Source organism: Rhinolophus hipposideros (assembly GCF_964194185.1).
Source record: "Rhinolophus hipposideros genome assembly, chromosome: 3".
In the NCBI taxonomy this organism is placed as follows: domain Eukaryota; kingdom Metazoa; phylum Chordata; class Mammalia; order Chiroptera; family Rhinolophidae; genus Rhinolophus; species Rhinolophus hipposideros.
The window spans coordinates 95221789-95281342 of record NC_138049.1 but is presented as its reverse complement, the minus strand read 5'-3'; the positions used below and the strand labels follow the sequence as shown (position 1 = coordinate 95281342).

At 39.0% G+C, this 59554-nt stretch overlaps 1 protein-coding gene across 4 annotated transcripts; it reads left to right on the top strand.

The window, feature by feature from the left end:
* Window positions 1-4988: 4988 nt before the first annotated feature.
* On the top strand, window positions 4989-49427 carry CDC5L (cell division cycle 5 like). 4 transcript variants are annotated; one of them, XM_081045120.1, is made up of 17 exons: window positions 4989-5162; window positions 5767-5829; window positions 7594-7697; window positions 8749-8910; window positions 9490-9617; window positions 10999-11098; window positions 16584-16802; window positions 18189-18333; window positions 20091-20279; window positions 24021-24169; window positions 26737-26899; window positions 28507-28671; window positions 29909-29989; window positions 30271-30513; window positions 33092-33289; window positions 44199-44411; window positions 45163-49427. In XM_081045120.1, exons 3-17 carry the CDS (start codon window positions 7618-7620, stop codon window positions 45265-45267), a joined length of 2340 nt encoding a protein of 779 aa, XP_080901246.1. In that variant the 5' UTR covers window positions 4989-5162; window positions 5767-5829; window positions 7594-7617; the 3' UTR covers window positions 45268-49427. The 4 variants fall into 4 exon arrangements, with proteins under 4 accessions (XP_080901246.1, XP_080901244.1, XP_080901245.1 ...); XM_081045119.1 differs by having other exon boundaries at window positions 4999-5162; window positions 5767-5836; XM_081045118.1 differs by lacking the exon at window positions 5767-5829 and having other exon boundaries at window positions 4996-5162.
* The last annotated feature ends 10127 nt before the right edge of the window (window positions 49428-59554 follow it).

Sequence of the window (59554 nt, the reverse complement as noted above, 5' to 3'; positions counted from 1 at the left end):
TTGCAGGTTTACCAGAAACAATCTGTATATGACATTTACAAGTAAATTCGATAGCGTACCAAGTTACATTGCACATAAGGTATTCTAATTTCAGATCCTGGGAAAAATGAAAAATGGCCTCTGTGGACTAGAGGGAAAATTATGTTATACAGCTAGTGGCACTAAAGTCCAAATAAACCTAATGAAGAGAATTCAAATACTGTTTTTATAGTCTCTGCACTCAAAGTTATCAAAATATTAAGATATTAGGGCATTAAACTTAAAATTCCACAAATGATTTAGGAATAGTCTGTATGATTCCATTGTCCTATATTTCCGGTATGAATATAGGTATTCATATAATTCATATAATTATATGAATATAGGTATTCATATAATTCATATAATTCAAAAATATAGAATATATTTCCGGTATGAATATATGACTAAGAGCAAAAGGAGGTTAAACTGTTTCCTTTTGCTCTTAGTCATTTGGACCTCAAAAGGTAGGTAGGTAAAAGCCATATTTACAGGATTTGACTCGGGGAAGTATTTTAGAGTTGGAACTCTTCAAGATTATGGCACTGGCCCAAAGAGGCTTTTCTTTCCTGGCTGGAAAATCAGGAGAGCGTGATATCTCGGCAATGTGCCAGCTATGGTATGGTGCACCTTTTAGGGGGGCTACTGGCCAAGTTCCCAGTGGGCTCTGGGAAAGGACATGGGAGCCTGTTTGAGATGCCTGGTTCCTTTCAATGCTGGGAAACGCAAGGAGGGGTTATAGCCTGAGCCCACCCTGGGGCGTGTGGCAGCCACTGCTGACTTGAGGAGCCAACATCGAAGCTTCCAAACCTGGACTTTGTGAGAAATACGTACATGACAAGTGAACACGTCTTGTTCATGAAGGAACCCAGCCTCAGATCAAATAAGAAGCCTAATATCCCAGTGACTTGTTTTCTGAGGAACTATGGCTGCCTCTCCAAATATGGAGAGGGTGTGGGGGCAGCTTCTAGTGGTGATGGGGTGAGCCTGAGTATGATCATCTGGCTAGAAATGTGTTCCTTTGGTCGGGTGCAGTGTGGGCTGGAGTAAAAATTGGGGTTCTCTTAGAAAGGGAGGACAGAATGGATGCATGAGGCGTAACTATACTAAAATTATTTGTTGTTTATCTGAAATTCAAATGTAAGTGGGGGTTCGGAATTTTTATTTGCTAAATCTGGCAATTTACAGCAGAGGTGGCACAAAGGAGAGGGATTTGAGGGCTACCTAGGAGGCAAGAGGAAAAAGTGGCAAGACTCTACATGGGATGGCTTGGATATGGGTGGAAGAAGGTATGGGAGGAGGAAAAGTGGCAGCAAGATGGATGTTGGAGCTGTCGACAGGGTAACATGTAAAGTCTACCCATGTGGTATCTTTATACACTTAGAGAAAGATGTCCTCTTGGTGAACACAGTCCCACAATGTACCACTTGAGCAGTGTGCAAACTAGATTTCAGCTCCATTTGTCCCTTGTGCAGTGAACTACTTAAACAACTGTATATGGCAGCTGGCAGCTTTCTGCTATTCACTGAAATAAGGAATCCTGTGGAGAAGTATAGATTTTCTGGGGGAAGTTCAATTTTGGGAAGTTGAAATTGAGGAGACTGTGACTCACACAGGAAGAACCGTCCAGGATTTTGTTGTGCATTTGAGTCTGGGGTCTGGTATATGCATGTGAAAAAAAAAGTCTCTTGTGAGAAATGTAAATCCCAAGTCTGTGCCAGGTGGATGCAAGGTCTAAATGTAAATCACCCGACTGGAATATCAATCCCAAAATGAGAAATGAGCTCAAAAAGACTCTTGAACCTCTGGGGCCTGAGAAAAAATAAATTCTCTTTGGGAACACTTCCCCACCTGAGGACACAGGGGACTCCCTAGAAATAACACTCATGAAGATGAGCTTCTGAGAAAAAAATTCAAACTACAGCTGGACCTACCACAAGGAAGTCTCACAAGGTGAACCTCAAGCCAATTAGCAGGATTAACCATGGTGAGCAATATGATGTGAATTACCAGCATTTAGGATGCATGGGATTCCATTTTGTAATAACTTGACACCCAGACATTAATTTTTTCCAACATTAGCTGAGGAATTTCTAAATGGGAGGGAGGGGCTTAGGGATGGCAATCTGGTAGATGGGGTGGGGCTAGAAGACTTGTTTTGAAATTGTATTTGCAAAGCAGCACAGTGTTTCTACTTAAATTCCACCGGTTTATATGGGGAGATGATGAAGATTATGGGAGTGGCTAACCCCAGCCCTTAACCATGCCTTGTTGTCATAGGCTTTTGACCCTATTTTTAGCCCTTTTCTGGACAGTTTCTTGATGCAAAAAACAGGATGAAATGGAAACTAGAATTTTGTTTTCTCTAATAAGCAAAGTTAGCCCAGTCAGAACCAGCTTCCCAAAAAGGGATGTGGGGTGGGGGGTAAAGCAACCTACAAAACCCTCCTGCTAACATCTCTTGTTACCTCTTTGTAAGCTGGATGGACCTCCAACCTCTTTCCCCTGGGCCAGAATTTCCCAGATTGTGTTTCCTGTGTGTCAATAGATACTACAAGAAAAAAGGTTTCCAGGGTCAAATTAGTTTGGAAAAGCTATATTAAAAAGGGAGGGTAGTGGTTTACTAGGGCTGCCATAACAAAGTACCACAAACTGGGTGGCTTAAAACAAGAAATTTATTCTCTCACACACTATTTTGGAGGCTGGAAGTCTGAAGTCAAGGTGTCAGTCAAGTTGGTTCCTCCTTGGGGGCTCAGAGGGAGAATATATTCCACGCCTCTCTCTTAAGCTTCTGGTGTTGCTGGCAATCCTTGGTGTTCCTTGGCTTGTAGATTCATCACTCCAACCTCTGCCTCCTACTTCACAAACTGTTTTCCCTCTGTGTCCACATCTCTTCTCTTCTTTTTATAAGGACACCAGTGATTGGATTAGGGCCCACCTTACTCCAGTATGACTTCATCCTTAGCTTGATTACATCAGTAAAGACTCTATTTCTAAAGAAGGTCATACGTATAGGTACCAGGGATTAGGACTTTGCACATATCTGTTTGGGGGATGTAATTCAACCCACAACAGGGAGAAACCGATTTCTTCATCTTATAACTTCTTACAGGCTTTAATTTTGGTGACTGTGAAAGGGAGCTGACAGAGCGTACTGCTTTTTTCAAATTCAAGTAATCGTGAAAAATTTGTGTATTTTAATGGAGTATCCCAGTGTTCTGAGGAATATATTTGGGTGAGTGAGGAAGATGTGGAGGCTCTTTCTCATTAAGCCTCTGTTTAGAAATGACCACTCCCTTTCCTAAAGTTTCACAGTGACAGAAGGTACAGTTTGATTTCCTGATGGTGATTGTTCCTCATGGCTGCCTTGCAAAAGATCCTTGGCAGCCCCTGGGGTGAGCTGGCCTCTTTGTGGGGGCACTGAGGTCTGGCTGGGGAGGCTGGGGTGACATGGTGGGCTGGAGTGGCCAAGCCAGGCCGTGCTGGAGGACAGCTTCTGGTGTTCATGGCTATGGGGTGCTGGTTTGAGACATCTCAGAGCTGCCATGATATTGCATTTTCTGAATGCTAACACGGAACATGCAGGTTGCATGTTCAGGGAGGTCTTGGGGGATATCTGACAGGGTTGCTCTGTCTGAATGGGCAGGTTGCATAACGCATGCCCCTAGGGGAACCAATTCACATTGTAGATATGGTAGATCTAATTTTCTTATAGTAAGAGTGTCCTGTTCTCAAAACATTAGTATTTTGTGACAGTTTTCCAGCAGATGTCAATAAAGCGCCTTGAAGAAAGGGCACCTTTTTCTAGTTGGTATAAAAGGTGACATACGGGGTAGAGGCGGTCCTGAGGGGGAAGAAGAAAAACCATCATCGTGGGCTCTTGGAATGCTGGGTCTGAAATGGCTCTTGAGAGAGGACTGGATTTGTTAGGAATCGTGCTTACAAATAATAGAAACCCAACTTCAACAGGCTAAAGCCCAAATGGGAACTAATCCTTAGAACTCAAAACAGGGATGCATTTAGGAACATACTGCATCTGGGGTCTTCTGCGTAGCCAGGACCTCCCTGTCTCTCTACACTCTGCTCTCTCCCTGTCTGCTCCTCTTAATGCATCCGGCACCTGCTTTTTTCCCATTTTAGTCCACAGCGTACAAAACATGGTGGCTGACACCTCCTGGGTGTCACATATTAGAGATTCATCAAACCAGCAGAGAGACTGGCCTCTTCTAGGTTCCAGTGTCAAAATTCCTGGGGAGAAGACTTAATTGGCTCAGCTTTGATCAGATAAATCAAATGGCCAGTGTGCGTGTGTGTGCGTGTGTGTGCGTGTGTGTGTGTGTGTGAGACACTGTAAGCACCGCAACTGAGATGCTGCTGGGTGTGGAGCGGGCAGGAGGTGATGATCCCACATCCTACAGAGGGTTTCTGGGGCCACCACGGATCACGTGGGGCTGCCCTTCTTGTAATAACATGCCATGTTGAGTAGTTCCTATGCATCAGACACTGTGCTAGGTTTCTGATCTCATTTAATCCCTAGGACCACCTTATGAGGTCGGTACTATTATTATCTCTACAGGTAAGGAAATTTCGGCGTAAAGAAGCTCTTGCCTTTTCCTGAGTATTCCGTGCACAAATTCCTATGAGTTACGTGCCTAATAAAGTGATCAATTAATAATTTAAGAAGCTCTTTTCCGATCAACGGGGCTGACGCCCCGCACGCAGGATGTGCCCGTCTCCTCCACTAGGTGACGTCACGGCCAAGCCCACCCCTACGTTCCTTCTCGCGAAGATGGTGCTTTGCCTCCAGCCTTCCTTGGCCGTGCGCGCCGCCTAGTGCGCTTTGCCCAGACGGTTTTCCGTGGGTCTTCCTGCATTAGAATTTTAACAACAAGGCATTTATTTTCCGCGCAGCCTCCCGAGTTCTCGCGATACTTGCAACTCTGCTCCCCCCCACCCGCCCGCCTTGCGCCTGCGCAGATCCTTACAAAGGAGAAGGTCGCGCCTGGAGGAAGTGGTGCCTCTGCGTCCCGTGGCCGCAGCGCCGTTACTACTTCTCGGAAGCTCCTCTCGGCCGCTTGCCGGGACACCCCGCCGCCAAGATGCCTCGAATTATGATTAAGGGGGGCGTGTGGAGGAATACCGAGGTAAGTCTCCGTTTCCCGCCGCCCGCTGCCCTTCGCCCCCTCCGGCAGCTGGTGCGCACGCGCGCCGAGGTGGGTGCGGAGGGGACGATGCCCCGCGGGGTCTGCGTGGGGTGGCGCGGGGTGCGCCCTCCCGGCCTCGCGTGCCCGACCCTGCGTGCTCTGAGCGCTTGGAGGACGGGGACCGTGATCGCCCCCCCCGGACGACCTGCCAGGCGCTCGTTAGGCCCCCCCCCCCAGCGAACACCTCCTGAGCTGGGGACGCGCCCCTCTCGCTGGAGGAGCTCGGGAGTCGGGAGGGGAGGAAGGGGCGTGAGCGGGAGTCGGCGTCCTGGCCCCCTCCGCGCCTCCCTGGGATGCTCAAAAATAAAGACGTGCCGTGGCCACAACTTCGTTTCTCCATCGACCTCCTTGCGCCGGGAACCAAGCTCGAGTGCCGGGTTCGAAGAGCCCGTTTGTGCCCGCCTGCCGCTGGTTATCTGTCACCCAGGCGTGACGGGTCGGCCCTCCCCAGCGGCCCCAAGGCCCGTCCCTTCCTGTCACTCTTCCTCACCCTGGGTGGAAGCCCGATGGGATCAACTGACTCCAGTAGTTTCTTTGCTTCCAGAAATGCAGTGGATAGTGCTGCCAGGGGTGAGCCACAGAGCAGCCGCGAGGGAGTCACACAGAGGCAAGATGTGAGCGCCGTGTGTGTTGCCCAGTGCACTGCATTTGTCAGTTTCTGGAGCACATCGTATCTTTTCATGATCCGCGTCTTTTTATATCGTGTGCTGCCTTTAAATATCCTCCTACTGCGTGGCATCTTTCACCGTCCTTCAAAACCTCTTCTTGGAATTCTTGCCCATTCAGCCTGTAAACATGAGTGGCACCCCAGTGGTCCCAGGGCTCTTCTCTCATCCATTTGTTATAGCTTGCTTTGTCCTTTTGCAGGCCTCCCATCCTTCATATGTAATGCTCCGTACGGTTTTTTAACTTGTCTCAACCGCAGTTTTCTCATTTTTCCATGGGGATCACAATAATACCTATTATCTCTTGAGGTCGATTAAATGAGTCCATATCTTTGGATCATTTAGAACAGAGTCTGGCACATAGTAGTCTTTCCGTAAGTGCCACTTGCTATTTCTTTCCCCCAGCAGACAGCACCGGAAGAGAACCAGCGCTTAGTATCCCTAGAACCTAGGACAGGAACCAACGTGAAGTAGGTTGCTTGGCAAATGTTAGCAGAATGAATCTAGTAGGCTAGGTAACTTAGGTGAAGATGTGTGTAAGTAGAGCAGTACTTCAACAAAGTTACAAGGAAAGTCGGTGATAACCTTGCATCATTGTACAGAGGGAACCAAGCCATTAAAACTGGAGAAGAGGTGACTTCTGGGGGAGAAACAGATGTACAAAATCAAGTAACAGCAGGATTCCCCTCCAGTGGCTAAAGCCCTGCAGTCTTTTTTAATCTCTGATGATGGGAAGGTGGAGTGGGGTGGAATAGCTCGCGTATGAGGCATATAGCTCAAGTTCAATGTGGGAAAAAGCTTAAAAGCAAAATGCCCCAAGTGCTCTGTCAGTCTATGGCTCTGTTATCCCTGTTTTTGGCTTAGCTTGCTGGGCTCCTCTGGGATTGGTTAATTCCATATTGGAATGGGTGCCATGGTGAAATAGTGTCTGAATACTTGGGGAGGCTGGAGGCGGGGGAGAAATTCTTAATTATTAGCTTTGACCTGGGATGTGGATTCTTGGATCAGACTGGGGGTTATGGGACTGGAGAGAAAATGCCATTTGTAAACTGGAGGCAGGAAACCTAGATTGGAAAATGGAATCACTAGAGTCTTAACTTGCTACTTGAGGGTTGGATATGTCCAATTGAAAACCTGGTATAAGGTAGGTGTTTAGGAAGTGTTTTTTGAATGAATGAATAAGTGAATGAGCTACATAATTTTTGAGGAGAATGACAGTCATACTTTGGAGAATACTTCTTGTTACCCTATATCAAGTAGGGTTTCGTAGATTGGCCTTTACCCATCTCAGTTTATTGGGGGTGGAGGGAGAGGCTGTAAAGAAGGGTACAGTGTCCTGAGAGATGTCTTTTTTTTTTTTTGCAATAAACTCTATGTATTTTTTATTAGTTTCAGGTGTACAAAACAATGTAATAGACATTTACACCCCTCACAAAGTGATAACCACCCCTCAATCTACTACCCCTCTGACATCATATATAGCGAGAGATGTCTTCTTAGTTTCTTGCATTTTGCTGATTCTTACTTGCTGTTTAGTATGATAGTAAATGAGATTTTTGTATTCTTTTTTTTTTTTTTAAACCTAGGAGGTATGTATGTCTTTCTCTTTCTTGCTTGCTACCCTGTCAGAGTTAATTTAAATTCTGTCTTTTCTCACTTGGAATTTTGTGATTGAATATATTGTTTTTCTCTGACAATTTTTTAAGGATGAAATTCTGAAAGCAGCGGTAATGAAATATGGGAAAAACCAATGGTCTAGGATTGCCTCACTGCTGCACAGAAAATCAGCAAAGCAGTGCAAAGCCAGATGGTATGTACCAGTTAATGAATGCAAAACAGAAAAACGACCTTAATTATAACGAGGAAAATGTCAGTTCTTTGAAGCTTACCAAAGAAAACAGGCATAGTGATATAATAGAAAGGATGGAGTGGGAATTTAGATTTAAGACTTAGCTGTCATTTGCTTCCTATGTGATCTTAGGCAAGCTATTTTTCTGCCCTCTCTCCTGTGCCTGTTTTCTCCCAATTGGGTGATAATACATCGTGGCCTTAACTGCTGGAGATATGAGGCTCAAGTGAGTTAATGTGCTTAAGAGTATTTTGTGAAGCATAAAATAAGTCTAGTTTTATTTAGAGATGGATTCCAGCTTATAAATCGTGTTCCCGAAGTTTTAAAAGTTGATTAGAACTTACTTTCTCAAAAAAATAACTGATAAATAATGGTTAATTTTCTAGGCTAGTTCACAGTAGTTGAGTTTTCTCATAATACAGTTGAAATATTGTATATTTGCTCCCCCAAAATATAACGTAACCCAACACTACACCTGGGGTGTCCCCTTTTAAGTCACAGGGTAGTGGACACATTAAGCTTTTATATGTGTTTGTGGCGTGAGTGATCTGGCCCCAGCCCTGACCCATGTCGTACGAGGACCGTATTTTGAATTGTACAAAAATGACCTAATTTCTTAGGCGCCTGGGTAGGGGACAGGATCAGAATGTGGAGGTTGGACCCCAAAGAAGAAGATGGTCCTGATTTCTGTTTCTCGTAGTGGAGCTAAGCCCCTGTCCTAATGTTTGGTAAGGCTTATATTTTCTTTGCCAGCCTCTCATCCTGCTAAGTAGAATGGGTGGAAAAGGTGGATGGGGTGGGGTATTAGGAAAGACAGATCATGACAGTAGTTTTGCTTAAATTTAAAAACACACCAAACAAAAGCAGTGAATATTCTGTTGTGAAAAAAGAACAGCTTTCATAATTAGTTACCTTGTATTTTTCAGACACCAGAAGTCTGTGTATCTAATGCATAAATAAGATATTCATGGGAGGTGACTGATTCATGTATAAAATTATATCTTTGTAATAGGTATGAGTGGCTGGATCCAAGCATTAAGAAAACAGAATGGTCTAGAGAAGAGGAGGAAAAACTCTTGCACTTGGCCAAGTTGATGCCAACTCAGTGGAGGACCATCGCTCCCATCATTGGAAGAACAGCTGCCCAGTGCTTGGAACATTATGAATTTCTTCTGTAAGTAAATCTCCAAAAACGTGTACATGTCTTCTGAATGAAGCTGAATAAACTAGCATTTTCTGCCTTTAAACATTCAGTTAAAGATCTGAGTAAAGCTAAAGGAGCTAATGCTGTTAGATTACATCCTCCAAATCTCATGTGGTTGATCAAAATTATGTCTTCTGTTAATGTATTTTGTAAAAGAATAATTAAAAAATATACAAATCATACATGTTCATCATGGAAAACCTTGGAAAAAATAGTAAACCAAATAAAAATCACCCATAACCACACTGCTGAGAGTTGACCATTGGAACATTTTGGTTCTTCACTAATAGTTTTTTTATATTTTTATGGCTTACTGCATTAGTGGTTAAGGGGCTACTTGAATCCTATTTTATAGTGAATGGAAACACTCATTGAAATTAGAAGGAATTTTAATAGCATCTCTTTCAGGTGAAGCAGTAGTACAAGTGCTCTGTTTTGTTAATGCCCATCCATTGGGTTTTTAAAAGAAAATGCCAGTGCTAGGAAAGCTGGGATTTCTAAGACTAAACTGTGTGATAGTATGACTAACTCTTCTGAACTCTTTTCTAGGGATAAAGCTGCCCAAAGAGACAATGAAGAGGAAACAACAGATGATCCACGAAAACTGAAACCTGGAGAAATAGATCCAAATCCAGAAACAAAACCAGCACGGCCTGATCCAATTGATATGGATGAAGGTAAGTGTAGGCTCGTGAGGAATTTATTTCTTTGGTAGCCATCTGCTCCTTAGGCTTCTTTTCAACTTATTTCCTTTCTAAACTCTGACTTTTTAGAATCCCAATTAAATCTGCATTTGTTATTCTAAATCTTGTTCTAAATGTGTCCAGACCTCTATTATAGAGCAATTGCTTTTTTTTTGACAGTGTTTCTTGATCTTCTGATTATTCAATTGATTTAATAAGTTGAGCAGTGTAATACTAATGGGCAGATTTCCTGAAAGCTAGAACTAAGTAAGCCTTTGGAGATCTGTATGCTCCTTCCCATTCTGCGCAGAGAACCAAGAAGTCAGGATATTGGGCTCCAGTCCTATTAGCTATTTCTTTGACTTGAGGCAGGTAATTTAATCTGTGAAAAAGCAACACTGCAAAACTGTGATGGAGATATAGGATAATTCCTTGAGACACTGAATCAAGAGTCAGAGGAACTGCATGTTAGACCCATGCCTGTCTCTTATTAGCTGTTGACCATAGGTGAGTCATATAACCTCTCTGAGCTTTGATTCTATTTCCTGCAAGATGGAGAATGATACCTATCTTACCTCACAAGATTGTTGTGAAACATTTAAGGAATATTTGGTGAGTTTTTAAAATTAAAAAGTTTGAGGGTAGTGGTTCCCAAAGGCAGACAATGGCTGGTCAGGCTGCTTCCTTCTCACATGGGGGACTTTTAAAGATACAGGTACGAGGACCTCCTCTGGAGATAACTGAGTCAGTAATTTTGGGAGTGGAGGGGCGATTCTGGAATCAGAGATTTTTAAAAGTTCTCTTGTGATTCCATTGGGCAGCCTTGTATAGGAATAGGTCTAAGGCATCAGTAATGACATTTATTATTCTACTTTGGGGAGCCATGGAAAATGTATTGGAGGAGAGAAATAGTTCTGAGGGAAGAAAGGTGTATCTAATGAAGGTGATCAATTCCCTTATAATTCATTAGTAGTTTTGCTATATTTCACAGTTTGTGCTATGCCAGTTAATAGATGATAAGGAAGGAGGTGATAATAATAGCCACTGTTTAATGAATATTTGCTAGGTGTTTTACCTATTTCATTTTACTTAGCTTTTCTTAACATCCCTGTGAAGTAGGAATTGTTATTCTCATTTTATAGATGATGAGACATTCTCAGGGAGGGTAAGTTATCCAGGGTCATATAGCTAGCAAGTGGTGGGCCTGGTTTTTAACTTAGGTTTCTCTGATTTAAAAACACAAGCTATTTTTATTATGCTATCCGATATAATAATTATATGTGGTTTTTCTAATCTTAAGCAATAGGGTATGTTTCTCACATAATCTAGCTTCTGTTGGAAAAGAACTTAGTTTTTCTTCTCTTTATTTTTGCAGATGAACTTGAGATGCTTTCTGAAGCTAGAGCACGCCTGGCTAATACTCAGGGAAAGAAGGCAAAGAGGAAAGCAAGAGAGAAACAGTTGGAAGAAGCAAGGTATGGTTGTTTTCATCCATAGTTGAACAATTGGTCTATGCAGCCTTAGGCCTAATAAAACTGCGTGAATTATCTAACCCTGTTGGGTGAGTAATAATTAGAATTGTCCAATTCCAGTTTTGCTAATATTCCTTAGTTTCTTTATTAGTTGAAAAAGTCTTATTTTTTCCCCCCCAACCATTTCAGAATATAGAAAATACATATTAAAAGAATTTTTCTGTAAGATACAGCAGAAATAATGCCGAGATAGTGCAGTTGGCAGGTTGGTTTTTCTGTTAGCATAGGAGAGCTTTATTTGTTGTAGCCATCTTGGAGTCAGATGGCTAGAGGACTGTGTGACTTTTGCATGATTGCCAGTTAGCTACTCTGCTTGATTAGTGTTGGGCAAGCACTGGCTTAAAACAGGAAACTCGCCTGAGCATAGATGGACTGAACATTAACGAACCTCAAACCACATTTTAGGCTCTCACAGAAATTTGGATTTAAAAAGTGAGTGAATTAAGTATTGCCCTCTACTCAAGGTCCTCTCCACTTTCTTCTCCCTTTTTTTCCTTTTGGTTAACACCATGATTGACATCATTTCTAATGGCCCAGAAACCAAGAGGAAGTGGATAAAGGAAAACCCTGTACTGTATAAGAGGTTATTAACATTTGGAATTCAGGCGTCGTGATCTTAGTACACAGCTGTCTTTTGTGGTCTCCAAGTCAGAAAGTGCTTCCTGACCTGATGACTAGCACTATGTTGATGGTTTCCCCAATAATGGCTTTAAAGTGCCAGATTTTGGGATGGAGCATTCTTTCATGCCTGAGGATGCTTGTTTTGGCATCACCGGCCAATCACTAACCCAGCATAGTAACTTACGATGGAAGTACGACTGGCCTGGGACAGTAAACAGAAACCAATAGGAGGTACTAAATTTGCCAAGTCTCAGCCACCTTTCTATTCTGTACACTAGTTAGGGTTAAATAATGTGAGTAAGGTTGAAAAAATATTCCCTCATCCATTTTGTTCACGATTGGTTGAAAACCAAATTTTTTTGAGCCTTTAACCATATGGATCGGGCCAGGGACGTGGCAAGTGCACGTGTGAAAAATCTCCAAGTATGGCTGACATTGCTTGCTTTAAGTGAATTTTACCAGGTTTAAATTTACCCTACACTTTCTTGTAGGTTTTCTTAATCTACACATCTTATAACTTAATGTTGTATGTATATCTTATAACAGACTAGATAGGTCTGTATGCAAAGTGCAGTGCAGGGCTCTTTACGTGCTGAATTACAGATCTGTTTTATAACTTAAAGCTTCTTATTGATTATAAAAATAATACACTTTTCCTTTAGTGTTGCTCTGTTCTCTTTTTGGGGCATGGTTGGTATCATGCTGCATAGCTTGGTTGTATTCACTTAGCCTGTTTCCCGGAAAATAAGACCTAGCCAGACAATGAGCTCTAATGTGTCTTTTGGAGCAAAAATTAATATAAGACCTGGTATTATATTTATTATGTTATATATATTATATATATTATACCAGACTGGGTATTATATTACATAAGACCCAGTCTTATACTAAAATAAGATCGGGTCTTATATTAATTTTTGCTTCAAAAGATGCATTAGAGGGCCTGCCCGGTGGCTCAGGTGGTTGGAGCTCCGTGCTCCTAACTCCGAAGGCTGCCGGTTCGATTCCCGCGTGGGCCAGTGGGCTCTTGGCCAGGGGTTGCCGGTTCAACTCCTCGAGTCCCGCAAGGGATGGTGGGCTGTGCTCCCTGCAACTAGAAAATGGCAACTGGACCTGGAGCTGAGCTGTGCCCTCCACAACTAGGACTGAAAGGACAACTTGAAGCTGAATGGCACCCTCCACAACTAAGATTGAAAGGACAACAACTTGACTTGGAAAAAAGGCCTGGAAGTACACACTGTTCCCCAATAAAGTCCTGTTCCCCTTCCCCAATAAAATCCTTTAAAAAAAAAAAAAGATGCATTAGAGCTAATTGTCCGGCTAGGTCTTATTTTTGGGGAAGCATGGTAGTATTATATTGCAAAGGTTTTCTAATGTCATTTGAAGTCTTTATTTCCTTTATTTGAAGAATGAAGTTACTTTAACTTTTGAAGTGTGTCCTTTCAAATCTTTCTCAATGTAGATGTGCATTTATGTGTATGTACACACAAACTAACGTTTATGTAAGAATGGATCATACTATATATGTTATTTTGATGAAAAGTCAGCCGTTAATCTTATTGGGATTCCCTTGTAAGTTAACGAATCATTTTTCTTTTGCTGCTTTAAAGATTTTCTCCTTGTCTTTGGCTTCCAGCATTTTTAATATGATGTTTCTGTTTGTAGATTTCTTTATGTTCATCTTACTTGGAGTTTTGAGCTTTCTGCATGTGTAGGTTAATGAATTTCAATAAACTTGGGGAATTTTCAGCCATTATTTGTCAGAATAGTTTGTCTCCCGTTTTTCTTTCCTCTCCTTTTGTGCATATGTTGGTGCACTTAATGGTGTCCCACATTTCTGTGAGGCTCATTCATACGTAGTTCTTCATTCTTTTTATCTCTGGTCTTCAGACTGCATAATTTTTATCCATCTGTCTTCACGTTCGCTAATTCTTCTGTCAGTTTGAATCTACTGTGGAGCCTCTCTGGTGAAGTTTTCATTTTAGCTTGATCCTTTTCAACTCCACAATTTCCATTTGGTTCTTTTTAATCATTTCTATCTTTACTGATATTCTCTGTGTGATGCAACATTGTCATCATACCTTCCTTTACTTCTTTAATCATGGTTCCTTTTGTTCTTTGAACATACTTATGAGGGCTCCTTTGAAGTCTGAAATAGAACATCTGGTAGCTCTCACAGGCAGTTTCTGTTACCTGCTTTTTTTTCTGGTGCACAGATCATGCTTTCCTGTTTTTTTTTTTTGTTTTTTTTTTTTGCATGTCTTATAATTTTTTGTTGAGAACTGTAGAGTTGAGATGGTAAAGCAATTCTGGGTCCTTGTGTTCCCTTCACCCCCTCCTTGTTACTGTTACTTATTTGTTTGTGTAGCGCCTGGCTGGATTATTTAGTGAGTCTGTTCTTGCTTCCCTCCCCCCAGAAATGTGAAGCCTCCAATCTTGCTTTTCCTGCGGTGCAATCCTGGTTGGTATGCCCACAGTCACCCTGGGATGACAGTGGTTTTGACAGGACTTGGACATCTTTTTTCCTGGCTTCACCCAGCTGTTAAACTCTATTAATTGTTAGCTTATTTGCTTCATTGTTTTCAGTGTCTTGGGGCATAAATTGCTCCATGCTGGATCCAAATTTGGGCTCCTCCAAAGGGATACTTTTTGAAGTCGGTGCTTGATATTTATTCTGACTGCAGGGAGGCTCCTCCCACCTATGTCTTCCGATATTTCTGTGGCAAACTAGTGGGCCTGCAGTTCAGCCTATTTCTCCAATGAATCTCTCGGTTTTTCTTCCAATTGCCTTTTACCACAACTTCCATAGTTCCTGAGAGTACCGTTAGGCTTGAACTTCTCCATGCTCTGTTGCACATGAAGTTACTGTCTTTGGGGAGATACCTGGAGTTCTCTGTTTTACTGTTGCACTCTGATGCGTTTGTCTCTGAATGACACCCTCACTTCAGGAGCTGAGTGCTTGGTGAAGGGGTGGGTAGCAGCCCTAGTTCTCCTTGGCCAGCTGTTTCCATCATGGAACCCTCATCCCACAATCTAGGGCGAGGGCTCTTAGGACTCCAGTATTTTCAGTAGCACTGTGCTCAAGATAGACCCTCTGTCTGGGCAGAAGAAGAAAGCCACTATTTTTCTGCTCTGGATTGAATCAGCCTCTTCAATGGTTATCTGGAGGCAGGATTAAAAATGTTGCTATTGTGCCCCTCCTGCAATGAAAGCCCTCTTACTGGGCATGGCCAGTGTTCCTGGCTGCACCAGTGTGGAGTGGAGTTGCCATCTCCCTAAGCTGGGAGGGAGGAAGAGGGGCAAAGAGTGGATCTAGATTCAAGTATCACAGACTCACTTTTCTTACCAAGTTTCAGAGTTTCTTGGATAAATGCCTCTTCGTTTGCTCTATCACATTAGGATCCCTTTCAGAAACTTAAAATCTTTTTTTTTTTTTTTTTTTTTTACTAATTTTTGTCAGTTTTCCTGGGGAATGGGTCTGCAGAGCCTCCTGAAACTGGAAGTTGCTCCCGTGTACTGTTTTGTAAATTTATTTCCCCCCCTTTAATATTGTGAATAACTGTTCTCATCAAGTCATTAAAATGATAGCATCATGGGAAAGTAGAAAGGAAAAAGTAGAAAGTAAATGAAATTCCAACTTCCAGTGATTATCACTGTTAATATTTGGCACACATCCGTCACATCCCCCATGCATAGCATAATTGATAGATATACATGTCATATTTATATGTTGCTCCATAACATGTAAATTTCATAATAATATTTATATATGTGTGTCTTGGGCATCTTTCCACGTCAGAATAGGTTTATAGGCTTTTTTAAGGTTATATAGATGGCTGTTATGCTATGCTAAAGATTATAACAATCTTATAGCTGTGTTATAAATTTGTTTAACTCATTTTTTATTTTTGGATGTTTAGATTATGTCTGGCTTTCCACTATTCTGAACAGCGCTAGGGGAACAGTCCTTGTTCATGTTCTTATTTATTTCCTTAGGCTAATGGCAGAGGAGTGAATTTGCTGGGTTAAACAATTTTTTTAAACTTTAGCGTTTTAATGTATATTTCTGAATTCTCTTTGGGAAAAGGTGTACCAGTTTGCTTTCTTAGTATTACCAGTGTGGGAGAATGGAGAATGTCCCCTTTTTGCACCCTTGCCATTAAAACAAAACGAAAAACTGAATGCTAATAGATATGCAGAAATGGTACTTATTTACTTAATTTGTGATTTTTGAGTTATTAGGTAAATCTTTTGTCATTTTAGCAATTTTCCTTTTTTTATTTTAAAGTGAACCGTTTATTTCCTTTTGCTCCTTTTTTGTTTTGGGTTGCATTTTTTTAAAAACTTGCATAGATTATATCGAACCATTCCTAATATTAGTTGCAAATATTTTTTTCATATTATTTGCCTTTTAATTTTGTTTTATGATTTTTTTTACAAAGAGTGCTGCAGAAATGTGAAATTTAAATTTCAAAGCCATTGATCTTTTTTTTGTTCTTTATTTAATTTATAGTTATTGAGTACATTCCCATCCAGAGATGAGATAACATATTTATTTATATAGTTTCTTCTGGTTTTTCTTTTTGCTTTTTTGTGTGTGTGCGTGTGCGTGTGTGTGCAATATTATTATGCATGTGTGCACACATGCATGTGTCTTTAAATTGAAACTGAACTATATTTTGGTGAATGGTGTGAGGTGAGGATTTATTTCTTTCCCAAATAACCAACAAGTTTTCTTAACTCTTTTGGATAACCATCCCATCCCCATGGCATATGATTTTCAAGGTGTTGTGTTCTTTTTCTTCAGGCGTCTTGCTGCCCTCCAGAAGAGAAGAGAACTTCGAGCAGCTGGCATAGAAATTCAGAAGAAAAGAAAAAAGAAGAGAGGAGTTGATTATAATGCTGAAATCCCATTTGAAAAAAAGCCTGCTCTTGGTTTTTATGATACTTCTGAGGAAAACTATCAGGCTCTTGATGCAGATTTCAGGAAGTTAAGACAACAGGATCTTGATGGGGAGCTAAGATCGTAAGTGGCCTTTCTGGTTTTGAAAACAGAAAGGTATTAGTCGGAATTTTATGGAGGGCCAAGTATTATCCTTGCCAGAGACAGATTTTTATTGTTTAGCACAGTGTGGCTTACATACACTTTTATTTATTAATGGGTTCACCTCTCTGAGAAAATCAGTGACCCTGGCTGTGCTGTTTTTAGCAGACATGCTGTTTGTGTCTCTTGAAATGTCTGCACTTTGGGTCTTAGTGAACTGTCTTCTCAGAGTCACAATCTTAGGATTTATGTACATTTGTGACCAGGTTGTTTTACTAATAGTCTGAAAGAATGTCAAAATGTTGTTTGGTTCTTTTTGTTTTTTCTAGTGAAAGTTTTATCTCCTTTTTCTTAAAATGAAAATTTAAAAAACTCACCAATACATTCTAAAATTTTTCACTTAATGAGGATTAGTAGGTATATTTATAAAATGTTTGTCTTAGGGTACGTAAGATTTTGTCTATTTCTAGGGATTTTTAGAGTTTCTTTAATTATTACATCTGAATATTGTAAGGAGAAAAGTTATATTGTCAAAAGTTCTTTCTTTTTTAATTCCTTGACTGACTGCATTTCTATTGACATGAATTGTTCCTAAACAACAGATATCAGCTACTGTGAAACAAGATTTTCTTGGATGTACTCCATTGTATTTTCTCAAAATAGGACCTTGCTTTAGGTAGCTTCTGCAAATAAAGAGACTGAAGATGAAAAGTAATCATTTGGAAGGAGTAGACTAGATGGGGGAAGAGGATGACACACAGAAGGGAAGGAGGCCTTCTGGGAGCTTTAAAAGATGGCCTTGAGCCTGGCTTAGACAAGTTTTTGGTGTAATTTGTCAGGACTTAAAATATCCTTTTTAAAAATTTTATGAATTTCAAAATCATAACAAGCAATTGAATAACAGTTTTAAATTTTTAAATTAAAAAATTCACAATGTTTTCATTTCCTTCATATAATTGTTTTCTTTTTTAGAATACTTCATCATTTTCTTATGTACATACACATACTTATATATGAATATATGTGATATCGGAATAGTTCTGTGTTTTTCTTTTAATGTTATATGTAACGTTTAGCTTATCATAGTTTTTATAGTTATATAGTTTTAACATTCAATACTTAAATTACTTAGTGTATCCTATTTTATTCATAATTGTTAACTATTCTAAGTCTGCATTCCTCTTGAATATAGTGGGTAGGTAATGGTGTAAGGACCAACTTAATGTATATAGTTTATTTTGTCTGTTTATTAATTTTCTTAGAAATGGGCTTATTTTGTTCAACTGTATGAGAGTATTTATATGGCTTTTAATGTTATTGCCTATATGTATCTTTGAAAAGAAAAATCTCTATCTTGATCCATGACAGTGAAAAAGAAGGAAGAGATAGAAAAAAAGACAAGCAGCATTTGAAAAGGAAAAAAGAATCTGATTTGCCATCAGCTATTCTTCAAACTAGTGGTGTTTCTGAATTTACTAAAAAGAGAAGCAAACTAGTACTTCCTGCCCCTCAGGTAATATGATAAAAGCAGTTTTTTCATTGTGTGAACTCAATGTTAATCATTAATTCAGCACATATCTGAGGGCCTATGTACCAAGTTTTTGCTAGGTGCTGGGTCCCCTACAAAACTGACAGTATAGTAGGTGAGCCACATAAAAATAAGTCATTGTGATTATAGCCTATAAATAAGCACCAACTCCTGCGTAATGATACCAGGCCTCAAACTACTCGTGATGCTTTAGTAACTAATGGTCAGCTGTTATCAGTTTGTCAGCAGGTTAGGGCTCCCAGGCCTCATTTTTGTGGTTGACCAGGGTAAAGATGGTGTTTGGCTCTGTGGACTTTTCACTGCTTTCTTTTAGGAAATGTTTTGTTGTCATACTTTTTGAGCCAACAGCAGTGAAAGTCACCATGGGAGTTGAGGAGAAGAGAGATAGAAACATTCCCTCATTCAGCTTATCATGGACTCTATTCCTTTGACTTGATTATAGTTGGGTAGAAACATGGGAATTTTGGATAAGCTCGGGTTTGTTTTTTTTTTTAAAGTACAGATGAAAAAGGAATTATTGATTGATTGCCACAGGAGAGGAGCTGAGTAAGCTCTTGTTCTGCTTCGAATAGTATAGCTCTGTAGAACTGGACAGTTTAATGGAGCACAGTGATGGACTTAGGAAGCCAGAGAAGCTTCTCTCCCCAAATGAGTGCACTGGCTGTATCAACACGATTCTTCAGCACAAACAAAATAATTTTGTCAGATTCTGCCATTTCTAGTACTAGTGATATTTCTTTTTTTTTAAAAAAACTTTTTTTTAAGATTTTTTTTTTTTTATTGGGGAAGGGGAACAGGACTTTATTGGTTTTTTTTTTAAATTGGGGAACAGGGTGTACTTCCAGGACTTTTTTTCCAAGTCAAGTTGTTGTCCTTTCAATCTTGGTTGTGGAGGGTGCCGTTCAGCTTCAAGTTGTTGTCCTTTCGGTCTTAGTTGTGGAGGACGCAGCTCAGCTCCAGGTCCAGTTGCCGGGAGTTGAACCGGCAATCTTGTGGTTGAGAGGACACACTCCAACCAACTGAGCCATCTGGGAGCTCAGCGGCAGCTCAGCTCAAGGTGCCATGTTCAATTTTAGTTGTAGGGGGCGCTGCCCACCATCTCTTGCGGGTCTCGAGGAATTGAACTGGCAACCTTGTGGTTGAGAGCCCACTGGCCCATGTGGGAATCGAACCGGCAGCCTTCGGAGTTAGGAGCATGGAGCTCCAACCGCCTGAGCCACTGGGCCGGCCCCCGATATTTTTTAAATTGAGACTTTGCCTGTTATTTTCTTAGTACTCCTTAGGATATTAATTTTGGTAAAGTTACTAAGATAATACATTTTGATTTTTTAAGGGATCTTATGGCTACGTGGACTCTCTCTGTGTGGTTTTCGGTCACCCCACCATATGATAGTTTTGTACAAACAATACTATTTCATGTTTTTGGTTTATTAATATGTTGCTTGGTTTAAAAGAATTTCAGTATGGAAATACATACAAGATTTTGCAGCTTGATATCATGGAATCCTCCCCCCAACCCCCCACACACATATTATATAGGAAAGACTTAAAAACTTTATTACGGACATTTTCAAACCCACAAAAAATAAAGAAAGTAATACAGTGAACCCCATGTATTCATCACACAGTTTTAGCAATTCATCTTTCTGGAATATGAACCTTTTAAGCTGTGTTCTTCTCTGGTTAAAATATTGTTTACTATGAAAACTGTGTCTTTTTAGATTTCAGATGCAGAACTCCAGGAAGTTGTGAAAGTAGGCCAAGCAAGTGAAATTGCCCGTCAAACTGCTGAGGAATCTGGCATCACAAACTCGGCCTCCAGTACTCTTCTGTCTGAGTACAACGTCACCAACAACAGCATTGCTCTTCGAACCCCACGGACGCCAGCTTCCCAGGACAGAATTCTGCAGGTAAGCTGTCACACAGTAGAAGGAGCCTTTCACTTTGTTGTTCTCGGAAGCATTCGGAAGGTGAACACTGAGTGGTTTGGTTTTGTTTCTTTTAGGGTAAGCCATTTGAAACTGAGTCCTGAATGCACAGAACTTAGCGATTTCTAGAGCAGGGAAGCTAACTCAGCATGTTCAGTAATTAGGTGCTTTCCTTTCTTCATATATTAAGTCATAGTTTTTTTGAAGCCAGCCCTTCTACCTTCTAATGCAGTCTTTGGTGTCTGTCAGTAAAGCACAGCATTGTAAAATGTCCTGTTGCCCTAGCAATCCTAGAAAGAAATCAGATGTGTATAGTCAGTAATTTTTAAAACTTCTTGCCTTTCTGGACTTAGCTCAGCATAGGCTGCCATCAGTACTACTTCCTTCTCCTTAGCACGTGATCTATACAACCCTGTGTGTTCTTAGGGTATCTGCATGCCAGAGGATAACAAAACACTTACTGAGTCTTTTATTAGCCTTGACATCTCATTTCCTTTTTTCTGATAGTCAGAAATATAATTTTAAAGTTTTGATTCAGGAGTCAAGTCGTCCTGTAAGGCTTAGTAAGAAAACAGTTGAGTCCCTCATCACTTGCTCTTTAGAGGCATCAATTATCACTCTTGGTTCTTATCACCTTCTTGCGAAGACACTTGTAACATGTTGATTTTTTTTCCTTCCAGTTTTAGGCATTTTTCCATCCAGAATTGGAATATTTGGCTCTCTTGCATCTTCTGCCTCTATCATGCATGCATACTCTTTCCATTCCCTCATTTTCCATTACAGTTATGTCGTAATTTTGGTTAGCTCCATATTCATGGTTTATGTTATGACTATGGAAACCATATTCATTGCTGAGCCACAAAGTGCTTTATAATTACGCACTGTATTTTGTTTTTCTTTGAGTTAATACTTGTTTTATTCAGTTGCTAAATTTTCTGATTACTTAGCACTAATTCAACTCTAAACTTTACATTAACTGTGTAAATCTATAATCTGGGCAAATTTTAGTTATTATCTTTTCGGAGAAGTCTTTTCCAGAACTTCTGAATGTTCTAGTCTGGACTGATTACTCTTAAGCTTTGTTTATAGCTCCTTCTCTTGATTACCCTTCACTGTCACCATAGAAAGTCCTTTGGGTCCCCTCTTTCCTGGTTCCCGTGTCTTTGGCTTTCTTGGTTTAGTCCCTTGTTAATGAAGCATTTCCTTTAGTAGCTTTCTTGAGGAAGCGTCCATGGGAGATGGAATTTTTAAGACCTGGCATATCTGCAAATTACTATTCTACTTTCTTATTTGATAGGTAATATAACTGGGTATAGAATTCCAGATTGAAATGGTTTTTGTTGTTTTGAGGGCAGAGCTCCAGTGTCTTCCGGCTTCCATTGTTTTTGAGACCTCCGGTGTCATTCAGGTTGTTAATAAGAAACTGTTTTTTTCTTTCTCTGGAAGTGTATACGATCTTCTCTTTTTCACAGGCATGTTTCTTGGTGTGGATCTGTTTTCAGCACTGTGTTAAGTGCTTGGTGGATCTTTGCATTCTGGAGACTCATGGCCTTCAATTCTGGGGAATTATTTTGAAATTAAAAAAAAAAATTTTCTCCCTTTCACTGATCTGTTCTCTTATGGACCTTAAATTTTCTTTTTTATTCCTCTCAGGTTTTCTGTTTTAATTGACTTTTTATTACTAGGAAATTTTCTGAATGTTATCTTTATTCAGTGTTAAAATTTTTACTGTTATATTTTTAATTTCCAAGAGTTTTTTAAAAATGTGTTCAGTTTTTAATATTTCATTCTTAATTATGAATATCTTCTTTTATTTCTTTGAGGCTATTAATGATAATTTTGGTTTTTTTTTTAGGTTTTTTTTCCCCCCTGCATATTTTTTACGTTTCTTTTGTTTTATTCTCTTTCCTATGAGATATTTTCTTAAGTACCTTTTTTTTTTTTTTTTAATTTTATTGGGGAATAATGTGTTTCTCCAGGGCCTACCAAGTCATTGTCCTTCAATCTAGTTGTGGAGGGCGCAGCTCAGCCTCAAGTCCAGTCGCCGTTTTCAATCTTAGTTACAGGGGGTACAGCCCTCCATCCATGTAGGAATTGAACAGGCAACCTTGTTGAGAGCTCGCACTCTAACCAACTGAGCCATCTGGCCGCCCCCTTCTTAAATATCTTTTGATCTTTGGTTCTGTGCCTATATTTAGGAGGTAGAGGTGGGACAATTAAAGCTGAGCAGAAACTCCTTGGGTGTGGGTGAGGCTCCTTGACTCTGTGTTTCCTTGTAGGCAGAACTGGCTGAGGTGTTTCATTGGGGAATTATTGATGTCGATATTTCTAGATCTTTTCTCTTGGGTTAGTTAGATTCCCCAGAGAAGTAAGTAGCTTCCAATCTCCTTCCTGGAGGGCATAAAGCTGGCCAGCCTTTTGGGAGCCTAGATGGGGGAAAATGCTTTGTATTTGGAATAGCAAAAAGAACACCCATAGGACTTTGATAATGTGAAATTCAAAGATCTTTCCATGAATAAAGACATACTGAATAATGGAATAAGCCTTGCTCCAGTTATCTTTTTTGCCCCCAAATTTAATGGTTTAAACATTCTGTTATGGTTATGGTTTCTGTTGGTTCAGGAATTTAGACAGGGCATAGAAGGAATGGCTTATGTCTGCTCCATGATGTGTGGGGCTTCAGCTAAGACGACTCAGCATTTGGGGGTGACTTGATGGATAGGGCTTGGAATCATCATCTTTCCATGTTTGGTGTTTGCTGCTGGCTGTGGGTTGGATCCTCCTCTGGGAATATGGAATAAATTCGGCTTCTCCATGTGGCTTGGACTTGCTCACAGCATGGTGACATCAAGAGTGGAACTTCCCCCAGGGTCTCTCAGGGCTTCAGTGTGAGTGTGGTGGGAAGTTGCATTTTTTTCACCTTGGAGGTCAAGCAGTATCACTTAATGCTGCGTTCTGTTAGTGATAGGCAAGTCACAAGCACACTTAGATTCAAAAGGAGGGTCATAGACCCCGCCTCTTGATGGAAGGAGTATTAAGGTTGGAATATAACAAGAGCATGTGAGATGAGAAATATGCTTGTGACTATCTTTAAAAATAACAACAGTCTTCCACAGACCCTCAGTTGGGGATCAAGAGACTTGTAGGTGCAGTGGTGGCAATGAATACACTTATAGTGGAGGGACTCGAGAGTATAGTCAGTCCTTCCTAAAGATCAGACAAAACTTCAGAAACCAACCTACCTGTATGAGTTCTAGTGAGGTGGATGGGCCAGTGGGTAGTGTCTTAACTTCCTAGTGGGAGAATCTGAGATTCAGAGAGGCTAATGAACACTAGATAAAGAATTAGTGATAAAGCTAGATTAAAGTTTAGGTGTTCTGACATTTAGCCTAAGATCACATTGGGAAATTTGAATTCTAAGTTCTCTATGATTATGAAGAGTTTGGCACAGGTAATAGGAGAAGCTTTGGGTAACGGTAATTTTCATGTGAGGGCCACAAAAGCATTTCTTGACATAAAACTTTGTTCTTAAACGTCTGAGGTGCTATGTTATGTTGACAGAAGGAATGCAAGTATTGAATTCTGCCATGGCCCAGTAGTCATTTTGTCTCTTGGCTTTCACTGAGAAAATGTGTAAGAATTCTGCTTGTTGTTTGTATAGTAGGATCAGAAGAGAGGATTCTGTTCTTCTTTCTAAATTTTCTTTACTTTCTCGTTAATCAGGAAGCCCAGAACCTCATGGCCCTAACCAATGTGGACACCCCATTAAAAGGTGGACTAAACACACCTTTGCATGAGAGCGACTTCTCAGGTGTGACTCCACAGCGGCAGGTTGTACAGACTCCAAACACCGTTCTTTCTACCCCATTCAGGTATTGTAAACAAACAAATGTTTTCTGTTTTAGAAAAAGTTGAATCTGAGCACTTACTTGGATAACATGTTTGCTTTAATAAGGTTAACAGAGAACTGAAATAAATGATCAGCTTGCTTTTTTCATTTCTTCTCACTCATAGTAGTAAATAACAAAATAGTGTCCAGGAAATGTTTAAATACTATATGGAGCTTACTTCTTTTTGCAAAGTTTCTGATGCTATCACCTTATTTCTGAATACTTTTTATCTGATTTTGAAAAGCAAATTAATCCATTGTTAATGATCATTTGGTGAATTTAATAAAAATTGCAATTTTTTAAAATGTATGTATGAGGTCTGACAATTAAGTTTGCAAACTTACCCTAGAAAAGTTGCTACATCCCTCATTGCTGAATATCACTACGGTCAGCTTTGAAGTCCTCCCCTTGGGAAGCTGTGCACTGATGCCAGCTCCTAGTCCACCCTTCAAAGCCATTTTGGAACTCTTTTTCTGGAATGGCCATCAGAGCTGTCGTCGTATTACCCTTGATGTCCTGAATGTCATCAAAATGTCTTCCTTTCAGTATTTCCTTTATCTTTGGGTGAAGAAAGCAGTCACTGGGGGCCAGATCAGGTGAGTAGGGAGGGTATTCCAGGGCAGTGATTTGTTTACTGGCTAAAAACCTCTCTCACAGACAGTGCCGTGTGAGCTGGTGCATGGTCGTGATGCAAGAGCCATGAATTGTTGGCAAAAAGTTCAGGTCGTCTAACGTTTTCACGCAGCCTTTTCAGCACTTCTAAATAGTAAACTTGGTTAACTATTTGTCTAGTTGGTAAAAATTGATAATGACTAATCCTTCTGATATTAAAAATGGTTAGCAACATCGTTTCAACAAGTTCACGAACTTAATTGTCTGACCTCGTACGTCTTACTGCTTTTCCCTAATATTTCATTATGAAAATTCCTAACATTCAGAGAGGTTGAAAGAATGGTAAAGCAAACATCCATATGCCCACCACTTAGATTCTACAGTTGTTAATATTTTACTGTGTTTTATCGCATGTCCATCTATCAATGCATCCTTGCAGGTATCAGTCCATTTCACCCTTAAACCCTTCCTCGTGCATATCATTAAGTAAAGTTCAGAATTCAGTATTTGTTTGCAGTTCTTTTGTTTTAAGCTACTGTGTTTTTAAGAAGAATTTTTCCCCCCTCTTCCGCCTCCCTTCCCCCGACCCCCACTCCAGTTCAAGCCGTTGTTTCTCAGTCTAGTTGTGTAGGACACAGCTCCCTGGCCTGTGCTGGTATTAAGAGCTTTGCTTAAGCCCCCTGGCTGAGGCTTCGGTTGCCAGTCACCCACAGCAGCTCAGCAGCCCAGCAGCCCGTGGCAGCCCATGCGGACCTTCGGCTGCTCCCCGTCGGCTGCTCACCAGCAGCCCAGCTCCAGGGAGAGCCGTTGTTCACAATCTTAGCTGTAGAGGGCGCAGCTCACTGGCCCATGTGGGAATCAAACTGGTGACCTTAGCGTTAGGAGCTTGGCACTCCAACCACCTGAGCCACCGGGCTGGCGCAAGAAGAATTTTTAAGATATCAACGTTATAGAAGCTAGTCATATTAAACTGAAATTTGAGCTTTTAAAGGTTGGAAATATTTGGGGTTTACTTTTAATTTTAAATGTTAGGATATGTCCTCCTACTGGTTGTTTAGTATGGAAACATCTCAGACTATTATAACTGTTCATGACAGCAGGATCAAGAAACATTGGCAGCCAAATCCTTATATATTAACGCTTCTTGCAAGGCTTGTAAGAGAGCCCAGTCCCTCTTTCCCTGTCTTGTCTCGTCTCTCAACTTGATTGTAAGTTCCTTGGGGGCAGGGACCATGTCTTATACGAGAACACCTCACCTCACCTCTGGGGAACAGCTGTCTGGCAGCACCACCTATCTGGAACAGAGCTAAGATACAGGAAGTAAGCAACAACAACAACAAAAAGGCTTTGAGCAATTAAAGTTTAAGTTGCAAAGTCTATGGACTTTATTCCTAAGAGGTTTCTTAGCCCTCACTCAGAACTATTCATATTTAAATACGACTCTAAAAGCCTGGTGTTTAGCTTCCAAACAAAACGTAAAGAGAAGAATTACCTAAAGTAGGTCCACTGTGGGTGATGATGAGATAGTGAACAGCTACAGGCCGGGAGGGCACAAATGATCTGATGAAGACCCTGAGCTCAGAGAGCTTGTGAGTGCGGTGGCTCACCTCTGGACCCACTGTGTGTTCTCAGCCACCCTGATGTGTCAGGAGAAAGTGGAAATAATGTTTGGTGGACCTAGTTTGGCAGGCAAGAAAACGTCAAATGTAATGCCTGTTTGAAGTCATGAAATTAAAAATACTGTGCGTAAATACTAAGCTAGCTGAGCTACACCTTTATTTTAACCTAGAGATCTAACCTAAAACCAGGTAAGGAGACAGAATTTCTGGAATCTTTATGTATTGTTTTCCTTGTAAAATAATTCATGTGAAAATCATTTGAAAGCGCAACACAAATAAAAGTGGCATTTTTATTCATTAGAATTTCTGTTTTTCTAGGACTCCCTCTCATGGCTCTGAAGGGCTGACTCCCCGGAGTGGGACAACTCCCAAACCAGTTGTTAACTCCACCCCGGGTAGAACTCCTCTTCGAGACAAGTTAAACATTAATCCTGAGGATGGAATGGCAGACTACAGTGATCCCTCTTATGTGAAGCAGATGGTACATATCAGTTCCCTTTTAATACTCTTAAAAAGTGAAAAAAAAATATCTCATGGGTGCCAAATTAAAATTATCCCCTTTGTTAGTGCATACTACATATACCTTAAGAATCTAGACACCTACGAATGTCAGCAAAGTAGAGTGGTTTGGAGTACTTGAGATGGGAACCTTGTGGTTTCATGCTTGCTTTTTCTTATTCTTAATAGGTTTGTGAATACTGATCATGTCTATAGTAATGCTCCTTGTATCTCTTTTATGATTTCAACTTTTATAACTTACTAATATTTTCTTGAGTACATTTATTTAAACTTTTTTTCCCTGTAAAATAAATTTTGAATGCTTCATAAATTAGATTTTGACCCTTGAAGAAGGACAGTCTAGATCTCAAAGCCAAGTTAATTTGTAGTTAATTGCTGATCTTAGTGAAGTTTCGTGTGTATATTTTGCATGGTGATGTAGAAAGGTGATTATAAAAGTTACAGTTTTGCTCGGTCCATGTTACTGCTTTTATTAGATCACTATTGGGACTTATCTGATGCCATAGAAATCATTTGTGAGAGTTTTTTTTTTTAATGCGTTCCAGTGATATTGGCCTGTTTTCGGTTTACAAATTAATTCTAACTTCATGTATACATTTGGTTAGTTTAGAATTTTTTAGTGTCCAAATTGATATCAACTTACGCCAACTCTGAATGGCTACATAAGCATTACACAAATGAAGAATCTAATGGGTGCAGAGCACGGATCTGGACGCTTGAGGGGATTTAAAGTTGAGTAAAGATGTCCTTTGTCGTAAAGAAATTTATACGCTGGAGAGATTGGCAGTACGAAAACAAGTTCAAAAATAATTGTAGCATAAGAACTACAATCGAGTTAAACCAACATGTTTAGGGTGGCCAAAGAAAGAAGTAATAACATTTGTTGGGTGAGTACTAGAAAAGCCTTCCTTGAAGAGATATGCTCAGGTGGGTGGCAGCTGTCCCAGGTGGAGGTCACAGCATGAGTATGCACGGAGCAAGTTTTTAGCAACTCATCGCAGGTCATCTGCTCCTCATATCTAGCATACATGTAATGGAGCAGTAGAAATGAGACTGAAAAGGTGAGCCAAGGATGTACTGGGGAAAACTGGGCTCCAGGCAGTTTCCTTTGGGAACAACGGACTGTTTTTTTTTGGACTGCATATGATCTAGTATTTCTGTCATACACATGCACACGCACACATACTCAGGTGTCTTTTCAGATTAGGTTTTATTAGTTCCAGGATAAATTGACTTTTGAGCTTGTTCTTTTCATTTGCTATTAAATTTCAGTGTCAGAAATGTTTTCCGTAAATGGAAACCCTAAAGGACTTTCTTCTGCCCATGCAGAGGTAATTCCCAAACCTTCTATTGGAATATCCCAGAGTAATTCACTGATTCCAAATCAAAGCTTTTGATTGGTCTTAATGTAGGGAAAAAAACGGAGATCGAAATTAAAAACCTCAGCCCTGGAGTTAGGAATTGTTTTGTAGAATTACATTTAGGCTAATTCTTTTTTTTGGAAACTTATAGAATGTTAGTTGAATATTTAATGTGTGTAACTTGAGAAGGACCAATTCTTTTCTACAGGAAAGAGAATCTCGTGAACACCTTCGTATAGGGTTGTTGGGCCTTCCTGCCCCTAAGAATGACTTTGAAATAGTTCTGCCAGAAAACGCCGAGAAGGAGCTGGAGGACCGTGAAATAGATGATACGTACATTGAAGACGCTGCTGACGTAGATGCGCGGAAGCAGGTGGGTCATCGGGCTGGAAAGGAAGTGGGAGTTCGCGGGCTATGCCAGCAGGCTCAAAGGTGCAGAGTAGCCTTTAAGTGTCTTGAGATCTCTATTTAAAAGTTTTTTCAATATTTAAAAAGTTACCATAAAGTAAATTACTTACAGCATTAATATATACTCACATAATTCATAATATACTCAACATATCTTGAACAGGCATTCTTAAAATGTGTATGTACATAGCAATTTAAATACCCTCCGTCAAGTTCATTATGCTTCTTTAAGATACACATAAGTAGTCTTTTAGATGTTGCTTTTCACTCTAGCCAAGAAAAGGTGTTACTGAGCAGTCTTAAAAGCAAGCACATATTGGATTGGTTGAGTAAATGGTGTTAGGTCAGTGTAAACTAATAAAAAGTGTGGATATTAGTAACACTTTGTACTAAATATCGTATAGTTAATTACTTTTTTCATTACCAGTGATGTAAATAGCATAGGTGTTAGCTTCATTTTAGAAATGAGGAAACAGGCTCAAGTGAATTAAGTGAACTTTCCCAGGTCTCATGGCTGGAAAGTGGTGAATCTTGAACTAAAACTGAGATCATGTGACCCCTATCAGGAATTCTTGCTGCAGTTCATTTCAGGATGGTTTTAGCAGTTGAATAATTTCATGACATTGGAGTGGGAATGGCGTCAATGGAAGTCATATTTTAGAGGGAAACCATATGAATGTAGTTTTTGATGGGGAATATAGGATACTACTTTTTTGTGTTTAGTGCTCTTAGCTACTTTGAGTTACATTTATTCTCAGAAATGGTGTGAAATTCTAATGTGTTATCCCACATTATTTTTAATTAGAGAATCAGGAAACAACACATTGATGGGCTGGCTATTTAAATTAAGAATTGGCAGCTTTGGGGGTGGAGGGAAGGGTTGTGTTATAGGAGGAATAATTAAGAGTTCCCTCTAAGTTTAGGATCTGATTGAGAGAAGAAAAGGTTGATTATTTGTTGGATACAGCTATATAAATTTGAAGAATGCTCTAGTAGACATTGGAAGTTCTTAGTTTCTACTTTACTGAGAAAATGAATGAAATAATTTCTGTTGCCTTATATTGCCTGCCTACAAACTTACAGATGTCTATAGCTTTTGCTCTTGAACAAATATGTTCTTATAGACTAAAGTGTTTTCAACTTTATTGAAATGTGTCAAATATTGTGTAACTGCTATAATGGATATAAAAATAATTTTTTAGGCCATACGAGATGCAGAACGTGTAAGGGAAATGAAACGAATGCACAAAGCTGTCCAGAAAGATCTTCCAAGACCATCAGAAGTAAGTATTAGAATTTTTGGCTTAGGAAGTTTTAAGTTTCTTTTCATGTGATTGATGTTTTTTAGATCATTCATAAAGTGTGTTAAACAATTTCATCTATTTTCTGGAATTCAGTAAAGCAGTTTCCAGATTCAATCACTGGTACAAATAAGATTTTAGAAGGAAAAAAAAGACTTTCTTTTGAAAATGTGTAACTGCTGTTCAATTCATGAGAGAACAAGTAATAATATTAGTATTTTGCAGCGATATGTTTGGTAATTATACTTGTTTTAAAATTTTAGGTAAATGAAACTATTCTAAGACCCTTAAATGTAGAACCACCTTTAACAGATTTACAGAAAAGTGAAGAATTAATCAAAAAAGAAATGATTACAATGCTTCATTATGACCTTCTACATCACCCTTATGAGCCATCTGGAAATAAAAAAGGAAAAACTGTAGGATTTGCTACTAATAATTCAGAGCACATTGCCTATCTGGAACATAACTCTTATGAAAAGTTCTCCAAAGACGATCTGAAAAAGGTATGATTGAGCAGGAATATTTCTCTCTTGAGATATAAGTATTTGTTTGATAACGGTGTGTCTTGGACAAATACTAACTTCCCCCCCCATCCATACTGATATTCATAAACGACTGAAATAGATGGTTAGGAGATAAGTATTCATGTTAAATGTTATAAAAGGAACTCCCCCCCACCCCCCCCAGCTGCCAGGTTACTGATAGACCTTTATCAGATAAACACTGGCTTTGGTGACAAGGTGTTTTTGTTTCATGGCCATGTGCTGATTGACAGTGACTGCAATTGCCACGTTCTCTGTTTAACTCGGCTAACTCTGAATAGAATGGAATGCCTTTAATACTCAAACGTCACTTATTTAAACTAGTATAAAAAAGCAAGAATATATTAAAAATGTTCAAACCTTTTTGAACAGATCAAACCTTTCACTTATTCAAAGAAAGGAAATATTTTTTACTGAACTTATTCCCTTACATGATTTCCCCATGTCCTTTTTGGATAAGGAAATAAATGTTTTATTCTGTAAAGTCTGTCCTGCTTCTTCATCCATATGCATTTTATTCTTTCTGCTCCGACAGAGCAAACAGCTGTGGTTGTGAAGAGAAATCTGTACAACGGTGTGAAAAAATACAATTTGGTTTTATGGTTGGAGTGGTCATTAGCTTAAAAGTCATTTTTCTTTCCTCTTTATCCCTGAGGGGCGGTTATAAACCTACAGATTGGAATGGGCTAACGCATACTTGGGAGAAAAAATTAAGATTCTTTTTTCTGTCTTTTCTCCTCTACTTTCCCTTTCCCTCTTTTTCTTTGTGTTTTACCTTATTGCATAAGTAATACATGTTTATTACAGGATTTTTAGAAAATAGAAACAGAGAGGAGGGTTTAGATTTCTATTTCAACAATTTGCCCCTGGTTTCTGAGTAACTTTGAATTACTTTTTTTTAAGTAAAGTGCGATGGGAAGTGGACATCTGTGGAGTGCTTGCACTGTGGCATGCACATTTAGTCATTGATGGGGTGGAGAATGGCACTATGAACTTGATCCTTGAACAGTTTCCTCTTTTGAGAGTGAAAATGTGAGGGGAAGATGGGATTTTGGAATTAAGTTTTCCTAAATTTATTGTATGTATGGAAACTTGAAATAAGGATCACGTTGTTGCTACTATTGGTTCTGTAGGGGATAGATTCTAACAAAATATTTGAAAATAATAATTGTAAGTAGTGCTTCGGAATTATTTGAAACAAAGTAGTTTAAATATTCTCCCATATTTTATTTATCTATTTATAGTCTTGTTTGTTCCAGAAAGAATTCAAAGCAGCTATTTACTTAGCAGATTCTTTCTGGAAAGTTTAAAGATAACTTAGCTGTACTCTCTCAGAATTATAAGAGCTGGAATTGTAAATTTTTTACTACGTACAGTTTCAGAGTAAAATACCATTTCTTCTATAGTAAAGTGTCAAATTTTCATTAAGTGTGTGAAAGTTGGTTTATTATTTTTCTTAAAGGGTATTTTTTAAGGTATACATTCTTTATCTTTTATAGATGTGATTTTCCACATTTTTGTTTAAATTTTTTGTGTGCCGCTCATGTCTCTTGATTTTACATATTTTGGTTTGCGTTTATTTTCTAATATTACTAGAATGATGGAAAGCTTTCTATAAAGCACAAAAAGTGATTGTCAGTTTTTCATGAGCCATGAAGCAAAGCGCTGGAAAAGGTTGATGTGCTATGCTCACGGAGTCTGTGTGTCTCATGTTGGGCTAGTCTCTTTATGTGTATTATCCCCATTTGACAGATGAGAAATGGTCTCAGATGTTATTGTCAGACGGCTACTTAAATGGTGAAGCTGTGATTTGAACCCAGGCTTGTCCAAGCCCCACCCACCCCGTCTGTCATCTTGAACTGCTTCTTTAGTAGTGAACAAAAGCTGGTCTGTGGTCCATTGTTATTTGATTTGTGCCTCCAGTATCATTCTCTGGCAATGTCGGGGGCATTCCATCAGATGAGAAAGAAGGCATGTGTCAAAAAAATGCCTAGTTCCCTTTCAGGATCCTGTGAAGTCCTAAGTGGAGGGAGGGAGGGATGGTAGAATTGAAGGAGCTCACCCAAGCACCGATGGGCTTTGGCTTGGGCGTGATCCAGCCTTGTCTGCTTACTAGTGATGTGCTTTTGAACAAGTTGTTTCATCTCTCTCATCAACTTCAAAATGAAGTTAACGTTGGCTACTTTGTAAGGTGGTTGTGGGGTTTGGAGATAATACATATAGGTAAAACGATTAAATCCAGTTCCTGGCACATAGTAGATACCTGAGAAATGGTAGCTACTATTATAATGAGTGAAGGAAAGGACATTTATGTTATTGGGGATATGTGAATGCTTGACTTTTCAGACCAGTCTGCATTGACTTACAGGCTTCTTCATTCCTTTTGCTTAGGTGGTGTTCCCCTCTTCCAAAAAAACCCCAGTCAACCAGAACGCCTTTCCTTTGCCCAAAGAAGGAGGAAAAACTAGTCTTTTGTAGCTTTCTGTTGATGGCAAGTATTTCTAGTACTCAAACTTACTGAAATTATTATTGTAAACAGGCCCAGGACGTTCTGGTACAGGAGATGGAAGTGGTAAAACAAGGTATGAGCCATGGAGAACTCTCAAGTGAAGCTTATAACCAGGTGTGGGAAGAATGCTACAGTCAAGTTTTATATCTCCCTGGGCAGAGCCGCTATACACGGGCCAACCTAGCAAGCAAAAAGGACAGAATTGAGTCGCTTGAAAAGAGGCTTGAGGTTGGTATCCTTTTAACATTCTAATTTAAATGTACTTTGACTGAAATAACCAAATAATGCCACTAGAAACAACTTCAGAAAATTAGACCTGAGGTGATTTGCCTGAGCAGTTCTTAAGGGAAAACTACACTGAAGTGTTTGATCTTCTTTGGCCTTCTTTGTTGGGTTTTTCAGTTGCTGGCCTTCCTGATAGAGTGCCCTCCAAGTTGGCCACAGGTCAGTCAGAACGTTTTAGATGTGGGAACAAGGAGCCAAGAAGTTAACACTAGGCATTTGAAACAGTATAAATCAGTGCTAGAGTAAATTGTTTTCTCTAAGAAGGGATCTCCGTGGTACCAAGGAGCCTTTCTTCTATAGCCAAAAGAGCACATTTATAAAACTTTGATACCTTTTTGTGCATCCTCTGATTTCCTGTGATTTTTTTACAGAGAGCGCCGAGTTGGATTATCTAGACAATGGCTTCCATGATTTTTCATGTCTGTGAAAATGTTGAAATGTACTAGATGGGAGTTTCATGACATGTGGTTTCTTAATATAGTCTGCATTTTTTGAATTCCAGAATCTGTGTAGGCATTTTGCCGATGGCATGGAAATTGTGGTTCATGGACCCCTAGACTGCCTCGTGGATTCTTTTTCTTTTCCTTTTTTTTTTTTTTTTAATTAAAATTTATTGCGGTGACAGTGGTCAACAAAACTACATAGATTTCAAGTATTACAATTCTGTAATACATCATCTACGTATTGCATTATGTGTTCACCACCCAGCGTCAGTTCTTCCATCAGAGTATATTTGACCCCCTTTACCCTCTTCTACCATCTCCCCTCCGCCTTACCCTCTGGTCACCACTGAAAGGTTGTCTCTGTGCCTCGTGGATTCTCAATGGTGGTCTTCAGGGATGTTTCTGAGGCCAAAATGGAATGGGGAAGAAAAAGGAGTGCTTCAGGCAGTCACATGCAGAAAATGGCCTCAGTTTTCTCTTACGTGATTATCAGTTCTCTTTACAGAAAGCAGATTTGAAAGTATTTTAATTCAGAGTTAAAATAAAAAATGGTAGCATCTTTGGGGTGGTTGGGGCTGTTGTGGGGTGAGGGAAACCAGCAGGAAAAATTGGTATCTTTTAATTTGCAATGATTCTAAGTCTTAATTTTACCTTTAAGATCATATGTGTAGGCACATAGTGTTTAATGCCTGTGAGCCTCTTTTGTCATTTAGGGAGAAATCAGAGTTTCTAAAGTAATTCGCGTGAAATCTTAGCAATCTAGTGCTACTGGTTACTCTTAGTTGTATTAGTGACTTCCAGCAGGGGGTGCTGTTGCTCTGTGTTTTAATTCATAGTTAAAGTGAGGGAAAGTAGAACATCAGTGGTTAAATTTTAAGTTATGTTTTCTGTTGTGTAGGCTTCATTTCTTATAAGTGGTAGTTAGCAGTGTAATTCTGATCTAAGGTCAGTATCATAGTTGATTGGAAAGCTATTTGGAAAGCTTTCTTGTAACATTTATATATAAATACTTAGATTTCTCAGTTTGAAAATCTTCTCATTTGAGGTCGGTAAACTCTTTCTGTCTCAAATGGTAAGGACATTTTGTGCCGTTTAAAATGTTAAAAAAAAGTTTTTCCTTAAATCTCATTTACTTTGTTGAGGCACTAACTTTCATGACAGCAAATAAATGTGTCACAAAGTGAGTGGTGCCATAAAGTACAGTGATTTTTATTTCTATGTTGAATTGGTCTTGTGAGTTTTGAAGGGAAAAGTACAGAAAGAACCACTGCTGTTCTTTAGGAGATTTATTTGGGTCGTTTATGAGCAACCATTAAAAACATGTGGTTCTCTTTGTTCAGTTCAGTACCAGGAACTGAAATCTTCCGTTGAACTATTTTTGTTGAAGGATTGGTGATTTTGGAAGAATATTCATAAAACAGTCTGAAGTAATTTTTCTTTTCTTGACTCCTGGATAACTTACTTTATTATTTACCCAGCTAGTTACTTTTAAAGAATATGTAATCAAAACCTCTAATTTAGTAAACTATGCTTATTTCAAGTGAAAGTTCATTAAATCTTTAAAAAAGAAGAAAAGAGACCCAAAAACCCAAATAAACAAATCCCCTATTTTATTTGTATCCATCCCTAATTCAGAGCTAGGTTTGTCTTAGCTTATTTTAGTTTTTGAAGACACAATTCTACTGGTTTGAAATACATAAATATTTTATTTCAATTGTGGTAATTCTTTCATCATTTCAGTTGATTGCTAAATTATAAACATTATTCAGAGTTTGTTGTGGGGAAGGAACTCCAGTTGTATTATATAAACTAAATGCTATACTGAAATTATCCTTTCCACTCTTAGGTTCAGGGACATATGCCTTTCTGTGCAAGTATAGTACACCATGGCTGCCAGTGTGTTTGATTTTTGCTGCCATGAACTTTGGAACAGTGAATTTAAATTATGGCCCTATCACAGCATATCAAGCAAGATGAAATCCAGCTTTGTCGTGGTTGGTGTCTCCTAAATGGATTAAAAAAATATGCCCTGAGGTTTATGTTGGAGCTAGTCTTTGAGCCATTACTCATGATTAATATTTGAAACTTAGAACTTAAATGAAAATCCTTAAGATACTCATTTAAAACTAAGAGAACCATCTTAGATTTTATGTAGAATATGGTGGGTGGTGCAAGGAGTCTGTTAAATAAATAGAATCAGAATGTAATCACGGGTCAGAAGTAAGTGAGAAAGACTTCTGAAGTTAACCAAGTCCATGTATTTTATTTTGCTTTGGAGGCAGAATTAATTTGAGAACCTTGCCAGACATTTGTGTGTAAAATAATGCAGCAACAACACACAGAACTGACAGCTACTATCAGAACAGGAAAAGTCAGAAAGCACAGCATGTTGAGGCCATTTAAATATGGTGGCAAGACGCCCTGTGTATTTGCATAGCTTCTGTGAGGACATTGTAAGTGTATGGTTGGAAGGTACAGTGATTGTCGTTTATAGTGACACACCAAATAAGTAAGAGAAGCTTAATTTCTGTTCAGTGTCATGTTTTTAAAAAGAGGGATGGCTATAATAGGTAAGTTTTCACCAAAGGGGTTAAAAATTAAAGAGCTTTAGTACTTTATTTAATTCCATGTCCCTTGACTATTACTGAGCACCTACTATGTGCCAGCCCGCGGTAGGCCCTGGCCATATAGCAGGAAGCAGGGCAGATGAGTGCTCCACTCCTGTGGACTTCAGTTATCTGGAAACCGCTTAATGTGGAGAACCTCGTTTTCTGACGATGCCAGATAAATGAGTCATTACTGTATTTGGGAAGTGCAAATAGAATGTGAAGTGTTCTAATTTGTTTCCACTTTAAGTGGAAATAGGAAATCGTCTGAAGACATAATTATTTTAAGTGAAATAATTTCCAGTAGGTGCAAAAGTGAAATGAGAAGTCTGAATTTAGGCCTGCTATTAAATTTAATAGTATTTGAAATAGTATCTAAACTGCTGTGTTGAGGAAGTTTGGCTGAAAAGTCGATTTTGTCATGTTAGCTATAAAAATGGGAAGGCTTTCCTTAGAGGTGGAAACGAGGTCCAGAAGTAATACTTCTCCCTGTATTTTATTGGCACAGTCAACTTAGTCAAGAAATATTATGTAACACTGACTTCTTGGAAATAAAATAACTTAAAGAACACAGATAACACATTTAAAATCCTTCTCAGTGTATTTGCAGAACTCTGTGAGGACCCCTTCCTTTGCCGAATGGTTATATTTCAGCAAAAGTGGCTGCACAATGGATACCATTTTCTCAGTGATTTTTGTTATAAAGTCAGATGTTTTTACACAGGAAAAATATCCCCTTCATATTTTTAGGGTAAGGATTAGTTAGTGGGCAGTTCTGGGTGGAGGACTGTATGTTGTGTCTCAGCAGGGCTATACTTACATTCCCTTGTGGGTGTATGTGGGGGGTGGCATGGGGTGCAGGAGAGAGGTTCCCGGTACTTTGGAATGCTGTTTCTCAAGTTCTGCTCCGTCATGACCTTTAAAAGCATGGGCAGATTTCTTGGTTGTTTCTGGCAAGGACTCCAGAGCTGGACCAGAGATCTCCTTGGTTCAACCATGTTGCTTCTGTTATGTCTCAACATTGAGTTGAACTTGTTTCGTGCAGTTTGTGTTTCGTTTCCTAGTTTATGCAGATGTAAAGTACTCTCGGTATTACTTGGTTTAGTACATCACTGTTCTTGGAAAGGTTTTTGTTAAGGTTTTGCCTTGTTCCTTAGCATGCTTTGCAGGGATGCATTCTGCAGTTGTGAACTCTGAGAGATGTTGACAAGAATCACTTACTTGGACCTGCATCTCATTAATAAGAGAAGGTTCCCTGATAAAACTTAATGCTACTAGTGAGCAGTATAGAGATTAAAGGAGAGTCACTCCTGGACTCTTGTTTACAAACATTTCAATGGTGGAACCGCATCTTTACAACGACAGGATCATGTTGCTGAATGATGGGCTGGAGCAGCCGTGAATTCTGTATTTATTTGGGGCGTTCCTAAACCTGGGTTTCCAGTGGTACAAGGTTATATTCTGGGCCCCGCAAGCAAGAGTTTCAGTGAGGGGTGCTCTGAATGTTTCGGAACCTCACGGTAACAGACTTTAACTGAAGACAGTATTGGAGACCCAGGGATAATGTGTTTATTTTGGAATTACTTAAACTTAGTAACCTTAACAAACTTAGGGAGTTCGAAAGTAACAATTACACTTTTATAAGTCCCATACAGCCCCCTTTTGTAATGACCCAAGGAAACACTTACGGTTCCACTGATTCATCTCCTGGGGACCATCAGTTTTCCACTGGTCTCTGGCCAGTCTTTTTTAGACAGTTTCTCTTCTATGCATTTAAAAAAATAACATTTGTAGGGCATTTTTCTAAAAATAATACCTGTACTTTGTAGAAAATTTAAAAAGACATTTAAAAAATGAAGAAAAGAGCCTATCATTTAGACATAATCACCTTAAACATTTTGCAGGGTGTGTGTGTGTGGGTGTATTTATATTTATATTTATGTATGTGTACATATATGATTAAATATAGAAAAAGGTTACTCTGTACATACATACATATGTGTGGGTGAAAGGAGGAAGGTGTTTAAAATTGGGGTCATCACATAGTATTTTGTTCCATTTAATAGTATAATATTATAAATGTTACTGAAAAATAAAAAGAAACCTGATCACTTGCTCTTATTTAAAGTTGGTGGCAAAGATTAGCTTTGGTGAAATCTCCAAATAATTCTGGGAGTTATATTCTGCCCAACTTCTTGAAAAGTTGTCAAGGAACTTTTTATATCCTGTAAAAATTTTCTGAGATGTTTGTTTTCCTATCGTTTTATAGCTTGTTAAGAATCAAAGAATTAGGAATTTAAAAATACAAGCTGGGAAAAGTAAAAGCTTTTCTGAAGTGCAAAATTCTTATATGTAGCTATGTAGGGTTATTATCTAAGTCAGAGAAAGAATGACGGGCAGATCCATTAATTAAGGTCTTATTTACATGTGTCTAGAATAATTTGTTTTTCAGGGAACTGTCTGGTGGCATTGAGCCATTGGGTCCCACAGCTGGAATTTCTTCAGGCATGTTTGTGGTTCGGGAGCTGAGGCAGGGAGGACTTGCAGTTTATTAGCAGTGGTTTGGCCTAAAGTGTTGGACTTTCAAGCAGGACACGACTGCATAGCTTCATCACTTGTGGCTGTGTGGCCTAGCACAAGTTACTTAACCTCTCTGGGTCTCAGATTTTCTCACCTGTAAAATTTGGGTAGGTAATAGTTTCTATCTCCGGGAAGTGAGAGTTTGAGATAATGTAAGATTAAATGAGATACTGGGTGCCTAGCAAATCGCACGTTTTAGGGAATGGGAATTCTCTCCCAGGTCTCTTCAGGTCTGGTTCACCCTTAGTGTTATCGGAATGGGATAAACTTGGTTTGGTGCCTTGAGGAATCAAGAAGTAACTTCACCTTGGACAGCAGGGTGGCTAAGTTTTTTTTTTAATACATTTTAATGAATGTCTGAAATTTGAGACATGGGTCAATTTTAGGAGAAGAAGCAATCAGATTTTGGTTAGTTTAAATGGATCTCATGTAACTGGATTTGAATTGAACATTTCATATATAAATTTTCGTGTGTTGAAATAGTTGACATACATGTTAATGTCTCCATGATATTTAATTGTATTGATGTTTCACGGTTTGTGGTGTACAGTCTTAAAATAATTAGCCTTTAGAGTAGATACCGAATTTGAATTATAAAAAATCTTTTATTTTGGGAATTTAAAAATACACCCAGAAGTAGACTAGTGCAATGAGTCCTCATGTATTATCACTCACCTGACAGTCATTAACTTATACCCACTTTGTTTCATCTACTTGCCCTTCCCCATTATTTTGAAGCAAATTCCAGACATCATAAAACAGAATTATGGTGCGTGAAATTGGTCAACTTGGTTTCCTTACACATTTATATGTAGACATATTCTCATTTAAATTGAATTTTACTCTTTCATTTTGGATGTAGTCAGCTTTAATTATATCAAATGCTGTCCTACTTTAAATTCCTAATAGTTATAGTGAACTTGATTTTATTTCGGATTATTAGAAACTTAAAGCACAAACTTCCATTATAACCATATTTTGGAGGCTTGTCTGGTGACAAGTGAACAAAGTACTTAATCCTAGCTGCACTACTAACTTTGTTAGATGTTTTAAGGAGACTTTGAAGTGTATCTCTAAGTGCATATAAGGATTTGAAAACAAAATTTTTTGAAAACTTTTGGTAAATCTGCTGTAAATTCAGTGATTTGAAAATCATTGTTTTGGGAGAACTTTTGGTAAATCGGCTAACCAATAAGATGCAGTGCAAGCTCCTTAAGTTAATGTTGTTTTTTTCCCCAAGTAAGTTGTCCTTTAGGGCAGTTGCTAATGTTTAATTGTATTTGTTTTAAGGGCTTAGAAATATGAATCTGAGTCTGGTTCTTCTTGATTCTTTGTATTTTAAGCAATAAGATTTTATCCTCTGTTGGACTTCAGTGCTGCTTCTGTGTGTGTATAAGTGTAGGTAGTTCTGTCCTGTGTATGCACGTGCGTTTAATGCTTGAGATTTATTGGCTAGAAAAAGGCTAGACGTTTTAGATTAGTTTTTTTCCTCCTAGAGTGCATTGAACAGTTACAGGTTGAGCATTTTACAAAGTATACAGATGCCTTCCTTCACATTTTAACGATCAGATGGCAGATGTAAGATAAGTAAGCCACAATGGAATATTAAAAGCTATATTCCATTTCTTCTTTATACTTTTAGTGACTAACTTTGTATAATTTGACTACATTAATTTTTCCCTGTACTTAATTTTTTTGTTTTGGTAGAATTTATTTCCATATTATTTCCATATTTGCTTGGACTCTTAACACAATATTTGAGTCAAGACTTTTATAAAGCTCGAGCTGAGTAAAACTGTTGGCATTAAATGGAAGCTAACAACTTTGCAGTTTCGAAGGCTTTGATAGTTTGGGAATAAGTGACTCAACTGTGTGAGGTGAGGTAATTCCCAGGTACCAGTCATACTAAATGTGCCTTGGTGACTAGTTAAACTATTATGCTGTTACACCAGACTGGAAATTGAATATCCATGGAGTGCAGCATATAGCTAATTGAATTATCTTAACCTATGAAAATGTTAATTTGTATGACTAATTTTTAGCAAGCAAAAAAACCCAACAATAAAAACACACTATGTGCAACACCAGGGATGGACTTAGAGGTATTGTGCTAAGTGAGGTAAGCCAGCCAGAGAGACAAGTACCCTATGACCACACGTGTGGGATCTGAAACACAAAACAAAACAAAACAAGTGAACAAAGAAAGTAGAAGCAGACCCATAGATGCAGAGAACAAACTGATGGCTGCTAAAGGGGGGGTGTTGGGGGGGTGAGAAAAGTAAAGGTGGGTTCTCACAGAGATTGCATTGAACCTGTAGGTCAACTTGGGGACATTGCCGTGTCATCTGAAGTCTTAAGGCCCAAGAACATGTGATGTATTCCCAGTAATTTAGATTTCCTTTCAAAAGGAAGCCTGTTTTGTAAGAAATGCCATCTTCCTTATCACTCCTGGCCATCTTTCAAAAAAAATAACATTTTAATACATACAAAAACCTCAAAACCACTATATGTATTAATTTGAAATTCTGTGCTGTTCAGGTTTTTGGAATGGGTATTTGAATCCACATGTAATTAGAGTATCAAATGTCGGTATTCTTAGAATATGCTGAATTATAGTATAAGGAACTTGATGCAACTCATGGTTTTCGTTTTTCACTTACTGGGAATGAGAGCTTTTTGGTAGGTCTAGTTAAGAGAAAACAGCTGATAACCTAGCTTCTGTAATGACGGTGGCTGAAACGGGATTTCTATCCTGATTGCCTATTCGAATCGTTGGGGGCTTTAAAAATACAGAGGTCTAAGACCATTTAAATCGGGGTCTGTAGGTTTAGGGTGCTGGCACTGGTAGATTTGTAAAAGCCCTACAGGTAATTCTGAAGTTTATTATAGTAGGAGTTGAAAACCACTGGCTTGAAAAGACATGCTCCATTCGTGTTACTTGGTGCGGTGGTCTTCAAGGGGCAGACTGCTCCCTTAAAATAAGCAACAGTTATTTTTCCCAGCTTTATTTCCAGGAAGGCGTCCATGTCATTTTTTTATTCAGGTTGGAATTATGAAGACAGTATTAAAGCCTCATCCTTAGTCCCTTGGGCCATCAGAGAGGAGAGCGGAAATGGTTAAACTCTTAGTGTCTATAAAATACTAGTAATCAGAGCTAACATTTGTTGACTGCTTACTCTGTGCCAGCCGCTGGGCCGCGAAGGGGTTCATGTCTTATTTAAGCTTCATAATAACTTTTAGCAAAGGCTGCCCATTTTACTGATGACGAAGTGGAGACACAGGTTAAATAACTTGCATCAGCTCAGAACACTGGGTGGCAGTCCTGGTAGAAGGAGTAACTTACTCTTTCTTACACACTGCCGTGCTGCGTGGCTTCCCCCAGTATTTCCTGCCTTAACACGTCATTGCCATGCGACGAACTTTGATTTGTTATCTATTAGAAGAAAATGGCTCCTTTATAAAGGACATTGTTTAGTCATGAATTTATTCTTCAAGAGAATGGCAGAAGAAGAAAAGCCATTAACTTTTATAAAATGCTGAAGATATGATTGGTTTTAAAAGAGCTTTATTTAAATTAATTTTAGATGAATCTCACGGTCTTAAGGCACACACATGCAACGTGTCCTCCTGTCTCCCCCCTTCCCAAAGGCGTATTTGACTTGTAATAAACAAAGTTGGAGATGGGTAGGTATGAAGTGCTGTTTTTCAAAAATACTTGATGTTTTGGGAACACTTTAGTTTTTGATGTTCTTACATATTCTAACTTTACATAAAGCATTGAGGTCGACATCTTTGTTTTTAAATCAGTTGTTATGCATTTGTAGGATGTTTCAGAGTTGTTATGGAAAGCTGCGTGTTTGTTTTGGAATGATACTATTTCTAAATATTTAAAAGACATCCTATGTACAGTTTTCATATCCGCCTTTTTGCACGTGATGTTTTCCCTTGGTACCTTCGCTGCTCATTTACCGCCACCCCTACATTTAGTATCAGAAAAGTATTTATGTTTTCACACTGTCTCCTCTGTTGTATGTGTTCTCAGTTACATTATTATGAATCACAGAGTATCATTTGGATGTCCGTTATGCTGAAACTACATAGTTTTGATTGCCTGTGGACGCCACTTGATGGAATCGGTTTGACAGAGTGGGAGGTGGGAGAGGAGAGAGGGCAGAGAGAGAAAGTAAACTGACGGAGGGGAGGAAAGGAGGAGCAGAGAGCAGGGAACCAACACAGATTTAATACTTATTCCTAAAGCTTTGATCTCAATTCCTAAAGCCTTGACACAATAATGTTGTGTGTAGAAAACAAGCATTTTTACAGATCACTTTTAAATATGAAGCGATTATATCGTGGGACCTAAGAATATCCACCTAGAGGAGGTGTTACACCAGTGAGACGCTGCGTTCCACACCTGCTCCTTTCTCGTCCGCCTCTCGTTGGACCTTCTCAGCTGGGGCTTCCTCTGCCCCTGTGCGTCAGCTTTAGAATTTTGTTCAAATCTTTTTTCTGTTAATTGTCCCTGTTCTTTTGTAAGTTTATACATTTTTACATCTTTCCCCCAATTTTAGAATGATCTGAGGACGCAGCCCACCTGTGCTTAACATACATATTTAATAGGAAAACTCATTTCTCTTAATTTTATGGTGTCCTTTCAGTCTTCAAAAATTAAAAAAAAAATTTTTGTTTCCAAATGTGATACTTTCCTTAATATGTTGTATGCTAAATTTAGGATTATTACATTATAAAAATAATTGAGTAATTTTATAGGTTGAGGGGTTTTGTTTTGATCACAAGTATGGTACGTCAATTGGATATTATTTGGTTATTAAAAATGTACTACGTGTGTAATGTAGAAATACATTTTTGAGATGTAGGTGGTAATGATGGGTCTCTGCCAGTTCCAGAATCAGTGCAGATTGGTAATAGCAGAAGTTATTTTCAGAAGTAGAGATTAGTTTTTACCATACTGTGAAATTCAAGCCTGCTTTGAGATTGAACCATGGGTGAAGTTATTATAAATAGATTATTTGGGACTAACCTGTAAAACCCTTTAGATGCAAGACAGACTCTTTTTAAGGCTAATTTTGTGTTACGGTAGCTGAAGTATAGGGGACTCGACTGTACTTTTTTGAGGCAGTCGATGAACCAGTAGTGCCTTTTTAATCCTGTTATTTGCCTGCTTTTCTCACGTGTACTGATGTGATCCCTCCCCCCGTCCAGATAAATAGAGGTCACATGACGACAGAAGCCAAGAGAGCTGCAAAGATGGAGAAGAAGATGAAAATTTTGCTTGGGGGTTACCAGTCTCGTGCTATGGGGCTCATGAAACAGTTGAATGACTTATGGGACCAGATTGAGCAGGCTTACTTAGAGTTACGCACTTTTGAAGAACTCAAGAAACACGAAGATTCCGCGATTCCCCGGAGGCTAGAGGTAACATTGCCTGGCAGCCTTGCTTACAAAGAGCTGCGAAGGCTTATGCAGCGCTTTGCTTTTCTCTTCGTCTTCCTGTTCAGGCTGTCTTCTGAAGTTGATACTGTCTGGCTTCTTTCAGTGCGAACCTAAACTTTCTGCCTTTCTGATACTAGAATTGCCCGGGTGTAGACGGACAGAATGGTCAGTGGTGGACACAAAGGCTTTCCCTCAACTCGTTTTCTGTTTTGTATAGAGATACATTATGAAGTGGAATAAGTAACCTTGGCATTTGTCCCCTGAAAGTTAATTGCATCCCATTCAGACAGCTCTCCAAGGTACATTAAATCAGTGTCTTTTTGTTTAGTAACTTGGGATGCTGGGAATATAGCTAGTCATTCCAAAGCATCAAATTCCTTTGGTTTAACTTTATTTCTCAAGTGACATGATAGCCCCTGCCCAGATAAAGGGCAGTCAGGGCTTATTTAAGTGCATTTGTGGGACGTGCTAAGACAAGAATGGCTTGTTTATTTGCTGTAGAAGCAGAGATTTGACAAAACGACGGTAGTCATTCATATGACTGAAGAATGGCTGGAATCGTACTTGTTTTAGCAAAGTAGTTGCTATTTTTGTTTCTCATTGGGGAATACTTGCCTCTTAAGAGTCAGGGCTCAGCTCAGCTGTTTGTAAGATGATAAAGTACCATACGATTTTTTAAAATTTCAGTGTGCTTACATATGAAATAATTATTTAATGTTTTTGTTTCTTCAAGTGTCTAAAAGAAGATGTCCAGCGACAGCAGGAAAGAGAAAAGGAGCTCCAGCATAGGTACGCCGACTTGCTGCTGGAGAAGGAGACTTTAAAGGCCAAATTCTGAAGCACAGTTTATATTCTGTCACAAGATGAATTAATTGCTGGTTTTCCTGCTCTGGAAGGCCGAAACCGATGTTTATCTTCATTGACAAATTTGCCCACGATTGGTGGTTTTTCAGTTGTTTATTTTAAATGATACCGATCTTACACATTCTATGTATAAAGACTTTAATTCTACAGGACATTTTAGGGTTTAAATTATTAAGACGATCATTCTTGTAGCAGTGTCATATTTGCAAAATTTTTTTTAGTTTCGGCCTTTATTTTAAAACCTGATTTTAAAGTGCTGCCTGTGAGTACACTCTTGAATAAAAACAAAATATAAAAAATGGAGAATGTAGCTTTTTGTCTGAAGTAATTAGATACTTAGAGTGCCCACAAATCAGGGAATATGTACACTGTGTTAAATTTAAAGAGTAACTTTTGGGTAATCAAAATGATAATCCAGTATCTTAAATCCTTAAGAGGCAATCATTCTGTGGCTTTGTTAGTTTTGACTGTTTTAGCATAGAATGGTCTATATACTGACAAGATTAACTTTTTAATACCTAATTTTTTTTTTTCAGTGTTACTTTAGAAAAGGTCTTTTCTATGGTCAGCTGCTTACACAGTTTATGGATTAGGACTAAAAAGATTTAATTTTTTTTGACCTGTTATTTTCTTGTAAATATTTTTTTGACCAAGGTATTTTAAAGATTAATTTCAACAAGGCTGTCAAACTATTAAAGCTCTGTGTTTATCTTAAGTCAATCACACATGTGTAGAATTTGGGGGATGGATGGGTAGAGGTAGGAAGATCTAATTTTATGCAGTTCATATTAAATCTTTTAGGATAGTATTAGTTGGCTGTAAGTTCAGTATAAGCCAGCAATGTGTTAGACTTAAACAAAATAGTTTGCCCAATCTTAGAATATACTAGGGTCTTAAAAGGGAGGGAGGGACATTCATTCATCAGATATTTATTCACTATATACCCAGTGTCAAGAGTCCTGGGGATAGAACAGTGAACAAAATAGGCATGGTTCCTGTTTTGTGGAGAATGACAGTAACTAAGAGTCAGATGTTTACTGAGTGACTCTTGCGTGCCAGGCACTTATTGATGTGTTGGAGTTGAACAGTTATTAAGACACAGTTCTTGCTCCCATGGAGGTGACATTATTGGGAGAAGTAAACATACAGGGAAAAGTATCAGATCATGAACTCTAGATTTTATGGAGGGGATTAAAATAGATGATGGGAAATAGTGACTGGGTGGCTACTTTAGGTTGGATGATCAAAGAGCTTTCTAGGGAGGTGACATTTAAGAGGGGATGTGACTGACATCTTAGAAGGAGCCATCCTTGTGAGATTCAAGGGAAGAGCAATGCCAGCAGGGTGAAGAACTAGCACAAAAATGTGTGGGGAACAGAAAGGAAGCCGGTGTAGCTTAGTGTCAAGAATGGCATTTGTATGAGGCCTGGTTATACAGGCCGTATTTATAAGGCCCCGGCAAGGAATTTGGGTCTTATTCTATGATGGGAAGCTATGAGAAGATTCTAAGCCGAGGAACAGTATGATCAGATTTGTTGTAGAAACATTCTGTAGCTATACTGTGTGATGATAACCTCCCCAGGCTGAAGGGAGGGAAACTGGTTAGCTTAGGAGCTGATACGGTAATCCAGGCAAACAGAAGTGACTCCACCTAGAACAGCAGCAGTCCTGATGGAGACGTGGGAAGATCTGAGCAGCAGTCGTTCTGTAGTCTCATCAGACTAAATGTGTATCGTCCTGGTATCCACTCAATTCTAGTACCTTTTCTAGTAATTTCGCATGGGTTTTCTAGGAAATACTTTGCTGTCATCCGTGAATAATGATGTTTCTTCTAATAGTTTAATTTTTATTGCATAGTTTGTTGGCTGAAATGTTTAGAAGAACGTTAAAAAACGATTATGGTGGAAGACATTCTTGTTTTGTTTCTGATTATAATGGGAACAGCCAGAGTGTTTTATCTTTAGGTTGGCTGTTTGGAGTCAGATAGTCTTCATCTAGAGGAAATAGAGGAAATTTCCCTCTAGTTTCAGTTTTTAAAGAATTTGAATTAGGCATGGCTCTGGAATTTTGTCAGATACACTTTTTGGGTATCTGCGAAGGTGGTCATACAGTTTTTTTTCATTTGATTTGATGACATATTAATAAATTTTCCAACATTGAATCATCTTTGAACTCCTGGAATCAGGGAGTTTAATTAAAAACATTTTAAAAAATGATTTAGTTTACTTGCATCTTATGTAAACTTGAATTATATGGATTTAAAATCATTGATCTAATAATACTAGTAGAGTTTCACTTTGTTTTCAAAATTTGAAGTAATGCATATATTTCTAGTCTAAAAATGACCAAGAATTGCATAATTTCAAAACTGGCCATCTCTGTGCATTGTAAACTGCTCATGCTTTGCCACATAACGGTGCAACTTTGACTGGTATGCATACCATCATCCTTCGTCACTATCCTGTAAAACCCGGGGTTCCCTACCAGCACCACTGTGAGAGCGATTTTGGTGACTATTTTAACATTCACAATTACCATATTCTCTTCCAGGCATTCATTAAGTGATAGTGTTAAAATGTGTTGAAAAGCATGTGCACGTCTCAGTAACTTCGCGACAGAATTGCGATAAAGATCCAAAAGAAACCACCACTATGAGCAAGAGGTGTTTTTTGGAAATATTAGAAAGCATGGTGAGATAAGAAAAAGCAGTCTCAAAGAAAACATAGAGTACAGCGATTGTAGACGTAATGCTGTCCATCCTCGTACCCTCTCTATTTTTATGTTTATTTTTCTGGGAAAATTAGTTTTGAAATATGTGATGTCCTTGGGAATGCATTTTTCCTAAAATGTGACTGACTGCCTTATTGGAAGTACGGACTTGGATTTCCTAATATTTTACTTGGGAAAATTGCATTTTTGCATGAGTGAGTTTGGTCTTTTTGGGCTATCGTCCAAGTTTTGACATAGGGATTTTGCTAGCTCTGTAAAGCGGATAGGATAACTGTATATATTTTTCTACGCATTAAGCAGTTACATTATAGCATGGGAGTGATTTGTTCCATGAAAGATTGAAGGATGGTGCTTCTAAAACTTTAGAGTTCAGAGCCCTTTTTGGAAATAATTTCTTGATAATTATCACTTTCTTCTGTGACTATTAGGTTATCTATTTTTAAATTTAATATTGTTTTAATGTATATTTCTCATTTTGTGTTTATTATTTACTAAATTTAGGTAATTTATACTTTTCTAGCAAACTTCATTTTTTGAAATTTAATACATTTATTAGTAGAGAATTTTAATAGAGAATAAGTATTTCTATTAAATTTGCTACTTCCAGATTATAAGAAATTTATCTTCTCTTAGTTCTACCATCATTCCTTTTTTCCTTGATTAGATTTGCTAAAAGTACCTTTTTTTCCCTTCAAAAAAACTAGTTTGGATTTGCTTGCCAATTGTGATTTTGTTTTAGAATGTATTAATTTCTTATTTTCTGCTTATTTTTGTTTTCTCTAGAGTTTTTCCCCTGGTAACTTATTTTTTCCCCCGATGCTTATTTTTCGTTTTTGTTTATATACAAATGAATACGTTGAAGGCTTTTTCTTATCTCTAATTTCAAATATATTCACATCCCTGCTATGCTTATATGTTTTGTTTTCTAAGTAGTTTGTGTTTTGTTCAATAATTAAGAATATTTACAAATTTCTGTGTGATTGGCTTTTTCCTTTTCTTTTTTTTTTAATTTTCTGCTTGTAGGAATTTTACCTTGTGGAAAGAAAATATGGCTTATGTAGTTATTGCTTTTTAGAATTTATTGAGGTTTTGAGGCCTAACCTTTTATAAAAGTGTTCTGTGGATGTTTTTAATGAAGGTTTATTCAATTTGTGTGGGACTGATGAATGTGTATTTAACCACTTTAATTATTCAAATTTTATTTTTCTCTGTTTGGTTATAAACTCCCATAGAATAATAGTATTGTCTTCAAGTCTTTTATATAGTTATTTCTTTCAATTTCATCTTGTCCAGAGCTTTTGCTTTGTATATTTCGATACTGTTATTTAGTGTACAAATACTTGTGTCTGTTAGGTACAATGCATGGAGACTTAAACTAGTCTATAAAGTTATTCTTTTTGTCCTATTTGTGTTTTTCTGCCTTGAATTTTACTTCTTGGATAATAGAATATTTCTCTTTTTTTGTTTATATTTGTTTGATAAATTGTCTATCCTTTTACTTCTACGTAATTTTTAGCTGTCTCTTAAAACAGCACATCTTGTTAGATTTTATATTTCAACCTATTTGGAGGGTCTTTGCATTTTAGTGGGGGAGTCTGATCCATTAGCTTTTATGTTAATTACTGACTTTGGTCTTCTGTGATCATGTTTCTTGCTTTCTCACTGATTCCTCTCATTTCCTAAATGAACTATAATTTCCTGGCTTTAATTTTCTTAGTGATTTAGAAAATATACATCCTCTTTTAAATTTTACAAATGATTATGGTATCGTTTAGGGTTCAGGAGAAAAACACCATACCAATAATTTGAACAGGGAAAATTCAATATGAACAATTATTAACTAGTAACGGATTAACCACCAAGAGGTGCCAAGACATCTCTAAAGAATACCAGGACTAGCAGATGCAGGAGCAGCCGCTGCTTATAGACAGAGAGAACCCAGGGAAGGGACAAGCTTGGAGGAGCCCTTTCCCTCCCCACAAGGCTGAGATTCAGATCTCACGGAAGAGGATGTGTGGGGCCCCCTGGGTGGAGAAGTTTGCTCAGGTGCCACAGTTTGAGGTGGCAGGCAGGGTGTCAGGGAAACTCTAGGAAGTCACTTGCAGGGATGCCGTTGACACTCCGAGGTGCCAGCAAAACTCCAGTGAACGTGTGCCAGTGGCTCTTTCACACATTGCTGGTAGAGAAGTGTCCTGCTGGTAAGAAAGTCACATGCTGACAGTGACACTGTAGGAGCAAGCGGGAAAAGCTGTGGAACCAGGAGACGCGAAGCCTCTTGCAATGTCCCTCCAGTGCCACCTTCGGATAATGCCTTGTGTTGTGTCCACTGGCAAATGAGAAAAGCCTATAGGCTACAACACCAGTCTCAAAGCAGGGCAAAAGAAACAGCGCCTTTGCACCATGGTAAGGGGGCTCTGTTTTTAGTCTTTGGGCAATCTCCAGGGTATGGGTCCTATTTCACTGTTCAAAGCTGTTTGTTTCAGCTGATTGTTGCCCCTTGTGGCCAATCTTTGGGTTTGGATCCAACCTTTTCATCTCTCTGCCTGGCTTCTTGTGCTTAGAGCGTCCCTTGGAAGTGTTTCCTTGTTCCTTACCCTTCCTGCAGTCCCGTGTTATTTCGTTGGGTCCCCTTTATTCCACATTTTCAGCCAAAGATAAAGACGAGGGGAGTTCAACAATATTCTCTCATTTAAAAACGTTTATTTTCATCAGCAGTGTATGCATATGTTTTACAAAATCAAATTCTGGGATGATGATGATGGCTGGAATATTTTTTGGATTTATTTAGTCTCCACATGAAATCATAGCAACCAACCTCCCCTGGATAACATTTACAAGATAGTTAAATGACCAGATATCCATCCCCAGGAACTCCAAAATACATGTGGGTGGGGTCACCCACCAGGAGGCGCAGGATGTGTGTGCTGTAGTCATGTCTATGCAGCAAAAGTAAGGGGGGCAATGGAGCATCTGACACACCTAAGAACAGGAGAACCTTCAAGTAGCCAACAGGTATTCATGGAATGAATGGTAGACCAATTGGAGATAAGTGGCTAAAATTGGGAAGGGTTTTGCTCACTGCAGTAGTGGGTGAGCCAAAGGGAGTAAAAGTGTGAAGACAAATTAGCAACCTTGATGATTTAACGTGTTAACGTTTTTTTAGATAGGCCTACACATTTAAAAAATCTGTCTCATGGCAAGATTTTTTCCTTTGGAAGAAAAATACAACAACTTAGTAATATATGGGTATTAACATTATCAGCTCTAACATTTGTTAGCCATGTTGACTTGTGCTGTCCAGTATGGTACCCAGTAGCCACATGTGACCATCGAGCTCTTAAAATGGGGCTGGTTCAAAGTGATAAAACTCTGTAAGGAACTTACTAGATTTGGAAGACAGTATGAATAATAATAAAAAATTCTCACTTTAATGTTGAAATTAGAATTTATTTTTTTTATAAATAGTGGGTTAAATAAAATATTAAAATTAAGTCTACCTGTTTCTTTTAAAACGTGGCTAGTAGAAAATTTAAAATTTCGTATGTGGCTTGTATTACATTTCTACTCACAACCCTTTTAATTCTTTTGTTACTGATTTCTAATTTAATTCCATTGTGGTTTGAGAACATACTCTGGATGATTTCAATCTTTTTAAATTTATTGAAACTTGTTTCATGACCCAGCATATGGTCTGTGTTGGTGGATGTTCCTTGTTCACTTGAAAATAATGTGTATTCTGCAGGCTTTAATGTTCTATAAATACCAATTAGATCGCATTGATTGGTAGAGTTCAAGTGTCTTATATCTTTAAATGCTTTTTTTCCTCTCCACTGTCCTGTAAGTTGCTGAGAGGTATGTTGAAATCACCAACTGTAATTGTGGATTTGCATATGTCTCTTCAGTTCTGTCAGTTTTTGCTTCTGTTTAGAAGGTTTGTTATTGTCTGCATACACATTTAGGATTATTATGTTTTCTTGTTGAGTTGTCACTTTTGTCATTATGAAATGACAAAAACTGATATAATGTCCTACTTTATATCTGGCAACATTCTTTGGCCTGAAGCCTATTTTGTCTGATATTAATATTGCTACTCCAGGTTTCATATAATTAGTGTTTTCATGATGTGTCTTTTTCCATTTTTTTACTTTTAACCTCTCTGTATCTTTATAGTTAAGGTGGGTTTTTATAGGTATAATGTTGTTGGTTGGGGTGTATCTTAGGCATGTATCTTAGACTGCTTCATATTTCACAGATCACTGAGGCTCTGTTCTTTTAAAAAATCATTCCCTTTCCCCTCTGTTCTTCATTTTGTGTAAATCATATTGCAGTTTTTCAAGTGTAGTACTGATTTTTTTCCTACAGTGTCTAATTTGTTGTTATTCCTTTGCAGTGAAAATTTCATGTCAGATATTATATTTTTGTCTTTAGCAGTTCCACTTTGTTCTTTTTTTACATAATTTTTGTCTTCATATTTTCCTTTACGTCTTTGAGCATATAGAACATGTTTATAATAGGTGTTTTAACGTCCTTATCTGCTAATTGCATCATCTGTCATTTCTGGGTCTCTTTCTGTTGACTATTTCTGGGTCTATTTCTGTTGAGCATATAAACATGTTCTGTATGCTCAAAGATGACTGATTTTTCTCCTGGTTCCCAGTCATTTTCCAGTTCTTTGCAGGTCAGGTACCTATGAAGGATGGTACACATTGTGAATGTTACACTACTGGCTTTTGTTTCCTTTAAATTAGATTGGGTTTTATTCTGGCAGATAGTTAATTTACCTGCAGATCAGTTTAATCCTTTTGAGGCTTGTTTTCAAGCTGAACTATGGCCCTTGCCTGTTTTTCTAAATAAAACTTTACTGGAACACAGCCATGCTCACTTGTCTGCTTTCACACTACAACAGCAGAATTGCGAAGTTGTAACAGAGACCATATGGCCTGCAAAGCCTAAAATATTTATTGCCTGATCCTTACAGAAAAACTTTGCCTACCCCTGCTCTGGTAAAGTATTTGTTAATTTAAAATGAATTTATAGGCAAATATCTAAAAACTTGCTCAGTTTTAATTTCTACTACAGTAAATATCAATAGATAGGACCCACATAAAAGATTGTTGTGATCCTCAATTTTCAAAAGTGGAGAGGAATCCTGAGATCCCCCAGATTGAGAACTGCTGATTTAGATTAAACTTGCTGGATGTAAGGAACTTGTCCTGCTCAGAGAATCTACAGCTCTCTGGGGCCTTTGATTAAAAATGTGATATGCCCTGCTCTCCTGGGCGTTTCTAGCTCCACCTGTGCCTGGGAAAGGTGGCGGCGGCTGTGTCTTGTGTATGCAGTGTCACTGCCCTTCCCTTACTCTCATTATTGGAGTGTGTGGTTTTTCAACCTAAAGAAGCAGCAAAAGTGACTACCTGTTTCCCCAAAAATAAGACCTAGCCAGACTCAGCTCTAATGCGCTGTTTGGAGCAAAAATTATTATGAGACCCAGTCTTATTTTACTACAAGATATAATATAAAATATAATATAATATATAATATAATATAATTAATGTAATTAATGTAATTAATATAATGTAACATCGGATCTTATATTAATTTTTGTTCCAAAGGATGCATTAGAGCTGATTGTCTGGCTAGGTCTTATTTTTGGGAAAACACGGTAGTTAGATTTTGTTGTTTTTAGTGATTCTAGAGAGGTGTGCAAAATATAGTCATGAGGGAACACTAAGCGATTAATGCTGTAAAATCTTACTTGCAGATGAGTGACAAATCTCATGAGGATAAGGAAGGGATTTGACCAAATAATGAAATTAAGGTTCAAGCAAAGTCCACGGTCTGTCCTGGTTTTCCACTGTAGCCACCCTGGGATCTGAAATCTCAGACCAGCCTAACCCCGGAACACTTATTCATTTTTTAGGTAAAACAACCCTTTATGTTACTGTACCTAATAAACCCCAGGGACTCATCTCCCTACAAGCTGGCATAAACTGAAGGTTTAAAGAAATCCACATTTTGGATTCATGAATAATTATGGAGGTTCTTTCTATACCTTGGGAATATATCTTGTACTGATACCCATTAAAACAATTCATGGAAGAGCAATTGTCATTCTTTTCCATCGAGATCACTTGATGTTGTGCTGCCGTCCCCTCTCCCACAAAGAACATTTGGCTTAGTGTACTCAAAAGTTGTCCTGGTCTAACAAAGTGGCTGAAAAATAGGAGCTGGACCAGACTTTAGAAGTGAGGCACATGGCCTGCCTCTAGGAGGTGTATCACGGATTCATTGGAAGATGAAACAATTTACTTTCTGTACCCAGAGTAGCGCTTGCAGGGAAACTTAATAGCTGACTGAGTAGTATTGTTCAAAATATGTGGGTGATACTTATTTACTCCAAGGAGAACTCCCTGCTCCCCAACAAAAAAGGACAGGTCTGCCAGCTGTAGTTTTGCGTTTAAAATTCTTCACTCAGGGAAGGAGAGGTCAAGAAAACCTGTCCAGATTAGGATTTGCTCACTTGAGAAATCTAGACTAGAAGTTTTGAACATCCATAGAAGCGTCCAATTCTGAACCTTGGGGTCAGCTAATAGGCCCTAGACATCCTGCAGCAGACTCAAGCCATGTCCTCTATGCCCGTCTGAATTCCTGACATAGCAACCATGAGCATAACATGGTTTCTGCCCCCAAAGTTCAGAATTGGTTCATAAAATCTGACGGAAGAAGAATAGCAGCCAAGTGTCAATTTGGTGGTGTGCTGGCAGGGAACTAAGGCTTGGCATGAACGAGCCTCCTCTCTGCCTGATGAGTTAGGAGGAGCTCACAGGAATGAGCAGCTTCTGAATACGAATTTCCGGGTTGCACCTTTGAGATCCGAGCTCGGGGGGAAGGTGGGGATCACAGCAGTGATGAGCTTGCAGATGGGAACAGACACTAAACTAGAGGGATTCGGGGCCAGTTAACCAGCAGAAGCTGTCATTTTCAGGGGGAGGGAGGATGGAACTAGAGGGCGGGACTGGGGAGAATCATGATTTACAGACTCATGTGGAATTATTTTTCCCATTAGGTTTTATTTTCGGCTCTTGCTTTGATGATAATTAAGTGTTTTAGTCTTGCTTTTAGTAAGAACCAGTACCAAGTGACATGCCTGTTATGGTTGGTTAAGGAAGTGGTGGCACACCTCTTCCAAATTCTGACTGTCTCCTGTCTGTCAGGGGCCCTTAGGGGTGAACCTCAACTTGAGCCAGCTGGCTCAGCGTACCATGGCTGAAGTGCCATCAAGTGGTGAAATCGAGGAATTGCTTTTACCTCAGGGGCTGGTGACGTCTTTTTTGACTAAGACTCTGACCTTCAACTCTGAGAAACAGAATCTATTCATTCTCAAGTGTCGTCACTATTTTCAAGTGAACTTGCTTCTTTGGAAGTCTTTATTTTGAACTAGATGAATTCCAAAACAATAGTAGGTCCTAAAATTCCTGGCAGATAATGAGGAAATAAAAAACAATGATTTTGCTGGATGACAAAACCACAACAAATATGTAGAGGGGGAAAAAAACCTAAACGAAACCAGTGCTCTTTGGGAAACAAGTTCTTCCAAGCTGAGACTTGAGTACCACTCCGTAGACTCAGCTGTCAGCACCTCAGCAGCCAGCCCTAGGATGAGCTCCCTGAGTGTGGATGAGCCAATGAAGCTCTGCATCTGGTGGCTCTCTCGTGACTGATTGTGGGACAATTTCAAAAGCAGCCGGGTGCATGTGTGTGGCCTTTTCCCAAGTAGTCCCCTTGGGAAGCCATGCACTTTCAGCAATGCTGCCACTGCTTTAGAAAAACACGTCTTTGGAACTGCTTATTGAGATTGTTTTGAATGCCTCCAGTGGTGCTCAGGAAAGACTGACCTGGAGGCTATTCCTGTAATGATATTGGGAAAGAGAGACAAAAGCAGGATGACTGGTGAGAAGTTATTGCAGGAGTCCCAAAGTGAGGAGGGTGGGGGCAATGGAGATGAAAGAGCATGGACTCAAGAGGCTTTGTGAAGGCAGACTTGAAAAGTGTCAGTATGGATATGGAGGCAAAAATGGCTCTGGTTAGTCGTCTCTGACAGGGACAATGATAATACTTCTGAAAGAAGATGGTGAGGGGAGCTGATTTGGGGGAAAAGATGAAAATGTTTGTTTCTAGTGGAAATATCTAGTGGGCATTGGGTCTAGAGATCAAGAGGGAGGTCATTATTAGAGACTATTCCGTACTTATTCAATTTATGGAACAAACATGATAAAGTATCCCTAATCATAACAGCTTGCATTTATTAAGTAGCTGCCCTACTAGGGACCATGCTAAACCCCCCTGTGCACTAACTTAATCCTCACAAAACCGAGAGTTGTAAGTGCTCTATTATTCTCACATTATAGATGGGGATAAAGTGGTTTGAAAAGAGCAAATTTCATCCCCAGTTCAGGCTGAATTAAGTGAGAGTAGGAAACCAGAAGAAATAAATGAAAACATCACTGTCATTACTGCTGAAACCGGACTGGAGGATGGAGCTTAGATTTGTGCTAACAGTGACGTTCTAGTGCTCCTACAACCCCAGGCCTTCGAGCAGCCTCCTCGTGGGCCAGTGTGACTTTGCAGAGCAGATGCTTTCACCTAGCTGCTGCCTCACACTGGTCTCTCTGGACTTCGGTCCTACGTGTTTGACGGGTTCTGGCAACTTCACAAATCTCTGTTGATTGCTGGTTGCAGCAGGCAAGTGTATAAAGTAGATCTGAATTCCTAGGAGACAGGCTCCAGAATGATCATTTCAAGAGCACCTAGCCCATGGCTGGAAGGGGTGGGCTGGGAGTCCAGGCACTGGTGGACAACTGCCAGATATTCTGAGTGGACTGTCCCTGTGGACTTCAGGAGCATTGGGCCTCAAGCCTCACTGTGCAAAGTGTAGTTTCTGCACCAGTGACTTTAGCATCACCCAACCCTGCTGAATGGGAATCTGCATTTTAACACGATTCCCCAGGTTGTGTGCATGCTCATTAAAATTTGGGAAACACTACTGGAGCTGTACCCAGAAGCTGCCTCGTACATGAAGGAGAAGCTTGTTTTTCTCCTGGTTGCCTCCTGCTCTCAGGAAGGCTTGATTAATATTCTCCTCCCTGCAGAGGCCTTCCGCTCTGAAGGCTGCCAACCACACTTCCTTCGATCACTCATTATATCAACAATTTGTCCGTTATTTGGGAGCAGTGAAAAAAGCCTTCTCAAAATATGCCCTGAAGCTCATGGGGCATATGTGATAACTTACTCAAACCAACCTGATACTTATTTTATTTCCCTGCATAGTCCACTCCAAAGAGTTTTTAAAAAGTAAATTTCTGAGACTTTTCGATGGGCCATTTGTTTCACTACAAGACTTTCTCCCCAGAGGAATTTGTGATTATAACTGGAGTGAGAAAGCCCTGTTATTAGAAATAATATTTGGCCCTAGAAAACTCTAGAGAACTTGGGTGGAAGGGGGAATGGTAGAAAGGACAAGGAGACTTAGGGGGTGAGGATAGGGAGAACAAGGGTTCTTGCTGTATTCATACTTCCCATTTTTGTACTTTGACAAAGAGGCAGAGAAATCCACGGAAAAATAAAGGCTTAGAAAGGTGTTGGTTCTTCTAGCACTGTGCTGTTCAATATGGACATTAGCTACATACAGCTAAAAGGAACATGTAATTAATTAAATTGACATAAATTTAAATACAATTACATTCAGTGACGCTAGCCACTTTTCAGGTGTTCAATAGCCACATTTCCACCATTCAGGAAATTCTACTGGGCAGTGCTTTTCTAGAAAGTCATAGGGTTGTAAGACCTATGTTGGCTGCTAAGATGTAGTAATTTATTTCTCATTCAAAACTGAACTGCATCAGAGAAGGCCTGAAAGCCTGCGTGGTCTTCCCTAGGTGAGGGTGGGTAAGTGTGCCTTCCTACTCTGTGGTACATTGAAGACAGAAGGTAAAACATAGGCATCTATGCCCATTTCCTCTGTTGGAGGGACAAGGAGCTATAGGCCAGGTACTGAGCCCAAAGCGCGAAGACCTGGTTTCATGGTCTGCCTAGTGCCACACTGGACAGTTGGTAACACTCGTGGTCTCTTCATACAAGGATGGTGTCTGTCACTGACTTGCAGTGTGCTTGTGTGCTGGAGAGAGACAGATGGTGTGATTCTGATTTGCACAGAGGGCTTCGAAGATGAAACACTTCGTGAATCCTCATTGAATTAAATAAAACAGCAACAACACAATATACTTTAAATAACAGCAACAAAAAATATACTCCTGTCACTTGAACTTCCAATAATGTGCATGTTATTTTGTCCAGAAGAAAACTCAGGGGCGAACATTTAACTGTATTAGAAAATGAAGTTGTACAAGTTTAATATGGCTATTGAGATTTAATTTTAACAGGTTTAGAACTAACCCGGATGCAGGCTGTTTTATGTAATAAAACCTTAGTTTGGCAGCTCAGCAAAATGACATGTTAAAACCCAAAAATATTTGCATTCTTATATAGCTCAACATTTTATTTAGGGGTGTGCATATATAAAATGGGTCCATACATATTCTTCTTACAATTCAAAGCGTCTTGTCCTTGCAGTTTTTCCTCTGGCAATAAGAAGCTTTTTTCTTTTCCCTTTTGACTCATTTAGTCAGCACTGTTGATTGGTTCTCCTTGCACACAAGTAAAACAGCACCTAAGAATGAGCTCAATGTCTGCACGTCGGTCTTTGACAGCATATTTCAATGTATTTCAAACTCAGTTGAGATCCTCTTATAGACGATATGTGAACACAGGTGCAAACTTCTATACAATCCTGAAGTGGATGAGAGAGAGAAGAAATGCCCCAGTCGGGATCAACAATTTAACTCTTTCACTGTGTTAATTGATTTCAATTTTTTTTTCAAAATGTGTCAAAAATCCACAAAAAATAAGAAGTTGATGTTTTGACTATTTTATGCATTTAACAACATTTTGAGCCGCTTTGTATATAAATGACATTTTTCGTTTAAACCTTTGTTACATGGTAATAAACTTACCGTTATATTGAATTTTAGCAAAAAATACTCAAAACATGCTAAGTGGCATCAATTAGATAGTGCAGGCCACAGGAAAACATATCCGAACGTCACAACAAATTAAGACAAAGTTAATATGGCAGCAAAATCTCCGCCTGCGGTTCAGCCCAGGTCTGTGACCACCCCGGTTCTCAGTCTTGCACCTGTTTGGCCATCTTGGGCCTGGTGGTGTGGAGGTCACTGCCAGAGGACAACATCCTGCCCACACCCTTTCACACAAGCCCTGCAAACCCAATCCATCTGAAAACCCGGACTTGTTCCCACAGCACATAAAAGAGAGAGTGATTTTCCACCGTATTCAAGAGTCAGTGTGGAGTTTACAGACCTGCTTAGGCTTCCTAGTACATTTAAAAAGGTTAGAATAAGCTGATAAACCTTAATTTCCCTACATTTCCTCAAATATACCATCAGGGCACAAATGAC

Excerpts from the sequence above, each read along its gene's own strand:
- CDC5L (XM_081045118.1), top strand. The coding sequence starts at position 5,118 with ATGCCTCGAATTATGATTAAGGGGGGCGTGTGGAGGAATACCGAG. Across the intron at positions 29,990-30,270 it reads ATCTTCCAAGACCATCAGAA|GTAAATGAAACTATTCTAAG; the intron begins GTAAGTATTAGA and ends TTAAAATTTTAG. Across the intron at positions 44,412-45,162 it reads CGATTCCCCGGAGGCTAGAG|TGTCTAAAAGAAGATGTCCA; the intron begins GTAACATTGCCT and ends TGTTTCTTCAAG.